This window comes from Pleurodeles waltl, chromosome 1_1 (genome assembly GCF_031143425.1).
Source record: "Pleurodeles waltl isolate 20211129_DDA chromosome 1_1, aPleWal1.hap1.20221129, whole genome shotgun sequence".
In the NCBI taxonomy this organism is placed as follows: domain Eukaryota; kingdom Metazoa; phylum Chordata; class Amphibia; order Caudata; family Salamandridae; genus Pleurodeles; species Pleurodeles waltl.
The window spans coordinates 299,981,540-300,053,628 of record NC_090436.1 but is presented as its reverse complement, the minus strand read 5'-3'; positions in this window follow the sequence as shown (position 1 = coordinate 300,053,628).

Below are 72,089 nucleotides of genomic sequence, written 5' to 3'. Positions count from 1 at the left end.
CTTAGAATAGCTTCCTGTATTTCATGTAGCTTGTTACTGTTAAAAAAAGAAGTCCGAGGAATAGAGGCAATTAGCGGTGTTGCTTCAGAACACAGCACGAGTCGCTGTTTGCAGTCCCCAGCCAGAGGGGCTGGGGCGGATAATTCTGGCCAGAGAGGGTGTTGTAGGCGCCAAGCCAACCCCAGGTTAAAAGGGCATTGCCCAGATGTGGAATGGAATGGTAGTGGTCCGTTCCAGGGTCTATGGGCCTTATTTTTACTTTTTGGTGCAAAACTGCACTAAGGCAGTTTTGCCCCAAAAAGTTTTGCACCGGCTTGCACCATTTTTTAGCACCAGCTGGGCACCATATTTATGGAATGGTGCAAGCTGGTGCAAAGGGTAGGCTAGCTTAAAAGAAAATGACGTTAGGCAGTTATGAGTCAAAATAAATGATTCTGACCAGATTAGCATCATTTTTTGATGCTAAGGGGCATATTTATACTCTGTTTGCACTGAATAAGCGTAATTTTTTTTTTTACTCTAATTCAGTGCAAAACTAACTCCATATTTATACTTTGGTGCTAGACCCGTCTAGCACCAAATTTATGGAGTTAAAGTCATTTTTTGGAAGTGGAAACCTACCTTGCCTTAATGAGATGCAAGGTAGGCGTTCCTGTGCAAAAAAATGACTCTTTGGCCTTAACACCATATTTATACTCCCATGTAAAAATGGTGCAAGGGAGGGAGGCGGGGTCAAAAAATGGGGCAAAGCCTGCTTTGCCCCATTTTTTAAGACCAGGGTCAGGGCAGGCGTTAGGGGACCTGTGGCCCTATTTCCATGGTGGAACACCATGGAATAAGCCCAGAGGTGCCCTCTCTAGGCCCTAGGGGCACCCCCACCCACACTAGAGGGACTGCGAGGATGGGGGACCCCATCCCAGGTAAGTACAGGTAAGTGCATTTTATTTTTGAAAGTGCCATAGGGGGCCCTGAAATGGGCCCCCATACATGACACAGGGTGCAATGGCCATGCCCAGGGGATCCCTGTCCTCTGTGCTGGCCACTAGGGTGGTGGGCATGACTCCTGCCTTTTCTAAGGCAGGAGTCATGTGGCATGGTAGGTTTAGCACCATAAAATGGCACTAATCTGGTTAGAGTCTTTGGCCCGTATTTATACTTTTTGACGCTAAACTGCGCTAACGCAGTTTAGCGTCAAAAAGTTTAGCGCCGGCTAACGCCATTCTGAAGCGCCATGCGGGCGCCGTATTTATTGAATGGCGTTAGCCGGCGCTAGCAGACCGGCGCTGCCTGGTGTGCGTGGAAAAAAACCACGTACACCAGGCAGCGCCGGCGTTGGGGAAAATGGCGTTAGGGCGTCTTAAAAATGGTGCAAGTCAGGTTGACGCTAAAAAATCACCTCCACCCGATTTGCGCCATTTTTAACGACGCCCAGATGCCATTTACATGACTCCTGTCTTAGTAAAGACAGGAGTCATGCCCCCTTGCCCAATGGCCATGCCCAGGGGACTTATGTCCCCTGGGCATGGTCATTGGGCATTGAGGCATGTAGGGGGGCACAAATCAGGCCCCCCTATGCCCAAAAAAAATATAAAAAAAATAAAAATGTATACTTACCTGAACTTACCTGAATGTCCCTGGGATGGGTCCTCCATCCTTGGGTGTCCTCCTGGGGTGGGCAAGGGTGGCAGGGTGGTCCCTGGGGGCATGGGAGGGCAGCTGTGGGCTCATTTTGAGCCCACAGGTCCCTTAACGCCTGCCCTGACCCAGGCGTTAAAAAGAGGCGCAAATGCGGGGTTTTTTGCCCCGCCCACTCCCGGGCGTGATTTTTGCCCAGGAGTATAAATACGACGCATTTGTGTCGCAGTAATTTTTTTGGACGGGAACGCCTACCTTGCATCTCATTAACGCAAGGAAGGCGTTCACGCAAAAAAATGACGCTCTTTCCTCATACTTTGGCGCTAGACGCGTCTAACGCCAAAGTATAAATATGGCGTTAGTTTTGCGCCGAATTTGCGTCGAAAAAAACTACGCTAATTCGGCGCAAACGGAGTATAAATATGCCCCCTTTTTTTTTACTCTAACCTGCCTAAAGCCATTTTTGGGTGCTAAACCCTCTTCTTCTATACTGCCAGCCCCACCCGACTAAAGTCATTTTTTAAAACTCTAGCCTACCCTTTGCACCGGCTTGCACCATTCCATAAATATGGTGCGCGGCTGGTGCACAGAAATGGTGCAAGCCGGTGCTAAACTTTTTGGTGCAAAACTGAGGGCCATATTTATACTTTTTGACGCAAAGCTGCGCCGGCGCAGCTTTGCGCCAAAAATTTTAACGCCGGCTAACGCCATTTCGATGCGCCGTGCGTGCGTCAAATTTATACTTTGACGCGCGGCGGCGCAACCAACAGGTGAGAGTCATTATTTTTTGACGCACACAGCGGCGTCAAGTCGTAAAGAAAACCAACGTTAACGCGACGCACATCACTGTGGGTCGATTTACGACAGCGCAACACGGAAAACGCTGTTTATTTTGATGCAATAGCGTCAAATTTACCCGCGAACACTGCCCTTTCAGCAGAGGAGAGCCAAAATGGATCCCAGATGCCACAACAGACCCCAGGAAGATGACAGCAGACCAGGAACCAGCCAGGAGGACCCATACAGGAACCAGGACATTTTCAGAAAAAAAAGAAAGTATCGCTTCAGTGCAGAGGAGCAGGAAATCCTGGTTAAAGAGGTGACGGAACACCAGCACCAATTGTTCATCACCTCTAAATTGCCAATCAGTAGGAGAGAGGCCATATGGCAAAAAATTGTGGACAAGATCAACAGTGTGGCTGAAGAACGCAGAACAGTCACCGAGTGTAAGAAACGCTTTCATGACTGCAAACGTAGGACAAAAGAAAAAATGGCCAGGAACAGGAAGGCAGCACTGCAGACTGGAGGGGGGAGTCCAGCACACCAGGAGGCCCTGGGCCACATGGAGGAGATGGTCGCAGCCGTCATCCCTGAGGAGATCGTTACAGGGATTCAAGGACAGGACAGTGCAGACTACCACGACACAACTCACATGCAGGGTAAGTCGCATGGGGAATTACAATGCAATAATGATACATGCAACTGGGGGGGGGGGGAATACCTACTACACAATGCATGTAACTCAGCATATATATGAAGTGGCATGGGTAAAGGGGCACGGCAGGGGGGCATGGCCAGCACAGACTGAAGCTGGGGCACAACAAAATACAGCACCAACAACAGTCCCATGGGGCCATACTGTAATTACAACAATAAAGCCAAGGGAAAGCAGCGACAGGTGGGAAGGCCACTACGTCAAACTCACATCCAGGCACTCGTCAGTCAAAATGTATCCTACATCAACTAGGTCCCTATCAGCAATCCAGTAGCCAAAACAATAACTGCAATGTAACTGCGACAACAGTTGACAATAACACCTCTGATCTCTGTGCAGCTATAGTAGCAAATGGCAGGAACCTCCCCATGGAACATACATACCTAAATTAGGGGGTGAGGATGACATCTGCAACTATTTATAGAAATAAGACAAAGGCACCAGTGCACTCAAATGCCAATGCCCATACTTGACACATACATCAGCCAAAGTAAACAGCAATAGGAGCCACACAGCACTAAGGACACACACATGCTGCATACGTCAGGGTCCCTCATGTGCCTGGCCAACATCACTAATGTCTTACTGCTCAGACAACAACATTGAGGAGGGGACACATGCAACTGGTCACTGAAACACACCTGCACAGTCTGACAACCAAATAGGACTTTGATACGATAAACAGGGCAATCCAATTAAACACACATTACCCAACATCATCTCGAAACATCAACAATGTTTACATCCATACCACATCCTAACATTGGCATGCATAGGATATGCCACATTACATGTACATTTAGGTCAATGTGAATAAAAAGTGTTTGGGGCAGGTCCTGAGAGGCAAGTGTGCTGCCAGGGCATTCACAACACCCACAGCCAGTCAAAGTGTAGTGTGGTAAGTTTTACGTATACATTGCGCATTAGCTTCAGGCTTTAGGCCTTTGTGCACCTTGCCCTGAATGTACTTTTACTCATTTGCTAACATCTAAGAGCCTCTGAGCACTTTGCACTAAATGCTTTTTATTAGGCTTCGTATCAGTTAATTTTGCAAATAGCCAGTTCTACGGTGTTGATTTTTTAGTCAAATCACACTGTTTTGCCTACTTCAGCACTGCAGTTCGCCAGAACATATTCACTCTGTGCTCCAGTCAAGGATACAGTCTGGTACATTGCCAATAGACGTGGTAGGAGTTAAGATTTGGCATTCATGTATAGGGACACTTTGTCATCACGATGACATGTTACTTATAAAATCACTTCCTTGTCCCAAGACACGCAAGAGGGAGTTTCCGAACAGAGAACCACAACTAGACGCTGCCTGCCTTGCTGCAGATGCTGAACCAGATCACAGGCCATTGCTCTGATATGAGGGCTGATGTCTCCCCAGTGATTCAGACAGGCAAGCTCGAAGCTTAACATGCTGTGCTCTAAATAGAACAAGCAGAGGGAGAGTAGAAACAGTTAGGCACCATGATAGCTTTGTTCAAATGTTTTACTCTCCTGGTGACTATTTCAATTCTACCACGTTGTATTGTTTTGGTTATTGTGGCTCACACCTAATTATCTAAAAGTCAGTTGTTTTATGAAATCATCATATAAAACAAATACTGTCTTTGTCATTTGTGTATGAGATCATACTGGAAAAGAGAGAATTGGTTTGGATCTGAGTGACCACGACTTCCCTGAGAAGTTCCAAAGATGTCATGCGCTCGGCTGTCTAATCATTTCTTTGCCGTGGGAGACATGAGGCACTGCTAGTTAGCCAGAGCAAAAAGAAAGAATCAGGGTGACAGAGTTATTTACAAGTGGGTCAGACTCAGCCCCCCACACCATTAGCTATCCTGCTGCCTAGAAAGCCAGTAATCTCATGTAGGATAATGAGAGCCCACGCGACAAAATGTCTCTCCATAAGAATAGATATACACGGAGGGACGAGTAGGACAAAAAGATGGCTATTCCCAAATTGGTACAAAGCAACACCTAGAGGCAATTAGGCAGATAAGTCTGATAACTCTATATCATACATGTGACACACAGGTGGGCCATAGGCCTATAACAATGCCCATATGAAGGACAGCAGATACCAAGACCAAACCAGAGCACAAAGTTAAGTCATCCAAAGGCTTGCATCTTATTGCAAAATTGTCACAACACAGACACACTAATTGTACCCTGTTTCATTGCAGAGGAACATGGATCTCCTGCCGATATGCCTGTCCCTGATTTCCCTGATGACATGGATGACGAGCCCATAAATATTTCCCAGGAGACCATCCAAAAGGTCCTTGAAACCCTCCAGACCCCACCTTCAGTCACAAGGAGGATCACAGAAGAAGCAGCCATCACAGAAGAACCACCCACCACCCCAATTCTAAGACCTGCCAGCTCCAACACAGCTGAGGACTCTGACGACACTGGCACCAGCTTTGAAAGAACTGTAGTTGGGGTACAGCGGGAGCTGGCCAAGGAGGTGCGGGTGGGGATGCAAAACATGGCAGCCAGCCTTGAGGGGGTGCGTTCGTGCATGATGTCATTTGCAGATCAGGCAGCTGCTACGCAAGCCCGAACATCTCTCTTGCAGGAACTTGCCAAAACACTGAAGGAAATCAGCACAGCTGTCATCCAGTTGACACAACACCTACAACTGCAATCCAGTCAACGTGTGCACGAATGCAACATTGAACCCCTCAGGGCCGACCTGGCTGCCTACCATCGTGATGTGGCTGCCATTCTCAAAAACCAGCAGGCCCTCCTTGCTGCAGTACTGCCCTTAATAACTCCACAGGGAGCAGCCCCCGGGATGTCTGCCTCCACGTCTTCTAACACTGAGGTGTGTGTTGCCCCTTCACAACCAACAACAACAAGGACAAACCAGGCAACACACACATCAGAAGAAGAAGACATGGAACAGATCACATTCTCATGGAAGAGTACCCGGAAGCACTAGTCCCTGCACCATGGCCTACTTTGACCAAGGTCCTATGTTTTGTCAAATGCCAGTCTCACTACAACTACACTCAATGACTGTTCTGAAATCCACTGCATGACTTGTCACCATTGGCAGTGAATGTCTCTCTCCTACTATTTGCCAATTCCTGTCCCTCTGCACTGTATGTGACATCACCCCAGCATGTCAGGAGCATCATCCACACCCCTTCTGTAGGATCACCATGTAAGAATGCACCAGAACGGACCCAGCAAACATGGACAATGGACATTTTGCACTACAGCACCTATAAATAAATAGCACTTGCACACCTAATATGTCTCTGTGTTATTTCACACTTCAACTGTGCAGTACATAACTCCAAAGTGCCTGTGTGGCAACCATGTAGATTGTCAATACAACTGTCCTGACACCATGTAGTCTGATACATCTGTGCAGTGGCCAGGATTGCATTATAGCCTTACCATACTGAGGAGAATAACTGATGAAGGGACTACCCACGCACAATCATGCTGTGTTGGACAGAATGATGCACCATCTATAGCAATTCTAGTCAACTAATGGTGGCTGAGATATGTAGGCACCATGCAATACTAAAACATGAAATTATGCTGCAAAATGTAAGCAAACATAAACAAATAATACTGCATCAATCACCCTTTCTGAGTATACTTCCATGAAGGAAAATCATGCAGAATTAGTACACACATGATGTAGGTCAGCAATGAAGGCAACAAGACAAGAGTGTTAACAACACCTCATCTACAAAGATCTCCCTGAACATCACACTGCAGTCCGACCTATGAAATTACCCACAATAACAAGTCTGGAAGCACACTTTGTGAAGTAGAATACATACTCACCAACACAAAACCTTGGTGATCAATGCAAACTACCAATGGTGGTCTCCCAAATGGTGGATATTTACCAAGTTATCACACGGGTAGCTGGCTTGTTAAACCTCCATTTCCTGGGGATGGCTAGCATAGGACACTAATGTCATACAAAAACATTCACCTACACTGATGTCAAGGCCATGATAAAGTAGCACCTAACGCATCATGTAAAGGGTTAACTATGTATTTATTACTATTTATTAACACAAGAGGCAACTAAGGGAAAAGTAATACCTACACTAATCTAACCTGACTACTACTAACCCACAACTGTCCCTAACTAACCTAAGCTAAACTTACTCTACACATATAACGAAACGATCTAAACATCAACCCCCCACCCACCATTATGAGACAGGACACATGCAGGACAACACTTACTAACCTACACACATACTATACTATCCTAAACAATCATATATTGTTTTGTATTTTTTTTTTTCTTTTTTAAACAAACAGGAATCCCAACATTGACACCCACCCACCCACCCACACAAAAAATAAAGATAGAAAGAATAAGGACCCCCCACCCTCTTCCCTAACACTAACTAAGCTAATTACCTATACTAACCTAATACTAATCCCCAAAACCCAACTATCAGTACAAAATAGGAAAGAGGAGAGAGGGGAGGGGTAAAAGTTAAACAAGGCAAATGTCCTAGAGGTTGGCCCTCCGTAGGGTCCGCCTGATGGAGCGAACCCTTTTTTTATATACGCCACATCCTGGCTCAGCTTGTCCACCTTATTGAACACCTTGTCCAATTTACGGCTCAATGCCAGGAATGCGGCTGGGTCCACAGGAGGGGCTGATGCTGTTTGTGTGCCGGCCGAGGTGGACCTTGTGCCAGCAGTTGAATGCCCACTGGACTGTCCTGGTTGTTGAACATGGCTGGGTCCAGGTCTTGATGAGGAGCCAGGGTCAACTGTTCCCGACGTTGCTGGGGCCACTTGGGGAGACCTGGTGGATGTGGTGTTGGTGGCTGTTGTGGGCAATGTAGGCCCACCTTGTGGTGAGGCCCACCATGCCCCGGAGGCCCGATCTGATTGATATTTTCGGGCCATCCTCCGGTACCCCGACTGCACCTGCAGGATGTGCCTGTATCGCATGGCACGCCTCTCAAATTGGTGTCTATCTGCGGCACTCATGTTTGCAGCTGTGAAGAGAAATGGCAAATATTTACCTTTGGAATTGCATTGGGTGGAATAGCACAATGGGTTATTTGTACATTACTTGTAATGTATTTGTTGCAGCAATTGTCACAACATAGTTCACTTAGGGGCATATTTATACTCTGTTTGCGCCGGATTTGCGTCGTTTTTTTTTACGCAAATCCTACGCAAAACTAACTCCATATTTATACTTTGGCGTTAGACGCGTCGAACGCCAAAGATCTTGGAGTTTGCGTCATTTTTTAGCGTGGACACCTTCCTTGCGTTAATGATATGCAAGGTAGGCGTTCCCTACTAAAAAATGACTCTGAGGCATGTGCGTCGTATTTATACTCCCGAGCAAAAATGACGCCGGGAGTGGGCGGGTCAAAAAAAATGACGTCTACCCTTGTTAGCGTAATTTTTTAACACCTGCTCAGCGCAGGCGTTAAGGGACCTGTGGGCTCGGAAGGAGCCCAGAGGTGCCCTCCCATGCCCCCAGGGACACCCCCTGCCACCCTTGCCCACCCCAGGAGGACGCCCAAGGATGGAGGAACCCATCCCAGGGAAGTTAAGGTAAGTTCAGGTAAGTATTTTTTTTTTTTTTTTGTGGCATAGGGGGGCCTGATTTGTGCCCCCCTACATGCCACTATGCCCAATGACCATGCCCAGGGGACATAAGTCCCCTGGGCATGGCCATTGGGCAAGGGGGCATGACTCCTGTCTTTACTAAGACAGGAGTCATTTCAATGGGGGTTGGGAGTAAAAAAAAAACGCACAATTTGGGTTGAGGCGAAAATTTTGCCTCAGCCTGAGTTGCCCCATTTTTTGACGCCCAAGCTCCATATTCCCCTACGCCGGCGCTGCCTGGTGTAAGTAATTTTTTTTTACGCACACCAGGCAGCTCCGCCGGCTAACGTCATTGAATAAATACGGCGCCCGCATGGCGCTTCAGAATGGCGTTAGCCGGCGTTAAATTTTTTGACGCACAACTGCGTTGGCGCAGTTGTGCGTCGAAAAGTATAAATATGGCCCTTAAAGTCTCAGAGGAAGTACATGTGAAGCCTGCATACATAAGGGCATCTCACACCTAGCATATCCATGTCTCTACATGATGGATGACATCAGCCTAAACTACTCATCCAAATAATGCCTAATGCATCTGACATTATGGCTGAACCTCTTCCGCATACTGACTTCACTACATATGTCACTCTATGTGCTAACTATCACAACCCTCACTCAATGCCATTTGTAATTTGTTGTTTGCTAATATTGAACCCATGGGCCATAACCGAATGTGTACACTAGGGGCCAGATGTAGGAAGACGGAAAATTGCGACTTGCAATTTGCTATGCAGAACGGTGTCTCCGACACCGTCTGCGAGTCGCTATGGGGTCGCAAAGACCCACCTCATTAATATCAATGAGGTGGGTCCCAATTTGCACCCCCTTAGCGACTATGGGCACTCACGGGGATGGAGGCCTGCTGGGAACAGCAGACCTCCATGTCCGTGACTGCTTTTAAATAAAGCAGTTTTTTTTTCCCCAAGTGTAGCCCGTTTTCCTTAAAGGAAAACGAGCTGCACTTAGAAAAAAAACCAAAACCTTTAGTTTCGGATTTTTTCAGGGCAGGTAGTGGTCCCTTGGACCACTGCCTGCTCTGAAAAAATATTTTTGGGTCCACTCACAAAGGGGAAGGGGTCCTATGGGGACCCCTTCCAGTTTGCGAGTGGGTTACCATCCACTTCAAGTGGATCGTAACTGCGACTCCCTTTGCGACCACGTACTCGGTCGCAAATGGAATTGCATACCACTGCGAGTCGCAAATAGGAAGGGAACACCCCTTCCTATTAGCGAGTCGGAAATGCATTTTGCGACTCGGTTCCGACTCACAAAATGCATTTCTGCATAGCAAACAGACGTTTGCGACTCGCAAAGGGCGATTTTTGCCATTTGCAACTTGAAAACTGTTTGCTACATCTGGCGCTAAGTTCTAAACAAAGTTGCAAAAGGTCACAAGTACGTGTAACATACTGGTTGCTACAGTCCTAGGTACCCTATTCCCAATCACATGGCAGTCTTTGAGGGTGGGGTGGGAAGAACAACCAACAATCCCAGGTTCAATGCACACCCAGGAGTTTATAGAAAGGTCAACAAGTATGTGCCTTTACACACAACACCAATGAAGGGCTAGCAACACGTTGGAGTGAGCCAAACATTGTCATATCCAAGGTCCACACATGTCAAAATGCTCTGACTCAGGCCAACATCACATACTATCAGTGAGGCATGTTTTACAACACACACAGAGGAGCAAGAACACCCATGATCATGAGTCGACTGAACACCTAGGCCATTGCACTCTAGTCACACACACTTCTAGTTCAACTAGTGGAAGTACATGCCCCCGGAAGATCCAACCTACAGTGTACACAGTGCATCCTCAACTAGGAAGCTGCACATTTCATACAAGCCATTTGCCAAAGCTACCTGGGAGAATGTCAGTCTGATATGCAGACTCAGTTCAAGCCAAGTCCCAGAGCAACTCTTACATTAACCAGTGTATTCCACATGACTCATTCCATTCCCCATAGCGGCCCAACTGGAATGACCTACAGCCCCTAAATCTGAGAGATGGCTAAGTATTGGTCTACAGAAACAGAAGTGATATTTGAAATCCCACTAAAGCAACAATGCCAATGAACGGCCAGCGCATCAAATCATGAATTCTGTTGAACACACAGTAGTCCATCATGCATCACTAGCAAACAATAAATATAGCACTCAGGCCACACTCACCGTAGGTATCGGGGTCCTCAAAATGTGCCACCTCTCCCACGGTGTACAGTGCTGGTCCACCTGTAAAGCATGAAAGGAAGAATATACTCAGACTCGGTGCACTGACAAATAATTGCAGTTACTATGACACTGTGTGAATATGACATGGTAATGATACACTTTCCCACATGCTCATACTGCATGGATGAATTTTTATTCAATATTAACATTGGATGAGTCTCCTGCTACAGTTACACACCCTACTACACACATGCAGTGGCCAGGACAGTCAGGTGTTGTCAAAGATACCCCTCCATTAGTATGCCCCAACAATAATGGCTTGCATACATCTCATCATGTTCATCCCAGAGAGACATCCAAAAGCTGGTTACTTGAGGACTGCATGGCCCCTCACAATCAAACAGGCTAGGTGGACATTTTCAACACACAGCAACCAGACACACATGTGACATATGTGTGGACAACATAGCTAACTTCATGTGACGTGAAGGCACCACACATTTATAGCATCATTATGGGTTTACAATTTTCTGTCTAGCTATGGCGTCAACATATGTAGGTATGTTGTTTTTACTTGACTTTCTCACTGGCCAATATGACCTGTAGGGTTCAAATAGGGGCTTTAACGTGTCGCTTGTCTGACACAAAGGCAACACTACATTACATACAGCTACAGGCATCCGGTATGTGTTGAAAACATGAGCCATCTGACTGCTAGCATTGGTCATCCTACACATTGTGCAACAAATACACATTAGGTTTCCCTAGCATTACACACAGTCAGCTACTTATCTAGCAGATTGGGTAACAATCATCACATGTCCCCACACAGATTTCATTTATTCACATGTAATTGATTTGTACTCACCAACATAGCCACCAATCCTGATTCCCAGGTGGTCCAGCAGGTCCTGCTCCCTGGATATGAGATCAGCCCAGCGGTGCTTTAGTTGATGCTCATTCCTCATGCTCCCGTACACCCGGACCAGGTGATGGCGCACCTTCCCCCACCGGACTTTACGTGCCTCCGTGTGATACCCCTGTATCACACGGCCTCCAGCATGAGTGGGAGGAAATGGCAAACGAGACAAATGAATCCCCCCAATTCCTCCTCACCCATCCTGGCAAGCCGAGGCCTACCTGACATATTAACTAATTTAAAGGAGAAAAATGAGATAAACAAGTAAAAGTGGGAAATGGGGAAAGGTAGATAAGTGAAGGAAAAAGAAAACTTAAGAAAAATAGCCCAACTAACCCCAAAGTTAAACTACCCAGAACAGACTCCCACAGACAATACAAACAAAAACAGGATTGGACAAAAGTACACTAAACAGACTAAGACAATATTAGACAACAAGACTATGATCACAAAAAGACAAAATACAAGGTACACAGGACACAAAAGCAGTTAAACACAGGACTACACTTTTCACACAACCACACAGTCTAGATGAATCTGAGACTGCAAAGTGAAAGTGAAAGTTAACTCACAGTACAGATTTTGTAAACAGGATATCCTATTACATCACTTCCTGCAAAAAATGGCCGCCGTTTTTATTTTCCCGTTATGCGTCATATTTTCACGCATACACATTGTGCGTCATATTTTTTGACGCATAACATTGCACATAATGCAGAGTCAAAATTAATTTCTTCATTGTTCCCTTACATTATTGTGAGGCTGAGTTTACAGTTCTAGTGTAGAATTAATAAATTAATAAGGTACATGACATGTCCACCATATTGTCCATGTTGCGTCAAATTTCCACGCATACAGCATGGGCGTCATAATTTTTCCACGTACAGGAGTGCACAGAATGCAGAGTCAAAAAATATGATATGAAAATTAATAAATTAATAAGGTACATGACATGTCCACCATATTGTCCATGTTGCGTCAAATTTCCACGCATACAGCATGGGCGTCATAATTTTCACACGTACAGGAGTGCACAGGATGCAGAGTCAAAAAATATGATATGAAAATTAATAAATTAATAAGGTACATGACATGTCCACCATATTGTCCATGTTGCGTCACATTTCCACGCATACAGCATGGGCGTCATAATTTTTCCTCGTACAGGAGTGCACAGGATGCAGAGTCAAAAAATATGATATGAAAATTATAATTTCATGGCAAAATATGAGAAACATTTATGAAAATTTATATTTGACTCTGCATCCTGTGCACTCCTGTACGTGAAAAAATTATGACGCCCATGCTGTATGCGTGGAAATGTGACGCAACATGGACAATATGGTGGACATGTCATGTACCTTATTAATTTATTAATTTTCATATCATATTTTTTGACTCTGCATTCTGTGCACTCCTGCACGTGAAAAAATTATGACGCCCATGCTGTATGCGTGGAAATGTGACGCAACATGGACAATATGGTGGACATGTCATGTACCTTATTAATTTATTAATTTTCATATCAAATTTTTTGACTCTGCATTCTGTGCACTCCTGTACGTGGAAAAATGATGACACCCATGCTGTATGCGTGGGAATTTGACGCATTTTTAAATTATGTCTTCATTTTTTAAAGTTGGGGAAGGAAATTTGTCATGGCCAAACGGTGCTATGTGATACACATTTGTGGTTAGCTATGACACATGTCCCTTATTGGATGTATAGAATGCATTCACACTGTAATATTTATGATACCTTAAAATAATGTATTAACCATATTTGTACACATATTTTGGGTAATTGCTGATGGCTATTTTGAAATGATGGATGGGATACCATGATGTATTCCTTCTCAAAAATGTGTCCACAATTATCATGGTAATTCATTTATCTATATTCCAAACAGGGAGTGCAATAGTCACTTACAGTTTTTATGGGGCTAACCATGTCCTATTATGATTTTGTGTATCTGATTTGTGTTTGACTTTTGACATGTAGGCCACACATGCGCCTTATGCATGTGTTTAGTTTACAAGTACATGATTCTTGTATATTTGGGGGGCGGTAGAGGTGGACTTAGGCCCCCAGCACCCTAGGGTTTTCCCTTCCAGATTTGCTAATTTATCCATGGCTTTCATTTATTCTGTTATGCAAAACCTGCAGCAGCAGGCTAATGTAAGGCCATAGGGTAGGAATCACTGTTAGCCATTCATTCATCTCATTTGCCCATTTGACGTTTGCACTATTGATGATTTGGAGCAATCTGACATATCATTTTGCAATGACTATGTTTGCAAAATCTCAGCGTTCCTCATGTGCTGATGACAAATAGATTGTTGATGTATGTGGCCCTTTATGCATTACCTGGTTTAGTGGCATGTTACATTTTGCCTGCTAGGTTCGAACTGGGACACTACTGTGATGGGCAGCTTGCAAATATTTGGTTGATTGGATGACATATGTTTATATGTGTGTGCGAATGTGGATCCACTATCACCTGTCTGGGTGTATGTTGTCACTGTAACTTCAAGGTCTCCTCATGAGTTAGTGGCAGCTAATGTTGTTCCAATTGGGTATTGTTTATATCAAAAACTTGAGAGAAGCCATTGAGGACATGGTCACGTACACATGGATGGTTCCACCCTGTCACTGAACACGTGTAATGAGACTTTCAAATGATCTACATTTTTGGTCTGAGTGAGAGACTGTCTCAGGTGTCTGGATCAGGCATGTGTAATTGCCATATTTGTACTCCTGTTGGCCTCGGTGGATGGTAATGTATCATGTGACATCCTACCCTCTGTGCAGACATTTGTGATGTTTTTTTTTTGTGTGATGAGTGTTATGTCATTATTGCTCAATGAGACGACATTCTTCTTTAGCAATTTCGAACTAAAGGTGGGCAGAAATGAATAGGCCAAAGCATGATGTGGTGTTTGTTATCTGTGTTTATTTACAATTGTGCAATAAGTGTTGATATAAGAAATTATGAAAAATATTTATTTACAAGCTGTTGGCGCCTACGCACTCCTGCTGCCGTGTTTGGTTGTTCCCCCTCCTGTTGCAGGCCAGCATCCTCCTCTTCGTCATCTTCAGGCCTGTCTGGGTTTGGTTCAAGGAGGGGAATGTTCCTTTTTACACAAATGTTGTGCAATATGGCACAAGTGAGTATGACCTTACAGACCATCTCTGGGGAATAGAGTAGGCTACCGCCAGTGATGTCAAGGCAGCGGAACCTTGACTTTAGGATCCCAAAGGTCCGCTCAACAATGCTGCGTGTCCTCTTAAGGGCGTCGTTGTATGCCCGCTCTGCAGCAGTAGTGGGGTTCCCAAATGGTGTCATTAACCAAGGCTGGATGCCATACCCCTGATCAGCTGAAATAGAAACACAGAATGGGATCAATTAGATGTAAAAGTACTCTTGTACAGACCTTTGATTGCAGTAGTTGTCTTGTGTTGTCTGTGACTCTTTTGTGTACTAATGTGACAACCTATACTTGTAGGGGAAAAGTTTTGCATTGAGTTTTTTCCTTGGCTGAGCAAGTGTTTGTTAGCTAGCCGTTTGTCAGCAGTCTGTATTTTTTTTTTCATAACAGTGTGCCCTCCCTTGCATTGTGACTTGTGATACAGGTGTCCGTGTGTCTTCACTGGGGGTGAGATGATAGTTCCATGCAGAGTTAAAACATGAAAGTGTAGTTGAAACGTTCATATGAAAGTACCCTGGACATCCCATACCTTAAGACTTATGCAATGTGTTAATGTACAGGTTATTGTGACACTTCCAATTTGCAAGGTGACATTTAGGCAACCACACTCATTAATGTCTTCACATTAAGCTGTGGAGTGCATTCCAATGTGCGACAGGTTCAATGGTGACTTATGACACATGGCTAGTGATGTGAGTACCTCAGTGTGTTCCTGGCTAGGTGTTGCTGTTGTGGTGTATGTGTTGTTTGACCTAGAGGGTTGCTGTGCAGTGTGTATATGAGTTTGATTTTTGTCCTTACCAACAAGTAGTCCATTGCCATACCGTCCATCCAGGAAGTGTTGGTTGATGGTGCTGTGACGGAAGATGAATGCGTCATGTACACTCCCAGGATATTTAGCCACGATGTTGCTGATCAATCCCTGGTGATCGACTATGGCCTGCACGTTGATTGAATGTGTGTGCTTCCTGTTGCGGTAGAGGTGTTCAGTCGCAGCAGGTGGCACAAGGCGTACGTGTGTGCAGTCGATTGCACCAAGGACGTGTGGGAAGCCACTGATGGCATAGAACCCCTGTTTAGTTTCCTGCTGCTTCTGCAGTGTGTTAGGGAAGCAGATGTGGCGGGGTGTCAGGCGAATGATGGCATCCAGTACTTTTGGCAGGAATGCAGAGAATGATGGTTGTGATATTCCACCAACCAGGGCACCAGTTGTCTGAAACGAGCCACTTGCCAGCAGGTGAAGTATGGCAAGCAGCTTTGTTTCTGTTGGTATGGTGCGGGGTGTCACCAAAGTGAGGGCCAACTGCTGTTCGATATTTCTCAGCAGCTGCTGAATGGCCTGCCAGTTCAACCGGTACCTCTGGATGATGTCGTGTTCCCTGAGGCCATGCAGGGTTGTTCTTGGGCAGAATATCCTCTCCTGCCTTCTGCGCTGTCTTTGGGGTCCCTGCTGTTGTTATTGTGGCTGCTGTTGTTGCTGCAGGGCTCTGCGTCTACGTGCACGCTGAAGAAAAATCACCTCCATGTCTCCCTGTTGCTGCTCTGCTGCTCTGCTGCTCTGCTGCTCTGCTGTTTGTTCTGTGTGTTCTGATTAAATACAGGTGTGTTTGCCCCATTTTAACGCCTGCCCTGACCCAGGCGTTAAATTTTGACGCACATCGGGCTTTGCGTCATTTTTTTGCTCCGCCTACCTGCCGGGAGTCCTTTTTGCCCGGAAGCATAAATACGACGCGCGGCCGTGTGCGTCATTTTTTGGACGGGAACGCCTACCCTGCATATCATTAACGCAGGGCGGGTTGCCGCTTCCAGAAACTGCGCACACTGCGGATTTTTCACGTGCGCGGCCACGGGCGTCAGGGTTTAAATATGGGGCAACGTTTGTGCTGATTGTGCGTCAAAATTTTCGACGCACATTCGGCGCAAACGGAGTATAAATATGCCCCTGATTTAGTGCAGTTTTGCAGCAAAAAGTATAAATAAGGGCCAATATTTTGTAAGTTTGCGCCACTTTTGCGTCATAAAATGACGTTAATGCGGTGCAAAAAAAGTTTAAATCAGGGCCTTGGTGCTAGATGGGTCTAGCACCAAAGTATAAATATGGAGTTCGTTTTGCACCGAATTAGAGTAAAAGAAAATGACACTAATTCGGTGCAAACAGAGTATAAATATGCCGCAGAGTATAAATATGCCCCTAAATATGGCGTTAAGACCATAGAGTCATTTTTTGCACGGGAACACCTACCTTGCATTTCATTAAGGCAAAGTAGGTCTCCACTTTTAAAAAATGACTTTAACTCCATAAATTTGGTGCTAGATGGGTATAGCACCAAAGTAATATGGAGTTAGTTTTGCACCGAGTTAGAGTTAAAAAAAATGACACTAATTCGGTGCAAACAGAGTATAAATATGCCCCTATGTGTCCATTTAAGAGGAACTGGCAGGTGTTGTCAGCGTCCTTGTGTGTATAGGAGTGATAGTGGTTCATTCCAGTAACTGGATGATAGTTGTTCATTCCAGTGGAGCAGACAGGCTCTGTTTGTCGTGTTAAACAATTGTTATGTTATCTGTTTCCTGTGATATTGCAGCTCTTTGAACAATGCTTATGGCATATTGAACTATCGGCTACTCATGTGAAATGGGGTAAACTATAGATGCTGGTTTGATTACGTGTGTGTGTGAAAGTGGTTTTTGAGCTATAGATACGTGTGTGTGTGAAAGTGGTTTTTGAGCTATAAATACGTGTGTGTGCGAAAGAGGTTTTTGATTCATGAAGGAAGGGTTCACCACGAGGTGGTGTACTGTGATTTATTTTGACTGCATGCATTTGCGCTTTAGGATAAGAATTTTTAGAAAATTTAAGACTAGGTGGTTGGACTCCTGGGAGACATAATACAGATTTTTATGACAATTGACTGATTTAATCTGCAAACATCACACAGTACAAACACTGCCCTTCACTCACTACATATTTGATACAAGGGGTGGGAGTAGGATCACCCCACAGGGCTAATTGTACTGTGACCCTTGTCTATGGTTCTGCCGTCACATGTGGTTGCCTGACTTGTTCACCGCTATTGCATTATCTGTGTGTCACTGGCCAAGGATCTGGTCCAGTTTCCAATATCATACAGCCGCACCCTGCCCCATGGCAGGAAAGGATTTTTTTTAATCTTTCCCTCCTGACTATTCTGTCATCTCTTGATTCGCCCCAAAGGACGCCAGTGTGGACGCCGTCACTAGCACCTTGGGTACTGTCTGATTTCAAACTTTGTGTGAGCTCAGGTGGACATGGCTGGCTGAAATTGTGGCATGAATGCAGACCGGCTTGCTTCCTGCTTTTACTAATAAATAATTGAGGCTGGCAGAGAGAGGCTGCGTGCGTGAATGTACCCATTGTTATCCCTTCTGTGTCATGGGGTATGAGCGGTGTAAAAAAATACACCGGCATCCTACTGTTTTCTGGAACGATTGTAATTGTCTTCGTGTTATGTAACAAAAGGCTAGGGTAAGACAGTCACGAGGAGCCCTCTTAGTAAAGGCAAACTAGAGACAAATCAACATAGCCCCAAGGACAGTCCAGCATACCAAATAGCGGCGAAAGAAGGCCTATATGCACTACTGTTCTTAGACTTTGACTTTGCAAGGAAACTGACAGTAGTGTTTCTGTGGCTTTGCGGACATATGTGGTGCTTTACAATGCCGCCTACATACTAGTAGCATATGGGATGTCCCTTGAATGTGGGGCTGTCCTGTATGTGGAGGATAACAAAATAAATAAACTGAACTGAAGAATGGTTTCCTTCACATGGTGGGGGGGGCTGACAAGGGCAGGGGAGATTGGAGGACGAAAAAAAAAAATAGAGATAATAGGGGCTTGTCAAGCTCTACTCCTGTGGCAAGTGCACAGTCACAGGAATAAAAACATCGATTTTGTTTGAAGACATTTGGGAAATACACTACAGCCTGAGGGCACCACAACAGGGACCAAACACTCTGAGCTGCCCCCACAACAGCAGGCAGAGACGGAACGTGAAAGCCGCACCCTGGCATGGCGTTTGATGGATGAGGAAGTGAAAAATAAAAGCAAAACGTAAGAGACCTTGTGAAAGAATTAGACAGTTATTCCATAGCCAGGGTAAAGAGGAAGTGGCTAAAGCAATTAGAAAACATGAACAGAAGTGCAAACAGATATCAAATGAAATGGGAAGGTGTATTGGCAAGGGGCGAGAGGGATCACACAATTTACTATGGGATATGTCCATGTATGCACATCACACAATCCATAACATCAAGATGTGGAAGGAGGTGCTCAGCAATACAAACACACAGCTGGAGATCACAAGACACAGGGGGTCATTCTGACCCTGGCGGTAATTACCGCCATGGCGGAGGTCGGCGGTAGCACCGCCAACAGGCTGGCAGTGCTCCGCCGGGCATTCTGACCGCGGCGGTACAGCCGCGGCCAGAAGCGGAAAGCCGGCGGTGTACCGCCGACTTTCCGCTGCCCATGGGAATCCGCCATGGCGGCGCAGCTTGCTGCGCCGCCATGGGGATTCTGACAGCCCATACCGCCATCCTGTCCCTGGCGGTTCACCCGCCATGAACAGGATGGCGGTATGGGGTGTCGTGGGGCCCCTGGGGGCCCCTGCAGTGCCCATGCCAAAGGCATGGGCACTGCAGGGGCCCCCGTAACAGGGCCCCACAAAGAATTTCAGTGTCTGCTTTGCAGACACTGAAATTCGCGACGGGTGCAACTGCACCCGTCGCACCTTCCCACTCCGCCGGCTCCATTCTGAGCCGGCTTCCTCGTGGGAAGGGTGTTTCCCGCTGGGCTGGCGGGCGGACTTTCGGCGGTCGCCCGCCAGCCCAGTGGGAAAGCCAGAATGACCGCCGCGGTCTGTCGGCAGGAACCGCATGGCGGGTGGCGACCGCCGTCCGCCGCGGTCAGAATCACCCCCACAGTCTCTCGACGTACATAAAAATTTACAGAGTTAAACAGAATAATAGCCATGGGAAGGGCTGCTTTGGAAGGATCTGGATACATTGTTTAGCATTATTGTACCATGAGATTTGTGGGAGGATTGTAAGAAGGCGATACACTGGCTTGAAATATGTGACCACTACTCCAATTACTACACTATCATTTGGCACTAGACTGAGTATGGGAAAGGTTTGCAAGTAGACAAGGGATGGCTGTAACATGCTTACACACTGTAGAAAATGTAAGTTTAATTGTTAAGTTATCACACGTAATAAGACACAAAATTCAGACTTTATTACTTGTTAATGGCTTTAAAAGCACTGCAAAGAGCATTGTACAGCGAAAATAAAAGCGTCAAGATAACTCCAGTGATTAATGCACCTGCTGGGGAGGAATGAGAGTTTTGGACAGTGGCATTTTTGACTGAAAGGTAGTGCAGATGGTTAAAATGCAGGCTACAAAGGATGTGTATCATGAAAAGAACAGTATTTTATGTGGATGGCACAGTGGGTTACTGCTTTTGTCACAGAGATTCTTTAGTTACTGTACAGTTCATAATAGTAATCTAGCACAGTGAGCTATGAAATGCAATTAAGGAGCTGCATGCCTAATGCATAGCACAAATTAGAAGGCTGTTTTTTCCCAGTCTTTCATTTTCCTTATGCTGCTCAAAAGAAAAAAAGAAAAAAAAAAGGGTTTGCCTGTGTAGAAATACATTACTATTATTAAAGACAACACTAACGACTGTGTAGTGTTCTGAATGCTGAGTTTGTGCTTCTCCAGACCAAGCACTCTTAGAAAAATGTCTACCAGTTTGGATGCCATGTGAATCCTACACCTTGGACTCCCCTGTAAAGTGCTCCAACATCTACACTGGTATGAGAGTTGCTATAATAAAAATTAATTACATGTGACAAAAAGGATAGGGAGAGAAGAGAGGCACTTATGGTTTACTTCCTTTCCCCACCACATATTTATGTATAAAAGCTTTCTTAGATCTTATGTACCTAAACATATTAACAGAAATAGCCCCGGAGATAATTTTAAAAAATTGCCCGAAGGATTCACCTTTCCTAAATAAAACTAAAAATTTAAAAGTTCGTCGCCGAGATGCAGCACCAACATTTCCAATAAAATGTTTAGGTTTTTGCATATTTTTTTAATAGAAAAGAATTATTTCATGTTTGAAATTTAAATTGTGCAAATTGCTTGGGGGTACCTGGCTTCCAGTAATGTTTCACTGGTGGCCCCCAGGAGTAAAAAGGTTAGGAACCACAGGTGTACAACAAATAAGAACTTTCTTATGTAGGGATTACATTTAAAAATATTTGACCCATGCAAAGGTTGCCAAAATTCTTACAGTGAACAAATTTAGTCTGGAGGGAACAGAGGATTCATTTGCAGCAGTTAACAATATGTTGTCAGGAGTGTGGAATTTTATAAGATGTCTAATTGTCCATGGGACAGTTTGTGTCATCAGTCTACTTGTCCTGTAAAAACACATGCATATTTTCCTCCTGCTGAAATGGTGTTTACAAATATTGTCTAGGAGTTCGATTTCCTGGTCTGCCTCATTAAATGCTAGCTCATGTATAAAAGCTGTACATTTGCACTAATGCAGGAAGAGATACCATGGGTGCACTTTGTGATTTTCCTTAAGAATTCTGCCAGAAACTGGTTATCACAGACCTTTTGTTATTTGAATTCTGTCTCTCTGTTTATTGACTGGCTTCAGTGGTAGTGACACCATTCTGCTCTTCCATACGAAGAATATTGGCGCAAAGTAGTTTTGGCACAAAGTAGTTTTGTTCATGCCAGGAACTACTGTGGCAATGTGTAACTTTGATGAAAAGGTTACATTGATTTTTCCGTTATGAATATAAATTTTGGAAATACCACCATGCATCCGCACATTTTACTAAATGATGCTTCAAGGAAATGACACCTAAAATATCATGGTAGTTTAGCAGAATGTTTCTTTCCTAGTTATATTGTTTGTGAAGATATTTTGAAGGCAAGGGATAACAAATTTTGCTTACGAGCTTCTGCAGATATTTGCATCTGATGAGAGAGCATTCTGGAAGAATTGTGCTGGGCATTTTTGTACGGTAATTCCATACCCCTGGTTGTGTATTTCTTCATAGCTCTATAGAGTACATACTAATAATTTAGTCATGTTCAATGACAGAAGAGATATAGAAATTAACAAAAGAGTTACAATGTGCTGAATTGTAAATAATATAAGGAAATAATAGATATATAAAAATGTGGGTTCTTGTTGGGGTGTAGAGTGAGTTAGTTATGTGATAACAAACTTCTACTAAGGTGTATTGATATTTAAAATAAACATATTAGTGCAGTAATAATAATTACACATGACGTGTTAGTGACTGATCGATTTCACTTAATAAGAGGCTAAAAGAAAATAACACAAGTGGATGTTTAAACATCTGCAGTACATGTAGTATGTTGAAGTCATGTGAGTGCAACCAGGGTGTCAAAAGGGCAATGAATGGGTAAAAATGCAGCACATTTGTCACAAATGTGTTTTATTTTTATTGTATTTTTTTTTATGCACTTATCTGCGAGGTCCCTGTATTAAATTGTAGCAGTTAAGATTACCTTCCCCATTTCTGAAAACCACAGACTCTGGGCATGACTCCAAGGGTAAAGCCATGGATTGTTGCGATATGTTACCATGACGAACCAAGTAGAATTGTAAAATAAATGTACAGCTGAATGTTACAGTTAATTTTAAAGTTTATAGGATTTGTTTATATACACCCTGGACGCAGGATATATGTATCTACGTATATATATGTACATATAATTGGCGGCAGGAGGAGTATTTTTCTATCCATGTTTTTTCCTAGGTTTCAGAACATGGATGAGAAGATGTGGTTTCTGTATCCGTCTGTCTATGTTACGTTTTATGTTTTCATAATTAATGGGAGTCTTCCGTGGTACATCTTAATGTGCGCAGTGACATGGATTGCCTTCATGTGTTGGTAGATTGCAACTAAATATTCTCCAAACTGGTTTTGGGTATTGAAAATACCTATATTAGGATAGAGTTATTACTACCTTAGGATGTGCTATGTAGTGCTGCAATACAGCTATGAGTAATATACTTCTGATGATGAGGGTGCCAAATATAAATAAATTAAATAAATATAGGGCCATATTTATACTTTTTGACGCAAAACTGCGCTAACGCAGTTTAGCGTCAAAAAATTTAGCGCCGTCTAACGCCATTCTGAAGCGCCATGCGGGCGCCGTATTTATTGAATGGCGTTAGCCGGCGCTACCAGACCGGCGCTGCCTGGTGTGCGTGGAAAAAAACCACGTACACCAGACAGCGCCGGCGTAGGGGGAAAATGGCGTATGGGCGTCTTAAAATGGGACAAGTCAGGTTGTGTCGAAAAAATCGTCTTAACCCGACTTGCGCCATTTTTTAACGACGCCCATCCCCCATCAACATGACTCCTATCATTGTAAAGATAGGAGTCATGCCCCCTTGCCCAATGGCCATGCCCAGGGGACTTCTGTCCCCTGGGCATGGTCATTGGGCATAGTGGCATGTAGGGGGGCACAAATCAGGCCCCCCTATGCCACAAAAAAAAAAAAAAAAATACTTACCTGAACTTACCTTAATGTCCATGGGATGGGTCCCTCCGTCCTTGGGTGTCCTCCTGGGGTGGGCAAGGGTGGCAGGGGGGGTCCCTGGGGGCAGGGGAGGGCACTCTGGGCTCATTTTGAGCCCACTTGTCCCTTAACGCCATGCCTGACCCAGGCGTTAAAAAGCGGCGCAAATGCGCCGTTTTTGCCCACGCCCACTCCCGGGCGTCATTTTTGCCCGGGAGTATAAATACCACGTAAAGGCCTGGGAGTCATTTTTTAAGACGGGAACGCCTCCCTTGCATATCATTAACGCAAGGAAGGGGTTCACGCTAAAAAATGACGCACACTCCGGGCACTTTGGCGCCCGAAGCGTCTAACGCCATAGTATAAATATGGCGTTAGTTGGCGTTAGTTTAGCGTCGAATTTGCGTCGAAAAAAACAACGCAAATTCGGCGCAACCAGAGTATAAATACGGCCCATAATATCTTAAAGGAACATCAGCATTTCAGAACATCACGCTTGTACGAGAAAGGGGAAGTGACTTCTGATGGCGGTGATGCCTGCAAAGTCCCAACCTTTCCAGCATTGATGCAGATATTCAGGGTGTTGAAATAGAATAATAGGATACAATGCTATGTTAAAAAAAATATACTGGCTGTATACCAGTGTAACATGTGTTTTCTCCTGACCTTTGGATCACCATTTGTTTGGTGAAATAGTTTGTGTGAATATTCCACTGTTACTGAGTGTAATTGTTATTTATTTTTTGAGTGTTGATTTCAGTTTAAGAGTGTGCTAGTTACCCCTTAAACCAGTCAGATATGTCCCTTTATAAGATTTTGTGCATCTGCTGAGCGGTTCTAGATTGATGCACTACCACTTGCTTCATTGGTCAAGAAAGGCACCCTTGACAAAGTTGTCAAAGTGAGCACCGACTGAGATACTGTTTGACTGGCCTATGAACATGCCTGGTGCTGAGAAGTTATTATCTGATAAGACATTTTGACAGCAGTTTGCCTTACCTTCAGCATTAGGTGCTGCAGGCCCTTCCTGGCTGGACAACACTACCTGGACATGATCTCCAACAGGGAGATTGGGCTTGGGTCACCTGAAAAGTAGGAGGGACTGACCTCCTGGATCCACAGCTATTACACCAAGAAGGTACACCACCGGAACACGACTGCATCCTGGAGACTGGGTGTGGGTAAAGACCACACCAGACGTCACTGCCTTCAACCACGGTGGAAGGGACCACACCAAGTCCTGTTGACAACAGCCACAGCAGTCAAGTGTGAGGGCATCACATCCTGGGTCCAAACCTCACACACCAAGAAGGCCGCTGGACCAAAGGATGACCAGCCGCCAACAAAGTTGCCGATGAGAGTAATGCCACCTTCACCACAGCGGTACAACCTTCGTTCAACAAGCATCACCAGTCAACACTGACGGAACTGCTCGTGCTACACTCCCACAGGAGTCAGAGAGTGTAAGCGGGTTCCCCAGTACACCAGAGCATTGTTCTTGGACTGCTCGTGCTGCAACCCCACAGGAGTCAGAGGGTGCAAGCGGGTCCTTCAAGACACCAGGATACTCTTTCAGAACTGCTTGTGCCACTCTCCACAGGAGTCGGAGAGTCAAGCAAGGCCACTTAAGTATTAAAGACATCAGGATATAAATGAACAGAATACTAAGGGGCATATTTATACTCCGTTTTGCGCCGAATTTGCGTCGTTTTTTTCGACGCAAATTCGGCGCAAAACTAACGCCATATTTATACTTTGGCGTTAGACGCGTCTAGCGCCAAAGTATGAGGAAAGAGCGTCATTTTTTTGCGTGAACACCTTCCTTGCGTTAATGAGATGCAAGGTAGGCGTTCCCGTCTAAAAAAATGACTGCGACGCAAATGCGTCGTATTTATACTCCCGGGCAAAAATCACGCCCGGGAGTGGGCGGGGCAAAAAACCCTGCATTTGTGCCGGATTTTAACGCCTGGGTCAGGGCAGGCGTTAAGGGACCTGTGGGCTCAAAATGAGCCCACAGCTGCCCTCCCATGCCCCCAGGGACCCCCCCTGCCACCCTTGCCCACCCCAGGAGGACACCCAAGGATGGAGGGACCCATCCCAGGGACATTCAGGTAAGTTCAGGTAAGTATAATTTTTTATTTTTTTTAAAAAAAAAATTGGCATAGGGGGGCCTGATTTGTGCCCCCCTACATGCCTCAATGCCCAATGACCATGCCCAGGGGACATAAGTCCCCTGGGCATGGCCATTGGGCAAGGGGGCATGACTCCTGTCTTTACTAAGACAGGAGTCATGTAAATGGCGTCTGGGCGTCGTTAAAAATGGCGCAAATCGGGTGGAGGCGATTTTTTGGCGTCAACCTGACTTGCACCATTTTAAGATGCCCTAACGCCATTTTCCCCAACGCCGGCGCTGCCTGGTGTACGTGGTTTTTTTCCACGCACACCAGGCAGCGCCGGTCTGCTAGCGCCGGCTAACGCCATTCAATAAATACGGCGCCCGCATGGCGCTTCAGAATGGCATTAGCCGGCGCTAATTTTTTTGGCGCAAAACTGCGATAGCGCAGTTTTGCGTCAAAAAGTATAAATATGGCCCTAAAAGTCCACTAGAAACATTTGCGCCAAGAGGTACAGATCCCAGTCCTACGGAAGCGGCTGGTCACTAGGATCAGTGCGGCTTGTAGCCCCATTGGGAGGTGCCTCTTCCAATTTGGAATACAGCAAAAATAGGACAAAAGGGCCATCCGTCGGGTCAGTGGACTATCGCACCCAACTCCCTTAGAACTGGACATTGGGATTCATCCCATTATACTCTGCATAACTACAAGTGTCAAATAGCATTCAACGTCGCCCCGAAAATATACAGAAGGAATAGACTACTCGTGTGGAACTCCTACAGGAATAAGGAGGTACCAAAGGTTACATACCAATAGAACTGGTTTCAAGTGCTAGCCACATCCGACCACACCCTATAAGGCGACATGGATTTCAGATTACAACGTAAGAAAAAGGAGCAGAAGAAGTGGCCCGTGGTGGTCACAGCATTACTCACCCCGGTAGCAGCTATAGTACTAACAACAATTCTGATAGTATATAAAGACGACATACATATTCCATGGCTCGACCAGGAACACTACATCCCCAAAAGTGGCCAAGGTGAAGTAGCAACCGGTGCTGAGAACAACAATATCTCAAAACAACATGAGAGGGTGGAGGATAAAACAAAATGGGTGAAATATACAAAATGGAAAGAAGATGGAGAAGATTATAAGGACAATACATTTGTGCAAATGGTATCAATGTACAAAGAACTAGCAAATGTGTCTGATTGTTATATATGTACCCACCTATCGACCACTAGCCAGTAGAAAAGAAATTACACTCAAATGCCCCTCACAGAATTCGTGGCATGTAACATATTAGATAATATGTTAGGGGGAAATTTAAAAGGAATGAGAACAGGGAAAAGAAAAAAGGAGAGAATAAGAGAAAATATAAACAAAGGAGAAATGAGGAGAAAAAGGGATGACTATGATTTGGAAGATGAACCTTATGTAGGTGATATGCAAGGAAAATTGGTAGAAAGAGTGTAAAATAAATTGAAGGTAGAAGATAGAAGGAGAAGAAAGAAGTGTAGGAGATTAGATCCGAAGAAAGAAGAAGAGAATTTATTGAATGCATTTACAACAGAGAGAGGGAAGGGTTACACTGAAAGGGATCATGGCTCAGAACAGCGAATACCATGCCTGGCCATAGATACAGAAATAAAGGCACCATGGTGTTTCAAATACTCAAGAGGTAACGCAGACACTAGCAAAAACGGAATTGATGTGGGACATAGTATTTGCAATACAACATTGAGCCAGGACTACAAAAGAAATGACACAACAGGCTTGTCCATAGGCCTGACACCTCCCAAAGGAATATTTATTATATGTGGGACATCGGAATTTTTTAAATTGCCAGCAGGATGGCAAGGTACCTGCTACCTAGCATTCGTGCTACCAAAAATGGCGCATAGAACAGCATTATAGAAGGGAGAAAAGAGAACACTTGGCGGGGTGCGCAGGAAGAGGAAAACAATGTGGGTGGATGAGGTAATAGTAATAGAGGGGATCATAGTGATGCGATCAGGCTACCTGGTTGGTAGAGGTACTAGCGATAGGGATCGTGGCACTGATAACGATATGTGTGCTCATACCAGTTTGACCATACTTCCTGGCCCTACTCTTGAAAAAAAAAAAAACTGTCACCAGAAACACACACATTATCAAAGAAAAAGATATAAGGATGACAATAGGGACGAGCAAGAGGTATAAATGAGAGCAATACACCATGACCCTTAGATTTGTCATTGAGTATCAGAGGGCGGAATGTGGAATCGCATTTTACAGTTCTTAGGTATGCTATGCCTAGTGGCCCCTGTGATACACAATGACAATCTCTGCACAGGCCTATCATTAAGTAAAGAGGTCTACAAATGTAATTCGTTACTGCTAGGAACGCATTATGTTGCAAGGCTTGCTCTCTGAACAGCCATCATGAAATATCATCGTCATTGCATGCTAGCTGAAGCAATCTCCCTTCTGGAAAGTACCAGTCTGAGTACGTGATGTTCTCAAGTTCTGTCACAAGATGGACCATGTGATATTAGGCACGTAGGCCACCTTGTGTAAAATCCTTTTCCATGCTTTTTGTTACTATATATTGTATGATAGGAAAAACTACCTCTGCCATAATGGAGAAGTAGTCATACGTCAATCATACATCAAAGCCAAAGAACCAATAAGACGTTGAATTATGTTTGTGGTTTAATACTATAAAAGATCGTGTATTACTTCCTTGTATTAGGCTGTTTGTGTACACTAGTACAGAGCATCCTCCATGTACATGTCTTTCTATTCTATCCCTAATAAATTAATTATGTTTATCTAGAAGAGCTGGCTAACGGTCGTTTGTATCCTGAATGGGTGCTGAATAATTAGGCTTCTACAATAGCTGCTTTTCAATTCTTGTGTAAAGTGGACCTCTGTGCATTGCACACTATGGGACATATTTATGTAGGAGTTGTGTAGCACTTGCACCATGCTACAGGGTTCAAGTGCGATACAATCGCTAAATGTGATTCATCAAACCACGCAAGGCCCCTTTGCCTATCCCTGAGAGGCTTGATAAGTCTGGAGTAACACAATGCAGCGCAAACTACTACATTGCGTTACTCAGACCCAGGAAGGCATTCCATGAGTGGTGCGTGGGTATTTCCATGCAACACCCACGATTTTGAAGCATTACCAGATTTACCATAAGTGGCAGACCTGGCAATGTGCCAAAACTGCTACGCCTCCCCAAGTGATGCGTAACTAGGATGAATATCTTTATTTTGCCTCTTTTTTCCCTCTTTCAATGTGTGCTGCATTCTGCAGGGATTGTTTAAGGGATTAAGGGATTGGTTAAGGGAGTGATTAAGGAATTATTTTTGTACAGGAAGGTGCCCCTAACCCCTGGATTACTAAACCACAGCAAGCCACGTTCTGTGGCTGCGTGTGATTTAGAAAATAAAAAGTAAAGCAATGTAGAGCGTAGCGGAGCCTTGTGATACTTTACGTTATGTAGATATTACATGGATAGAGGATGGGCATTTCCATGCACCCACAACCGTATTTCAACGTAAACCCATTTTTACAAAGACTGCTAAACCTAGGTTTGCTCCAAAATGGTGCACTTACCTGACAAAGCTGTGTTGTGAGTCCATACGTAGTTCCCTTCCTGGGCACAGTGACGGCTTAACTTAGGCTTGCAGCCTGTGCGTTGCCCTTTTACACAGATAATATGCTCTGTATTCATTTATTCATTTTTATTCATTTTAGTTTGGCTTATTTTAGTGGCAATGTTTTATTTTCAAAATCAGTTACTATTCTGCGAGAGTGACACTACTATCAGTGTTATGGATAAGATACTTTGCATCATGTGCTTTTTCCTCGGGTTCATAAGAACAAAGGGCCGTATTTATACTCTGGTTGCGCCGAATTTGCGTTGTTTTTTTCGACGCAAATTCGACGCTAAAGTAACGCCAACTAACGCCATATTTATACTATGGCGTTAGAGGCGTCTAGCGCCAAAGTTCCCGGAATGTGCGTCATTTTTTAGCGTGAACCCCTTCCTTGCGTTAATGATATGCAAGGGAGGCGTTCCCGTCTAAAAAATGACTCCCAGGCCTTTACGTGGTATTTATACTCCCGGGCAAAAGAGACGCCCGGGAGTGGGCGTGGCTAAAAACGGCGCATTTGCGCCGCTTTTTAACGCCTGGGTCAGGCATGGCGTTAAGGGACAAGTGGGCTCAAAATGAGCCCAGAGTGCCCTCCCCTGCCCCCAGGGACCCCCCCTGCCACCCTTGCCCACCCCAGGAGGACACCCAAGGATGGAGGGACCCACCCCAGGTACATTCAGGTAAGTATTTTTTTATTTTTTTTTAATAATTTTTTTTGGCATAGGGGGGCCTGATTTGTGCCCTCCTACATGCCACTATGCCCAATGACCATGCCCAGGGGACAGAAGTCCCCTGGGCATGGCCATTGGGCAAGGGGGCATGACTCCTATCTTTACAATGATAGGAGTCATGTTGATGGGGGATGGGCGTCGAAAATAAATGGCGCAAGTCGGGTTACGACGATTTTTTCGACGTAACCTGACTTGCCCCATTTTAAGACGCCCATGCGCCATTTTCCCCCTACGCCGGCGCTGCCTGGTGTACGTGGTTTTTCTCGCGCACACCAGGCAGCGCCGGTCTGCTTGCGCCGGCTAACGCCATTCAATAAATACGGCGCCCGCATGGCGCTTCAGAATGGCGTTAGCCGGCGCAAAACTTTTTGACGCTAAACTGCGTTAGCGCAGTTTAGCGTCAAAAAGTATAAATATGGGCCAAAGTGCGAGCCACACAGGATAATATTTTGCATTGCCGCCGCAAGACTATGTAAACAGTCCAGAGCTTAGGTACATACCCTCTTAGGCTTCTGTACAAGAACATAAACATGCCCCCTATCCAAACATCTTGTAGGACAAAGAGCATTAGAGGGGGTTCCAGCCAGGATTTTACATACATGCTGATGCCTGTTTGTCGCCGACCTGAGCCTTTGTGTCTCTGCATCCTCTTATCTGGAGATTCGAGACTTAACCTTGTACCAAGGTAACGGGGGTGGAGCGTGCTTCTTATGAACACTGTGTGGACAGATTTGGCTGACATCACCATGCTCTCGCTTAGGGGTCGGAAAGTAGTCTTTTACATAGGAATTGCATTTCTATATCATTGCAACATGTTGGGGTGGTTCATATTCACACATCTGATTCTCACTGTTATGGTTTTACTATTCCTCACTATCCTTATCATTGCAGCTCATGTGTTTTGTTTTAGATTGCAGTATTTTCAATAAATGTATTGAAACTGTCATGCATCTCTTTCCTTGCCTATGTGTGTATAAGAGAGTTGCGTCTGGAGAGAAAAGGGTAAAGCTTGTTCACCATGATTTCCCTGAGGGATTTTCAGCTTTCCATTCACTAGGCTGCCACAAACCACCTTCACCGTTTAGGAGAGATGCTGCTAGATAGCTACTAAGGTTAGGCCAACAGCTTCCAACTGGTGGGGGATACAGTTGCCTACAATCAGAGGTGCTGTCGCCCCAAATCAGTAGTCTTGTTGCTATACGAGAGTCATTATGGAAGCCATAACGAGAAGAGATATCCTTATTTCTACTTGTGACTCCCTCTCTCCATGTGTGTTGAATTCTGCAGCACACATTGAAAGAGAAATATGCTTCAGGCAACACAGCCATCCTTGCACTGTAGTGGAAAGGTACTTGGGGCAGCACAAAATAAAAGTAGAAATGCTCCATATCTTTGTAAATATGGAGTATTTCTGATCTCTCCTTTTCACTCAACTAGTGCTTAATTTGTGCTTGATGTTTCCGGTGTGGAGCACCAGCACTTATTTTTGAGGGCCAGCACTTATTTTTCTGCCTCAAGCATTTATTGCGAGTAAAAGACACATATGAGAAAGAAAGAGGAAGAGAAAAGTGAAAAGGCGTCACAAAGAGAGAAAGCAGAAAGCTGCAAGAGTGAACTGAAGGGGCAGGGAGTGGCTTTAAATGGGTTAAGGAGGCCCCAGGAGGCTTCAGGTTACACTGCCTTAGTATTCCGTGTTTGCCTATTTAATTACGGCAGCCGCGTGTTTAAGAGGAGGGCTTTGGGCACCGGCACATTTTTATTTACAAAATAAGCACTGCACTCAACGCAGTGCTCTGCGCTGTGTGAAATAATAAATATGCCCCCCACTAATGACTTTGTCACAAGGACTCTACAATTCGAACTACAAATCACTGTATTCGAGAATGATAGTCCTATGAGTACACTTGGACTACAAGGCCCAGAATGAGAGCCTGTTAGTGGATGCGGTGTCCTTGTGACACGGAGTCATAGGAAAACTCTTCTGGTATTGGTTTTCTGGATGCTGCTCATGTACCACGAGGAATCTCCGCAGTTTATCCTGTTCAGCATCGTTTATTTTTTCATTATCTTTCAGGAGGAAGTCCAAACTTGTTGGGCAAATGGAAGAATTATTTAACACCATATGGAGTCTCAAGTTAACCCTTAGCTCTCCCTGATTTCCTAGTGACTGTCATCGATCTCTTGTCTAATTTAAATTGCGCCAGCAAGGCACAAAGATCCGACGTGTTTTTTTTGTTTCTTTGAATATTCGAACCCTGTCTCAAAACAGAGTAGTGTGCTCCTCAGTTCTTTAACATAATCTTTGCTCTTGTAACGTGAAAATGAATAAAAGTTTAGTCGTTAAAGTTAAGCTTAATGTAGGGCTACAATTAGTGAGTACTGAGATGAGCACCTACCGCCGTGACCTCCGTGTACGGAGATCTCTTCTAGGAACAGGCTGTGGTCCTTCACCCGCCGACTCACAGAGCTGGAGCCTGGCTCTGCAGGGACCCCTAGTAGGCAGCGGTGGTAGTGCACTATAGTGCGCCCGGTACTTGAGCCTCGCTCTCCAGTGACCTCTAGTAATCAGCGGTGGTAGTGCACCATAGTGCGCTCAGCACTTGAGCCTGGCTCTAAAGGGACCCCTAGTGACGGCGTGTGGTAGTGCGCCATAGTTTATGCAGGGTTGTATTTTCTTTTCTAGGAACCTCTATTGACAGCCTGTGATAGTGCATCATGGTTCTCCCAGGACCAGAGCCTAGCTTTCCAGAGAGAGATCTCTAGGTAGGGCATGTGGTAGTGCACCATACCTCACCCAGCGTTGTTTGCAGACTTATGTATACATGATGGCCTCCACTTACATCTGAAATACATCTTCTGGCCTCTACTGAGAAAGAATTGATTTTACTGAGAATGCCTATAATACTGGGGGCTGCTTCTGTCATTATCTACTGTTAAGCCCAAAATCATTGTCTAGGTACTGAGATAAGATGTTCTGCTTTGAACAGGAAATGATTTATTAAGGTGTTGGGGGGGGGGGGTGGAGGGTGCTGTAACAGCAAAAGACATACAACAGTGTTTTCTGTGTGACGTGTGGTATCATGGCTTTTTTCCAGTTTATTTTATTTAGAATCAGGTCCGAAGGACATCATTTTCACATTCTGAAACATTTCTATCTTGGAGGTAATTGGTGGGTAAATAGAACAATGCTGGAGGAATCTTTGGTGGCTAACTATTGCCTCTCCTTGAAGTCAGTGTGCCTGCCATCTTCTTGGTTTCTTTTGTGTAGATTGTGATGTGCCAGGAGGGCCCAACAATAAGAGGGGGCATAGTTTTCCAATAAACTTCTCAAATCCCTGTTTCTGGTTCGTCAGATGTGTTGCTCAGTTTTTTAAAACTGATGCTTATGAAAGGGAAATAAAAGTGAGTTCAGGGATCTTTAATAACGAGCTTTGATAGTGCAGCTTGTATGAGCTAAGCTCTAATGCTAGAAGCAGAAAAACCTAGGTCATACGAGCTGCAATATCAAAGCTCATTACTAGAGATCCCTGTGTATTGAGGTGCAGCGTCATATATCGATACTAGAGATCCATGGATCCTGTTGCCAGTGCTGGGTGAACACGGGTGAAGTACCACAAGCTGTTAGTCCTACTGCAAACAGAAACAAATGCAGCAAAATTGGAGGCAACCAGTCAAAACGTTTGGGCGAAGACCACCCTAATGCTGACAGGTCTAACGTGCGGAAATTAAAATGTATCTATATGAACTCAGTGCTATTTTGAAAACAGTAGAAAAATAGGCTTTGGGGTCTGTGAGCCCTGTCACATATGCTTTACAATATACAATAAAACAGAAAAAAGTCTCATAAAAACATTTTTAAAGTTTAAAAATGAGCATTAAAATAACAAAATATATAAGCATTGTGCTTTAATTACAATCTAGTGCTGTGATACCTCATTGTATGTTAATGGTATATAACACAAACGTGCCTTTTTGTTGGTATGCTGAGGTCCATATTTATACTATGTTTGCATCGGATTTTTGTTATTTATTTTGGCGCAAATCCGGTGCAAACTTAACTCCATATTTATACTTTGGTGCTAGACCCGACTAGCGCCAAAATTATTGAGTTTGAGTCATTTTTTTGTGCGTGAAAACCGACCTTGCACTAAGGACATGCAAGGTAGGCGTTCCCATGCAAACAATTACACTAAGGTATGTGCACCTTTTTTAGACTCCGGCATCAAAATGACGCACAGGAGGAGGTGGGCCTTAAAACATGGCCCCCAGCCGGATTTGCGCTGTTTTTTAACGCCTGGGTCAGGGCAGGCGTTAAGGGACCTGTGGGCTCATTTCCATTGTGGTAGACCATGGAAGCAGTCCACAGGTGCCCTTCCCTGCACCCAGGGGCGTCCTCTGCCACCCTCGCCCACCCCTGGAGGACACCAATGGATGGGAGGACACATCCATGGTGAGTGCAGGTAAGTGCAGGTAAGTATAATTTTTTTTTAAGTGGCATAGGGGGGCCTAAGTTGGGCCCCCGTACATGCCACAGTGCCCAATGACCATGCCCAGGGGAAAGAAGTCCGCTGGGCATGGCCATTGGGCAGGGGGGCATGACTCCTGTCTTTGCTAAGACATGAGTAATTTCCATGGGGGTTGTGTGTCAAAAAACGGCACTAGTCAAGTTAGAGCCAATATTTTTTACTCTAACCTGACTTGCACCATTCTTTGGCGCACAACACCTAATCTTCCCTTCGCCTCCGCTGCCCGGTGACCGTAATTTATTTTGACGCTAACCAGGCCGCAGCTCCGGGAAACGTCATTTCATAAATAAGGTGCATGGCTGGTACGTTGGAGTGGCATTAGCCGGCACTAAACTTTGTGACGCAAATCTGCGCTAGCGCTGATTTGCGTAAAAAAATATAAATATGGGCCTTGGTACTTTAGTTTACAACCTGGTGTTCATTTATTGCTGTGATAGCTGCTTTTCAATTCTTGTGTAAAGTGGAGCTCTGTGCATTGCACACTATGGGACATATTTATGTAGGAGTTGTATCGCACTTGCACCATGCTACTGGGTTCAAGTGCGATACAATCGCTAAATGTGATTTATCAAACAACGCAAGGCCCCTTTGCTATCCCTGAGAGGCTTGATAAGTCTGGAGTAACACAATGCAGCGCAAACTGCTACATTGCGTTACTCAGACCCAGGAAGGCATTCCATGAGTGGTGCGTGGGTATTTCCACGCAACACCCATCGATTTTGACACATTACCAGATTTACCATAAGTGGCAGACCTGGCAATGTGCCAAAACTGCTACGCCTCCCCAAGTGATCCGTAACTAGGATGAATATCTTTATTTTGCCTCTTTTTTCCCTCTTTCAATGTGTGCTGCATTCTGCAGGGATTGTTTAAGGGATTAAGGAATTGGTTAAGGGAGTAATTAAGGAATTATTTTTGTACAGGAAGGTGCCGCTAACCCCTAGATTACTAAACCACAGCAAGCCACGTTCTGTGGCTGCGTGTGATTTAGAAAATAAAAAGTAATGCAATGTAGAGCGTAGCGGAGCCTTGTGATACTTTACGTTATGTAGATATTACATGAATAGAGGATGGGCATTTCCATGCAGCCACAACCGTAGTTCGACGTAAACCCATTTTTACAAAGACTGCTAAACCGAGGTTTGCTCCAAAATGGTGCACTTACCTGACAAAGCCGTGTTGTGAGTCCATACGTAGTTCCCTTCCTGGGCACAGTGACGGCTTAACTTAGGCTTGAAGCCTGTGCCTTGCCCTTTTACACAGATAATATGCTCTGTATTCATTTATTGATTATTTTTATTCATTTTAGTTTGGCTTATTTTAGTGGCACTGTTTTATTTTCAAAATCAGTTACTATTCTGCGAGAGTGACACTACTATCAGTGTTATGGATAAGATACTTTGTATCATGTGCTTTTTCCTCAGGTTCATAAGAACAAAGTGCGAGCCACACAGGATAATATTTTGTATTGCCGTCACAAGACTATGTAAACAGTCCAGCGCTTAGGTACATACCCTCTTAGGCTTCTGTACAAGAACATAAACATGCCCCCTATACAAACATCTTGTAGGACAAAGAGCATTAGAGGGGGTTCCAGCCAGGATTTTACATCCATGCTGATGCCTGTTTGTCGCCAACCTGAGCCTTTGTGTCTCTGCATCCTCTTATCTGGAGATTAAAGAACTAACCTTGTACCAAGGTAACGGGGGTGGGGCGTGCTTCTTATGAACACTGTGTGGACAGATTTGGCTGACATCACCATGCTCTCGCTTAGGGGTTGGAAAGTAGTCTTTTACGTAGGAATTGCATTTCTATATCATTGCAACATTTTTGGGGTTGTTCATATTCACACATCTGATTTTCACTGTTATGGTTTTGCTATTCCTCACTATCCTTATCATTGCAGCTCATGTGTTTTGTTTTAGATTGAAGTATTTTCAATAAATGTATTGAAACTGTCATGCATCTCTTTCCTTGCCCATGTGTGTATAAGAGAGTTGTGTGTGGATAGAAAAGGGTAAAGCTTGTTCACCATGATTTCCCTGAGGGATTTTCAGCTTTCCATTCACTAGGCTGCCACAAACCACCTTCACTGTTTAGGTGAGATGCTGCTAGAGAGCTACTAAGGTTAGGCCAACAACTTCTAACTGGTGGGGGATACAGTCGCCTACAATCAGAGGTGCTGTCGCCCCAAATCAGTAGTCTTGTGGGTATACGAGAGTCATTATGGAAGCCATAACGAGAAGAAATATCCTTATTTCTACTTGTGACTCCCTCTCTCCATGTGTGTTGAATTCTGCAGCACACATTGAAAGAGAAATATGCTTCAGGCAACGGAGCCATCCTTGCACTGTAGTGGAAGGATACTTAGGGCAGTACAAAATGAAAGCAGAAATGCTCCATATCTTTGTAAATATGTAGTATTTCTGATCTCTCCTTTTCACTCAACTAGTGCTTAATTTGTGCTTGATGTTTCCGGTGTGGAGCACCAGCACTTATTTTTGAGGGCCAGCACTTATTTTTCTGCCTCAAGCATTTATTGCGAGTAAAAGACACATAGGCGTCACAAAGAGAGAAAGCAGAAAGCTGCAAGAGTGAACTGAAGGGGCAGGGAGTGGCTTTAAATGGGTTAAGGAGGCCCCAGGAGGCTTCAGGATTACACTGCCTTAGTATTCCATGTTTGCCTATTTAATTACGGCAGCCGCGTGTTTAAGAGGAGGGCTTTGGGCACCGGCACATTTGTATTTACAAAATAAGCACTGCACTCAACGCAGTGCTCTGCGCTGTGTGAAATAATAAATATGCCCCCCACTAATGACTTTGTCACAAGGACACTACAATTCGAACTACAAATCACTGCTTTCGAGAATGATAGTCCAATGAGTACACTTGGACTACAAGGCCCAGAATGAGAGCCTGTTAGTGGATGCGGTGTCCTTGTGACACGGAGTCATGAGAAAACTCTTCTGGTATTGGTTTTCTGGATGCTGCTCATGTACCACGAGGAATCTCCGCAGTTTATCCTGTTTAGCATCGTTTATTTTTTCATTATCTTTGAGGAGGAAGTCCAAACTTGTTGGGCAAATGGAAGAATTATTTAACACCATATGGAGTCTCAAGTTAACCCTTAGCCCTCCCTGATTTCCTAGTGACTGTCATCGATCTCTTGTCTAATTTAAATTGTGCCAGCAAGGCACAAAGATCCGATGTGTTTTTTTTTTGTTGTTTCTTTGAATACTCGAACCCTGTCTCAAAACAGAGTAGTGTGCTCATCAGTTCTTTAACATGATCTTTGCTCTTGTAACGTGAAAATGAATAAAAAAATGTAGTCGTTAAAGTTAAGCCTAATGTAGGGCTACAATTAATGAGTACGTGAGGTGAGCACCTACCGCCGTGACCTCCGTGTACGGAGATCTCTTCTAGGAACAGGCTGTGGTCCTTCACCCGCCGACCCACAGAGCTGGAGCCTGGCTCTCCAGGGACCCCTATGAGGCAGCGGTGGTAGTGCACTATAGTGCACCCGGTACTTGAGCCTCGCTCTCCAGTGATCTGTAGTAACCAGCGGTGGTAGTGCACCATAGTGCGCTCAGCACTTGAGCCTGGCTCTAAAGGGACCCCTACTGACGGCCAGTGGTAGTGCGCCATAGTTTATGCAGGGCTGTATTTTCTTTTCTAGGATCCTCTTATTGACAGCCTGTGATAGTGCATCGTGGTTCTCCCAGGACCAGAGCCCAGCTTTCCAGAGAGAGATCTCTAGGTAGGGCATGTGGTAGTGCACCATACCTCACCCAGCGTTGTTTGCAGACTTATGTATACATGATGACCTCCACTTACATCTGACATACATCTTCTGGCCTCTACTGAGAAAGAATTGATTTTACTGAGAATGCCTATACTACTGGGGGCTGCATCTGTCATTATCTACTGTTAAGCCCAAAATAATTGTCTAGGTACTGAGATAAGATGTTCTGCTTTGAACAGGAAATGATTTATTAAGGTGTTGGGGGGGTGCTATAGTAGCAAAAGACATATAACAGTGTTTTCTGTGTGACGTGTGGTGTCATGGCTTTTTTCCAGTTTATTTAATTTAGAATCAGGTCCGAAGGACATCATTTTCACATTCTGAAACATTTCTATCTTGGAGGTAATTGGTGGGTAAATAGAACAATGCTGGAGGAATCTTTGGTGGCTAACTGTTGTCTCTCCTTGAAGTCAGTGTGCCTGGCATCTTCTTGGTTTCTTTTGTGTAGATTGTGATGTGCCAGGAGGGCCCAACAATAAGAGGGGGCATGGTTTTCCAATAAACTTCTCAAATCCCTGTTTCTGGTTTGTCAGATGTGTTGCTCAGTTTTTTAAAACTGATGCTTATGAAAGGGAAATAAAAGTGAGTCCAGGGATCTTTAATAACGAGCTTTGAAAGTGCAGCTTGTATGAGCTAAGCTCTAATGCTAGAAGCAGAAAAACCTGGGTCATACGAGCTGCAATATCAAAGCTCATTACTAAAAATCCCTGTGTATTGAGGTGCAGTATCATATATCGATACTTGAAATCCCTGGATCCTGTTGCCAATGCTGGGTGAACACGGGTGAAGTACCACAAGCTGTTAGTCCTACTGCAAACAGAAACAAATGCAGCAAAATTGGAGGCAACCAGTCAAAACGTTTGGGCGAAGACCACCCTAATGCTGACAGGTCTAACGTGCGGAAATTAAAATGTATCTATATGAACTCAGTGCTATTTTGAAAACAGTAGAACAATAGGCTTTTGGGTCTGTGAGCCCTGTCACATATGCTTTACAATATACAGTAAAACAGAAAAAGGTCTCATAAAAAACATTTTTAAAGTTTAAAAATTTGCATTAAAATAAAAGAAAATATAAGCATTGTGCTTTAATTACAATCTAGTGCTGTGATACCTCATTGTATGTTAATGGTATATAACACAAATGTGCCTTTTTGTTGGTATGCTGAGGCCCATATTTATACTATGTTTGCATCGGATTTTTGTCATTTATTTTGGCGCGAATCCGGTGCAAACTTAACTCCATATTTATACTTTGGTGCTAGACCCGACTAGCGCCAAAATTATTGAGTTTGAGTCATTTTTTTGTACGTGAAAAACGACCTTGCACTAAGGACATGCAAGGTAGGCGTTTCCATACAAAAAATTACACTAAGGTATGTGCCCCTTATTTATCCTCCGGCATCAAAATGACGCACAGGAGGAGGTGGGCCTTAAAACATGGCCCCCAGCCGGATTTGCGCTGTTTTTTAACGCCTGGGTCAGGGCAGGCGTTAAGGGACCTGTGGGCTCATTTCCATTGTGATAGACCATGGAAGCAGTCCACAGGTGCCCTTCCCTGCACCCAGGGGCATCCTCTGCCACCCTCGCCCACCCCTGGAGGACACCAATGGATGGGAGGACACATCCATGGTGAGTGCAGGGAAGTGCAGGTAAGTATAATTTTTTTTTAAGTGGCATAGGGGGGCCTAAGTTGGGCCCCCGTACATGCCACAGTGCCCAATGACCATGCCCAGGGGAAAGAAGTCCGCTGGGCATGGCCATTGGGCAGGGGTGCATGACGCCTGTCTTTGCTAAGACAGGAGTAATTTCCATGGGGGTTGTGTGTCAAAAAACGGCACTAGTCATGTTAGAGCCAATATTTTTTACTCTAACCTCACTTGCACCATTCTTTGGCGCACAACACCTAGTCTTCCCTTCGCCTCCGCTGCCCGGTTACCATAATTTATTTTGACGCTAACCAGGCTGCAGCTCCGGGTAACGTCATTCCATAAATAAGGTGCATGGTTGGCACGTTGGAGTGGCATTAGCCGGCGCTAAACTTTGTGACGCAAATCTGCGCTAGCGCTGATTTGCGTAAAAAAATATAAATATGGGCCTTTTTACTTTAGTTTGCAACCTGGTGTTCATTTATTGCTGTGATAGCTGCTTTTCAATTCTTGTGTGAAGTGGACCTCTGTGCATTGCACACTATGGGACATATTTATGTAGGAGTTGTATCGCACTTGCACTATGCTACAGTGTTCAAGTTCGATACAATCGCTAAATGTGATTTATCAAACGACGCAAGGCCCCTTTGCCTATCCCTGAGAGGCTTGATAAGTCTGGAGTAACACAATGCAGCGCAAACTGCTACATTGCGTTACTCAGACCCAGGAAGGCATTCCATGAGTGGGGCGTGGGTATTTCCACGCAACACCCATCGATTTTGACACATTACCAGATTTACCATAAGTGGCAGACCTGGTAATGTGCCAAAACTGCTACGCCTCCCCAAGTGATGCGTAACTAGGATGAATATCTTTATTTTGCCTCTTTTTTCCCTCTTTCAATGTGTGCTGCATTCTGCAGGGATTGTTTAAGGGATTAAGGGATTGGTTAAGGGAGTGATTAAGGAATTCTTTTTGTACAGGAAGGTGCCGCTAACCCCTAGATTACTAAACCACAGCAAGCCACGTTCTGTGGCTGCGTGTGATTTAGAAAATAAAAAGTAATGCAATGTAGAGCGTAGCGGAGCCTTGTGATACTTTACGTTATGTAGATATTACATGAATAGAGGATGGGCATTTCCATGCAGCCACAACCGTAGTTCGACGTAAACCCATTTTTACAAAGACTGCTAAACCGAGGTTTGCTCCAAAATGGTGCACTTACCTGACAAAGCCGTGTTGTGAGTCCATACGTAGTTCCCTTCCTGGGCACAGTGACGGCTTAACTTAGGCTTGCAGCCTGTGCCTTGCCCTTTTACACAGATAATATGCTCTGTATTCATTTATTCATCATTTTTATTCATTTTAGTTTGGCTTATTTTAGTGGCACTGTTTTATTTTCAAAATCAGTTACTATTCTGCGAGAGTGACACTACTATCAGTGTTATGGATAAGATACTTTGCATCATGTGCTTTTTCCTCGGGTTCATAAGAACAAAGTGCGAGCCACACAGGATAATATTTTGTATTTCCGCCACAAGACTATGTAAACAGTCCCGCGCTTAGGTACATACCCTCTTAGGCTTCTGTACAAGAACATAAACATGCCCCCTATACAAACATCTTGTAGGACAAAGAGCATTAGAGAGGGTTCCAGCCAGGATTTTACATCCATGCTGATGCCTGTTTGTCGCCAACCTGAGCCTTTGTGTCTCTGCATCCTCTTATCTGGAGATTGAAGAACTAACCTTGTACCAAGGTAACGAAGTGGGGCGTGCTTCTTATGAACACTTTGTGGACAGATTTGGCTGACATCACCATGCTCTCGCTTAGGGGTTGGAAAGTAGTCTTTTACGTAGGAATTGCATTTCTATATCATTGCAACATTTTTGGGGTTGTTCATATTCACACATCTGATTCTCACTGTTATGGTTTTGCTATTCCTCACTATCCTTATCATTGCAGCTCATGTGTTTTGTTTTAGATTGAAGTATTTTCAATAAATGTATTGAAACTGTCATGCATCTCTTTCCTTGCCTATGTGTGTATAAGAGAGTTGGGTGTGGAGAGAAAAGGGTAAAGCTTGTTCACCATGATTTCCCTGAGGGATTTTCAGCTTTCCGTTCACTAGGCTGCCACAAACCACCTTCACCGTTTAGGTGAGATGCTGCTAGAGAGCTACTAAGGTTAGGCCAACAGCTTCTAACTGGTGGGGGATACAGTCGCCTACAATCAGAGGTGCTGTCGCCCCAAATCAGTAGTCTTGTTGCTATACAAGAGTCATTATGGAAGCCATAACGAGAAGAAATATCCTTATTTCTACTTGTGACTCCCTCTCCCCATGTGTGTTGAATTCTGCAGCACACATTCAAAGAGAAATATGCTTCAGGCAACGGAGCCATCCTTGCACTGTAGTGGAAGAATACTTGGGGCAGCACAAAATGAAAGCAGAAATGCTCCATATCTTTGTAAATATGGAGTATTTCTGATCTCTCCTATTCACTCAACTAGTGCTTAATTTGTGCTTGATGTTTCCGGTGTGGAGCACCAGCACTTATTTTTGAGGGCCAGCACTTATTTTTCTGCTTCAAGCATTTATTGCGAGTAAAAGACACATATGAGAAAGAAAGAGGAAGAGAAAAGGCGTCACAAAGAGAGAAAGCAGAAAGCTGCAAGAGTGAACTGAAGGGGCAGGGAGTGGATTTAAATGGGTTAAGGAGGCCCCAGGAGGCTTCAGGATTACACTGCTTTAGTATTCCGTGTTTGCCTATTTAATTACGGCAGCCGCGTGTTTAAGAGGAGCGCTTTGGGCACCTGCACATTTTTATTTACAAAATAAGCACTGCACTCAACGCAGTGCTCTGGGCTGTGTGAAATAATAAATATGCCCCCCACTAATGACTTTGTCACAAGGACACTACAATTCGAACTACAAATCACTGCTTTCGAGAAAGATAGTCCTATGAGTACACTTGGACTACAAGGCCCAGAATGAGAGCCTGTTAGTGTTTGCGGTTTCCTTGTGACACGGAGTCATAGGAAAACTCTTCTGGTATTGGTTTTCTGGATGCTGCTCATGTACCACGTGGAATCTCCGCAGTTTATCCTGTTTAGCATCGTTTATTTTTTCATTATCTTTGAGGAGGAAGTCCAAACTTGTTGGGCAAATGGAAGAATTATTTAACACCATATGGAGTCTCAAGTTAACCCTTAGCCCTCCCTGATTTCCTAGTGACTGTCATCGATCTCTTGTCTAATTTAAATTGCGCCAGCAAGGCACATAGATCCGACGTGTTTTTTTGTTTTTGTTTCTTTGAATACTCGAACCCTGTCTCAAAACAGAGTAGTGTGCTCGTCAGTTCTTTAACATAATCTTTGCTCTTGTAACGTGAAAATGAATAAAAAAATTTAGTCGTTAAAGTTAAGCTTAATGTAGGGCTACAATTAATGAGTATGTGAGGTGAGCACCTACCGCCGTGACCTCCGTGTACGGAGATCTCTTCTAGGAACAGGCTGTGGTCCTTCACCCGCCGACTCACAGAGCTGGAGCCTGGCTCTCCAGGGACCCCTAGTAGGCAGCGGTGGTAGTGCACCATAGTGCGCCCGGTACTTGAGCCTCGCTCTCCAGTGATCTGTAGTAACCAGCGGTGGTAGTGCACCATAGAGCGCTCAGCACTTGAGCCTGGCTCTAAAGGGACCCCTAGTGTCGGCCATTGGTAGTGCGCCATAGTTTATGCAGGGCTGTATTTTCTTTTCTAGGATCCTCTATTGACAGCCTGTGATAGTGCATCATGGTTCTCCCAGGACCAGAGCCCAGCTTTCCAGAGAGAGATCTCTAGGTAGGGCATGTGGTAGTGCACCATACCTCACCCAGTGTTGTTTGCAGACTTATGTATACATGATGACCTCCACTTACATCTGACATACATCTTCTGGCCTCTACTGAGAAATAATTTATTTTACTTAGAATGCCTATACTACTGGGGGCTGCTTGTGTCATTATCTACGGTTAAGCCCAAAATCATTGTCTAGGTACTGAGATAAGATGTTCTGCTTTGAACAGGAAATGATTTATTAAGGTGTTGGGGGGGGGGGGAGGGAGGGTGCTATAGCAGCAAAAGACATATAACAGTGTTTTCAGTGTGACGTGTGGTGTCATGGCTTTTTTCCAGTTTATTTCATTTAGAATCAGGTCCGAAGGACATCATTTTCACATTCTGAAACATTTCTATCTTGGAGGTAATTGGTGGGTAAATAGAACAATGCTGGAGGAATCTTTGGTGGCTAACTATTGCCTCTCCTTGAAGTCAGTGTGCCTGGCATCTTCTTGGTTTCTTTTGTGTACATTGTGATGTGCCAGGAGGGCCCAACAATAAGAGGGGGCATGGTTTTCCAATAAACTTCTCAAATCCCTGTTTCTGGTTCGTCAGATGTGTTGCTCAGTTTTTTTAAACTGATGCTTATGAAAGGGAAATAAAAGTGAGTCCAGGGATCTTTAATAACGAGCTTTGATAGTGCAGCTTGTATGAGCTAAGCTCTAATGCTAGAAGCAGAAAAACCTGGGTCATACGAGCTGCAGTATCAAAGCTCATTACTAGAGATCCCTGTGTATTGAGGTGCAGTATCATATATCGATACTAGAGATCCCTGGATCCTGTTGCCAGTGCTGGGTGAACACGGGTGAAGTACCACAAGCTGTTAGTCCTACTGCAAACAGAAACAAATGCAGCAAAATTGGAGGCAACCAGTCAAAACGTTTGGGCGAAGACCACCCTAATGCTGACAGGTCTAACGTGCGGAAATTAAAATGTATCTATATGAACTCAGTGCTATTTTGAAAACAGTAGAACAATAGGCTTTTGGGTCTGTGAGCCCAGTCACATATGCTTTACAATATACAATAAAACAGAAAAAGGTCTCATAAAAAACATTTTTAAAGTTTAAAAATGTGCATTAAAATAAAAGAAAATATAAGCATTGTGTTTTAATTACAATCTAGTGCTGTGATACCTCATTGTATGTTAATGGTATATAACACAAACAAATGTGCCTTTTTGTTGGTATGCTGAGGCCCATATTTATACTATGTTTGCATCAGATTTTTGTCATTTATTTTGGCGCAAATCTGGTGCAAACTTAACTCCATATTTATACTTTGGCGCTAGACCCGACTAGCGCCAAAATGATTGAGATTGAGTCATTTTTTTGTACGTGAAAAACGACCTTGCACTAAGGACATGCAAGGTAGGCGTTCCCATGCAAACAATTACACTAAGGTATGTGCACCTTATTTATCCTCCGGCATCAAAATGACGCACAGGAGGAGGTGGGCCTTAAAATATGGCCCCCAGCCGGATTTGCGCTGTTTTTTAACGCCTGGGTCAGGGCAGGCGTTAAGGGACCTGTGGGCTCATTTCCATTGTGATAGACCATGGAAGCAGTCCACAGGTGCCCTTCCCTGCACCGAGGGGCGTCCTCTGCCACCCTCGCCCACCCCTGGAGGACACCAATGGATGGGAGGCCACATCCATGGTGAGTGCAGGTAAGTGCAGGTAAGTATAATTTTTTTTAAAGTGGCATAGGGGGGCCTAAGTTGGGTCCCCGTACATGCCACAGTGCCCAATGACCATGCCCAGGGGAAAGAAGTCCGATGGGCATGGCCATTGGGCAGGGGTGCATGACTCCTGTCTTTGCTAAGACAGGAGTAATTTCCATGGGGGTTGTGTGTCAAAAAACGGCACTAGTCATGTTAGAGCCAATATTTTTTACTCTAACCTGACTTGCACCATTCTTTGGCGCACAACACCTAGTCTTCCCTTCGCTGCCCGGTTACCGTAATTTATTTTGACGCTAACCAGGCCGCAGCTCCGGGTAACGGCATTCGATAAATAAGGTGCATGGCTGGCACGTTGGAGTGGCATTAGCCGGCGCTAAACTTTGTGACGCAAATCTGCACTAGCGCTGATTTGCGTAAAAAAATATAAATATGGGCCTTGGTACTTTAGTTTGCAATCTGGTGTTCATTTATTGCTGTGATAGCTGCTTTTCAATTCTTGTGTAAAGTGGACCTCTGTGCATTGCACACTATGGGACATATTTATGTAGGAGTTGTATCACACTTGCACCATGCTACAGTGTTCAAGTTCGATACAATCGCTAAATGTGATTTATCAAACCACGCAAGGCCCCTTTGCCTATCCCTGAGAGGCTTGATAAGTCTGGAGTAACACAATGCAGCGCAAAATGCTATATTGCGTCACTCAGACCCAGAAAGGCATTCCAAGAGAGGTGCGTGGGTATTTCCACGCAACACCCATCGATTTTGACACATTACCAGATTTACCATAAGTGGCAGACCTGGCAATGTGCCAAAACTGCTACGCCTCCCCAAGTGATGGGTAACTAGGATGAATATCTTTATTTTGCCTCTTTTTTCCCTCTTTCAATGTGTGCTGCATTCTGCAGGGATTGTTTAAGGGATTAAGGGACTGGTTAAGGGAGTGATTAAGGAATTATGTTTGTACAGGAAGGTGCCCCTAACCCCTGGATTACTAAACCACATCAAGCCACGTTCTGTGGCTGCGTGTGATTTAGAAAATAAAAAGTAATGCAATGTAGAGCGTAGCAGAGCCTTGTGATATTTTACGTTATGTAGATATTACATGAATAGAGGATGGGCATTTCCATGCAGCCACAACCGTATTTCGACGTAAACCCATTTTTACAAAGACTGCTAAACCTAGGTTTGCTCCAAAATGGTGCACTTACCTGACAAAGCCGTGTTGTGAGTCCATACGTAGTTCCCTTCCTGGGCACAGTGACAGCGTAACTTAGGCTTGCAGCCTGTGCCTTGCCCTTTCACACAGATAATATATTCTGTATTCATTTATTCATAATTTTTATTCATTTTAGTTTGGCTTATTTTAGTGGCACTGTTTTATTTTCAAAATCAGTTACTATTCTGCGAGAGTGACACTACTATCAGTGTTATGGATAAGATACTTTGCATCATGTGCTTTTTCCTCAGGTTCATAAGAACAAAGTGCGAGCCACACAGGATAATATTTTGTATTGCCGCCACAAGACTATGTAAACAGTCCAGCGCCTAGGTACATACCCTCTTAGGCTTCTATACAAGAACATAAACATGCCCCGTATAGAAACATCTTGTAGGACAAAGAGCATTAGAGGGGGTTCTAGCCAGGATTTTACATCCATGCTGATGCCTGTTTGTCGCCAACCTGAGCCTTTGTGTCTCTGCATCCTCTTATCTGGAGATTGAAGAACTAACCTTGTACCAAGGGAACGGGGGTGGGGCGTGCTTCTTATGAATACTGTGTGGACAGATTTGGCTGACATCACCATGCTCTCACTTAGGGGTTGGAAAGTAGTAGTTTACGTAGGAATTGCGGCCCATATTTATACTTTTTGACGCAAAACTGCGCCAACGCAGTTTTGCGTCAAAAAAATTAGCACCCGCTAACGCCATTCTGAAGCGCCATGCGGGCGCCGTATTTATTGAATGACGTTACCGGCGCTGTCTGGTGTGCGTTAAAAAAAACGACGTACACCAGGCAGCGCCGGCGTAGGGGGAAAATGGCGTATGGGCGTCCACAAATGGTGCAAGTCAGGCTGAGGCAAAAAAATCGCCACAACCTGATTTGCACCATTTTTTTACGACGCCCATCCCCCATTGAAATGACTCCTGTCTTAGCAAAGACAGGAGTCATGCCCCCTTGCCCAATGGCCATGCCCAGGGGACTTCTGTCCCCTGGGCATGGTCATTGGGCATAGTGGCATGTAGGGGGGCACAAATCAGGCCCCCCTATGCCACAAAAAAAATAAAAAAAAATGCTTACCTGGACTTACCTTAATGTCCCTGGGGTGGGTCCCTCCATCCTTGGGTGTCCTCCTGGGGTGGGCAAGGGTGGCAGGGGGTGTCCCTGGGGGCAGGGGAGGGCAACTCTGGGCTCATTCTGAGCCCACAGGTCCCTTAACGCCTGCCGTGACCCAGGCGCTAAAATCTGGCGCAAATGCAGGTTTTTTAGACCCGCCCACTCCCGGGCGTCATTTTTGCCCGGGAGTATAAATACGACGCATATGCATCGCAGTCATTTTTTAAGACGGGAACGCCTACCTTGCATATCATTAACGCAAGGAAGGTGTTCACGCAAAAAAATGACCCTAACTCCATGAAGTTTGGCGCTAGACGCGTCTAACGCCAAAGTATAAATATGGAGTTAGTTTTGCGTCGAATTTGCGTCGAAAAAAACGACGCAAATTCGGCGCAAACGGAGTATAAATATGCCCCTGCATTTCTATATCATTGCAACATTTTTGGGGTTGTTCATATTCACACATCTGATTCTCACTGTTATGGTTTTGCTATTCCTCACTATCCTTATCATTGCAGCTCATGTGTTTTGTTTTAGATTGAAGTATTTTCAATAAATGTATTGAAACTGTCATGCATCTCTTTCCTTGCCTATGTGTGTATAAGAGAGTTGTGTGTGGAGAGAAAAGGGTAAAGCTTGTTCACCATGATTTCCCTGAGGGATTTTCAGCTTTCCGTTCACTAGGCTGCCACAAACCACCTTCACCGTTTAGGTGAGATGCTGCTAGAGAGCTACTAAGGTTAGGCCAACAGCTTCTAACTGGTGGGGGATACAGTCGCCTACAATCAGAGATGCTGTCGCCCCAAATCAGTAGTCTTGTTGCTATACGAGAGTCATTATGGAAGCCATAACGAGAAGAAATATCCTTATTTCTACTTGTGACTCCCTCTCCCCATGTGTGTTGAATTCTGCAGCACACATTGAAAGAGAAATATGCTTCAGGCAACGGAGCCATCCTTGCACTGTAGTGGAAGGATACTTGGGGCAGCACAAAATGAAAGCAGAAATGCTCCATATCTTTGTAAATATGTAGTATTTCTGATCTCTCCTTTTCACTCAACTAGTGCTTAATTTGTGCTTGATGTTTCCGGTGTGGAGCACCAGCACTTATTTTTGAGGGCCAGCACTTATTTTTCTGCCTTAAGCATTTATTGCGAGTAAAAGACACATATGAGAAAGAAAGAGGAAGAGAAAAGGCGTCACAAAGAGAGAAAGCAGAAAGCTGCAAGAGTGAACTGAAGGGGCAGGGAGTGGCTTTAAATGGGTTAAGGAGGCCCCAGGAGGCTTCAGGATTACACTGCCTTAGTATTCCGCGTTTGCCTATTTAATTACGGCAGCCGCGTGTTTAAGAGGAGGGCTCTGGGCACCGGCACATTTTTATTTACAAAATAAGCACTGCACTCAACGCAGTGCTCTGCGCTGTGTGAAATAATAAATATGCCCCCCACTAATGACTTTGTCACAAGGACACTACAATTCACTGCTTTTGAGAATGATAGTCCTATGAGTACACTTGGACTACAAGGCCCAGAAAGAGAGCCTGTTAGTGGGTGCGGTGTCCTTGTGACATGGTGGGCCATATTTATACTTCTTGACGCAAATTTTAACGCCGGCTAACGCCATTTCGATGCGCCTTACGGGCGTCAAATTTATACTTTGACGCACGGCGGCGCAACCAACAGGTGGGAGTCATTATTTTGTGACGCACACAGCGGCGTCAAGTCGTAAAGGAAACGAACGTTAACGCGACGCAAATCGCTGTGGGTCGATTTACGACAGCGCAACCCAGAAAGCTCAGTTTTTTGACGCAATAGCGTCAAAATCACCCGCGAACACTGCCCTTTCAGCAGAGGAGAGCCAAAATGGATCCCAGATGCCACAACAGACCCCAGGAAGATGACAGCAGACCAGGAACCAGCCAGGAATATCCATATAGGAACCAGGACATTTATAGAAAAAAAAGAAAGTGTCGCTTCAGTGCAGAGGAGCAGGAAATCCTGGTTAAAGAGGTGACGGAACACCAGCACCAATTTGTCATCACCTCTAAATTGCCAATCAGTAGGAGAGAGGCCATATGGCAAAAAATTGTGGACAAGATCAACAGTGTGGCTGAAGAACGCAGAAAAGTCACCGAGTGTAAGAAACGCTGGCATGACTGCAAACGTAGGACAAAAGAAAAAATGGCCCGGAACAGGAAGGCAGCACTGCAGACTGGAGGGGGGAGTCCAGCACACCAGGAGGCCCTGGACCACATGGAGGAGATGGTCGCAGCCGTCATCCCTGAGGAGATCGTCACAGGGATTCAAGGACAGGACAGCACAGACTACCACGACACAACGCACATGCAGGGTAAGTCGCATGGGGAATTATAATGCAATAATGGTAACTGCAACCGGGGGGGGGGGAATACCTACTACACAATGCATGTAACTCAGCATATATATGAAGTGGCATGGGTAAAGGGGCACGGCAGGGGGGCATGGCCAGCACAGACTGAAGCTGGGGCACGACAAAATACAGCACCAACAACAGTCCCATGGGGCCATCCTGTAATTACAACAATGGAGCCAAGGGAAAGCAGCGACAGGTGGGAAGGCCACTACGTCAAACTTACATCCAGGCATTCGTCAGTCAAAATGTATCCTACATCAACTAGGTCCCTATCAGTAATCCAGTAGCCAAAACAACAACTGCAATGTAACTGCGACAACAGTTGACAATAACACCTCTGATCTCTGTGCAGCTATAGTAGCAAATGGCAGGAACCTCCCCATGGAACATACATACCTAAATTAGGGGGTGAGGATGACATCTGCAACTCTTTCTAGAAATAAGACAAAGGCACCAGTACACTCAAATGCCAATGTCCATACTTGACACATACATCAGCCAAAGTAAACAGCAATAGGAGCCACACAGCACTAAGGACACACACATGCTGCTTACGTCAGGGTCCCTCACGTGCCTGGCTAACAAGGCAACATCACTAATGTCATACTGCTCAGACAACAACATTGAGGAGGGGACACAGGCAACTGGTCACTGAAACACACCTGCACAGTCTGAGAACCAAATAGGACTTTGATACGATAAACAGGGCAATCCAATTAAACACACATTACCCAACATCATCTGGAAACATCAACAATGTTTACATCCATACCACATCCTAACATTGCCATGCATAGGATATGCCACATAACATGTACATTTAGGTCAATGTGAATAAAAAGTTTTTGGGGCAGGTCCTGAGAGGCAAGTGTGCTGCCAGGGCATTCACAACACCCACAGCCAGTCAAAGTGTAGTGTGGTAAGTTTTACGTATACTTTGCGCATTAGCTTCAGGCTTTATGCCTTTGTGCACTTTGCCCTGAATGTACTTTTATTCATTTGCTAACAGCTTAGATCCTCTGTGCACTTTGCACTAAATGCTTTTTATTAGGCTTCGTATCAGTTATTTTGCAAATAGCCAGTTCTACGGTGTTGTTTATTATTCATATCACACTGTTTTGCCTACTTCAGCACTGGAGTTCTCCATAACATATTCACTCTGTGCTCCAGTCAAGGATACAGTCTGGTACATTGCCGATAGACGTGGTAGGAGTTCAGATTTGGCATTCCTGCGTAGGGACATTTTGTCATCACGATGACATGTTAGTTTTAAAATCACTTCCTTGTCCCAATACACGCAAGAGGGAGTTTCCGAACAGAGAACCACAACTAGACGCTGCCTGCCTTGCTGCAGATGCTGAACCAGATCACAGGCCATTGCTCAGATATGAGGGCTGATGTCTCCCCAGTGATTCAGACAGGCAAACTCGAAGCTTAACATGCTGTGCTCTAAATAGAACAAGCAGAGGGAGAGTAGAAACAGTTAGGCACCATGATAGCTTTTTTCGAATGTTTTACACTCCTGGTGACTATTTCAATTCTACCATGTTGTATTGTTTGGGTTATTGTGGCTCACACCTAATTATCTAAAAGTCAGTTGTTTCAGGAAATCATCATATAAAACAAATACTGTCTTTGTCATTTGTATATGAGATCATACTGGGAAAGAGAGAATTGGTTTGGATCTGAGTGACCACGACTTCCCTGTGAAGTTCCAAAGATGTAATGCGCTCGGCTGTCTAATCATTTCTTTGCCGTGGGAGACATGAGGCACTGCTAGTTAGCCAGAGCAAAAAGAAAGAATTAGGGTGACAGAGTCATTTAGAAGTGGGTCAGACTCAGTCCCCCACACCATTAGCTATCCTGCTGCCTAGAAAGCCAGTAATCTCATGTAGGATAATGAGAGCCCACGCGACAAAATGTCTCTCCATAAGAATAGATATACACGGAGGGACGGGTAGGACAAAAAGATGGCTATTCCCAAATTGGTACAAAGCAACACCTAGAGGCAATTAGGCAGACAAGTCTGATAACTCTATATCATACATGTGACACACAGGTGGGCCATAGGCCTATAACAATGCCCATATGAAGGACAGCAGATACCAATACCAAACCAGATCACAAAGTTAAGTCATCAAAAGGCTTGCATGTTATGGCAAAATTGTCACAACACAGACACACTAATTGTACCCTGTTTCATTGCAGAGGAACATGGATCTCCTGCCGATATGCCTGTCCCTGAATTCCCTGAGGACATGGATGACGAGCCCATAAATATTTCCCAGGAGACCATCCAAAAGGTCCTTGAAACCCTCCAGACCCCACCTTCAGTCACAAGGAGGAGCACAGAACAAGCAGCCATCACAGAAGACCCACCCACCACCCCAATTGTAAGACCTGCCAGCTCCAACACAGCTGAGGACTCTGACGACACTGGCACCAGCTTTGAAAGAACTGTAGTTGGGGTACAGCGGGAGCTGGCCAAGGAGGTGCGGGTGGGGATGCAAAACATGGTAGCCAGCCTTGAGGGGGTGCGTTCGTGCATGATGTCATTTGCAGATCAGGCAGCTGCTATGGAAGCCCGAACATCTCTCTTGCAGGAACTTGCCAAAACACTGAAGGAAATCAGCACAGCTGTCATCCAGTTGACACAACACCTACAACTGCAATCCAGTCAACGTGTGCACGAATGCAACATTGAACCCCTCAGGGCCGACCTGGCTGCCTACCATCGTGATGTGGCTGCTATTCTCAAAAACCAGCAGGCCCTCCTTGCTGCAGTACTGCCCTTAATAACTCCACAGGGAGCAGCCCCCGGGATGTCTGCCTCCACGTCTTCTAACACTGAGGTGTGTGTTGCCCCTTCACAACCAACAACAACAAGGACAAACGAGGCAACACACACATCAGAAGAAGAAGACATGGAACAGATCACATTCTCACGGAAGAGTACCCGGAAGCACTAGTCCCTGCACCATGGCCTACTTTGACCAAGGTCCTACGTTTTGTCAAATGCCAGTCTCACAACAACTACACTCAATGACTGTTCTGCTATCCACTGTATGACTTGTCACCATTGCCAGTGAATGTCTCTCTCCTACTATTTGCCAATTCCTGTCCCTCTGCACTGTCTGTGACATCACCCCAGCATGTCAGGAGCCTCATCCACACCCCTTCTGTAGGATCACCATGTAAGAATGCACCAGAACGGAACCAACAAACATGGACAATGGACATTTTGCACTACAGCACCTATCAATAAATAGCACTTGCACACCTAATATGTCTCTGTGTTATTTCACACTTCAACTGTGCAGTACATAACTCCAAAGTGCCTGTGTGGCAACCATGTAGCTTGTCAATACAACTGTCCTGACATCATGTAGTCTGATACATCTGTGCAGTGGCCAGGATTGCATCATAGCCTTACCATACTAAGGAGAATAACTGATGAAGGGACAAACCACACACAATCATGCTGTGTTGGACAGAATAATGCACCATCTATAGCAATTCTAGTCAACTAATGGTGGCTGAGATATGTAGGCACCATGCAATACAAAAACATTAAATTATGCTGCAAAATGTTAGCAAACATAAAAAAATAACACTGCATCAATCACCCTTTCTGAGTATACTTCCATGAAGGAAAGTCAGGCTGAATTAGTACACACATGATGTAGGTCAGCAATGAAGGCAACAAGACAAGAGTGTTAACAACACCTCATCTACAAAGATCTCCCTGAACATCACACTGCAGTCCGACCTATAAAATTACCCGCAATAACAAGTCTGGAAGAACACTATGTGAAGTAGAATACATACTCACCAACACAAAACCTTGGTGATCGATGCAAACTACCAATGGTGGGTCTCCCAAATGGTGGATACTTACCAAGTTATCACACGGGTAGCTGGCATGTTAAACCTCCATTTTCTGGGGATGGCTAGCATAGGACACTAATGTAATACAAAAACATTCACCTACACTGATGTCAAGGCCATGATAAAGTAGCACCTAACGCATCATGTAAAGGGTTAACTATATATTTATTACTATTTATTCACACAAGAGGCAACTAAGGAAAAAGTCATACCTACACTAATCTAACCTGACTACTACTAACCCACAACTGTCCCTAACTAACCTAAGCTAAACTTACTCTACACATATAACGAAACGATCTAAACATCAACCCCCCACCCACCATTATGAGACAGGACACATGCAGGACAAGACTTACTAACCTACACACATACTATACTATCCTAAACAATCATATATATATATTTTTTGGTTTTTTTAAACAAACAGGAATCCCAACATTGACCCCCACCCACCCACCCACACAAAAAATAAAGATAGAAAGAATAAGGACCCCTCACCCTCTTCACTAACACTAACTAAGTTAACTACCTATACTAACCTAATACTAATCCCCAAAATCCAACTATCAGTACAAAATAGGAAAGAGGAGAGAGGGGAGGGGTAAAAGTTAAACATGGCAAATGTCCTAGAGGTTGGCCCTCCGTAGGGTCCGCCTGATGGACCGAACCCTTTTTTTTTTATATATGCCACATCCTGGCTTAGCTTGTCCACCTTTGTAAACACCTTGTCCAATTTACGGCTCAATGCCAGGAATGCGGCTGGGTCCACAGGAGGGGCTGATGCTGTCTGTGTGCCGGCCGAGGTGGACCTTGTGCCAGCAGTTGAATGCCCACTGGACTGTCCTGGTTGTTGAACATGGCTGGGTCCAGGTCTTGATGAGGAGCCAGGGTCAACTGTGCCCGACGTTGCTGGGGCTACTTGGGGAGACCTGGTGGATGTGGTGGTGGTGGCTGTTGTGGGCAATGTAGGGCCACCCCGTGGTGAGGCCCACCATGCCCTGGAGGCCCGATCTGATTGATGTTTTCGGGCCATCCTCCTGTACCCCGACTGCACCTGCAGGATGTGCCGGTATCGCATGGCACGCCTCTCAAATTGGTGTCTATCTGCGGCACTCATGTTTGCAGCTGTGAAGAGATATGGCAAATATTTACCATGGGAATTGCATTGGGTGGAATAGCACAATGGGTTATTTGTACATTACTTGTACTGTATTTGTTACAGCAATTGTCACAACATAGTTCACTTAAAGTCTCAGAGGAAGTACATGTGAAGCCTGCATACATAAGGGCATCTTACACCTAGCATATCCATGTCTCTACATGATGGATGACATCAGCCTAAACTACTCATCCAAATAATGCCTAATGCAGCTGACATTATGGCTGAACCTCTTCCGCATACTGACTTCACTACATATGTCACTCTATGTGATAACTATCACAACCCTCACTCAATGCCATTTGTAATTTGTTGTTTGCAAATATTGAACCCATGGGCCATAACCGAATGTGTACACTAGGTTCTAAACAAAGTTGCAAAAGGTCACAAGTACGTGTAACATACTGGTTGCTACAGTCCTAGGTACCCTATTCCCAATCACCTGACAGTCTTTGAGGGTGGGGTGGGAAGAACAACCAACAATCCCAGGTTCAATGCACACCCAGGAGTGTATAGAAAGGTCAACAAGTATTTGCCTCCACACACAACACCAATGAAGGGCTAGCAACACGTTGGAGTCAGCCAAACATTGTCATGTCCAAGGTCCACACATGTCAAAATGCTCTGACTCAGGCCAACATCACATACTATCAGTGAGGCATGTTTTACCACACACATAGAGGAGCAAGAACACCCATGATCATGAGTCGACTGAACACCTAGGCCATTGCACTCTAGTCACACACACTTCTAGTTCAACTTGTGGAAGTACATGCCCCCGGAAGATCCAACCTACAGTGTACACAGTGCATCCTCAACTAGGAAGCTGCATATTTCATACAAGCAATTTGCCAAAGCTATCTGGGATAATGTCAGTCTGATATGGAGACTCAGTTCAAGCCAAGTCCCAGAGCAACTCTTACATTAACCAGTGTATTCCACATGACTCATCCCATTCCCCATAGCGGGCCGACTGGAATGACCTACAGCCCCTAAATCTGAGAGATGGCTAAGTATTGGTCTACAGAAACAGAAGTGATATTTTAAATCCCACTAAAGCAACAATGCCAATGAACGGGCAGCGCATCAAATCATGAATTCTGTTGAACACACAGTAGTCCATCATGCATCACTAGCAAACAATAAAAATAGCACTCAGGCCACACTCACTGTAGGTATCGAGGTCCTCAAAATGTGCCACCTCTCCCATGGTGTACGGTGCTGGTCCACCTGTAAAGCATAAAAGGAAGAATATACTCAGACTCCGTGCTCTGACAAATAATTGCAGTTACTATGACACTGTGTGAATATGACATTGTAATGATACACTTTCACACATGCTCATACTGCATGGATGAATTTTTAATCAACATTAACATTGGATGAGTCTCCTGCTACAGTTACACACCCTACTACACACATGCAGTGGCCAGGATAGTCATGTGTTGTCAAAGATACACCTCCATTAGTATGCCCCAACAATAATGGCTTGCATTCATCTCATCATGTGCATCCCAGAGAGACATCCAAAAGCTGGTTACTTGAGGACTGCATGACCCCTCAAACTCAAACAGGCTATGTGGACATTTTCAACACACAGCAACCAGACACACATGTGACATATGTGTGGACAACATAGCTAACTTCATGTGACGTGAAGGCACCACACATTTATAGCATCATCATGGGTTTACAATTTTCTGTCTAGCTATGGCGTCTACATATGTAGGTATGTTGTTTCAACATAACTTTCTCACTGGCAAATATGATCTGTAGAGTTCAAATAGAGGCTTTAACGTGTCGCTTGTCTGACACAAAGGCAACACTACATTACATACAGCTACAGGCATCCGGTATGTGTTGAAAACATGAGCCATCTGACTGCTAGCATTGGTCTTCCTACACATTGTGCAACAAATACACATTAGGTTTCCCTAGTATTACACACAGTCAGCTACTTATCTAGCAGATTGGGTAACAATCATCACATGTCCCCACACAGCTTTCAATTATTCACATGTAATTGATTTGTACTCACCAACATGGCCACCAATCCTGATTCCCAGGTGGTACAGAGGTCCTGCTCCCTGGATATGAGATCAGCCCAGCGGTGCTTTAGTTGATGCTCATTCCTAATGCTCCCGTACACCCGGACCAGGTGATGGCGCACCTTCCCCCACCGGACTTTACGTGCCTCCGTGTGATACCCCTGTATCACACGGCCCCCAGCCTCCAGCATGAGTGGGAGGAAATGGCAAACAAGCCAAATGAATCTCCCCAATTCCTCCTCACCCATCCTGGCAAGCCGAGGCCTACCTGACATATTAACAAATTGAATGGTGAAAAATGAGACAAACAAGTAAAAGTGGGAAATGGGGAAAGGTAGAGTAGTGAAGGAAAAAGAAAACTTAAGAAAAATAGCCCAACTAACCCCAAAGTTAAACTACCCAGAACAGACTCCCACAGACAATACAAACAAAAACAGGATTGGACAAAAGTATACTAAACAGACTAAGACAATATTAGACAACAAGACTATGATCACAAAAACACAAAATAAAAGGTACACAGGACACAAAAGCAGTTAAACACAGGACTACACCTTTCACACAACCACACAGTCTAGATAAATCTGAGACTGCAAAGTGAAAGTGAAAGTAAACTCACAGTACAGATTTTGTAAACAGGATATCCTATGACATCACTTCCTGCATAAAATGGCCGCCGTTTTTATTTTTCCGTTATGCGTCATATTTTCACGCATACAGATTGTGCGTCATATTTTTTGACGCATAACATTGCACATAATGCAGAGTCAAAAGTAATTTCTTCATTCTTCCCTTACATTAATGTGAGGCTGAGTTTACAGTTATAGTGTAGAATTTATTATTTTTCATATCATATTTTTTGACTCTGCATTCTGTGCACTCCTGTATGTGAAAAAAATATGACGCCCATGCTGTACGCGTGGAAATTTGACGCTACATGGACAATATGGTGGACATGTCATGTACCTTATTAATTTAATATTTTTCATATCATATTTTTTGACTCTGCATTCTGTGCACTCCTGTACGTGAAAAAATTATGACGCCCATGCTGTACGCGTGGAAATTTGACGCTACATGGACAATATGGTGGACATGTCATGTACCTTATTAATTTAATATTTTTCATATCATATTTTTTGACTCTGCATTCTGTGCACTCCTGTACGTGAAAAAATTATGACGCCCATGCTGTATGCGTGGAAATTTGACGCTACATGGATAATATGGTGGACATGTCATGTACCTTATTAATTTAATATTTGTCATATAATATTTTTTGACTCTGCATTCTGTGCACTCCTGTACGTGAAAAAATTATGACGCCCATGCTGTTTGCGTGGAAATTTGACGCTACATGGACAATATGGTGGACATGTCATGTACCTTATTAATTTAATATTTTTCATATCATATTTTTTGACTCTGCATTCTGTGCACTCCTGTACGTGAAAAAATTATGACGCCCATGCTGTATGCGTGGAAATTTGACGCTACATGGACAATATGGTGGACATGTCATGTACCTTATTAATTTAATATTTTTCATATCATATTTTTTGACTCTGCATTCTGTGCACTCCTGTACGTGAAAAAATTATGACGCCCATGCTGTATGCGTGGAAATTTGACGCTACATGGACAATATGGTGGACATGTCATGTACCTTATTAATTTATTATTTTTCATATCATATTTTTTGACTCTGCATTCTGTGCACTCCTGTACGTGAAAAAATTATGACGCCCATGCTGTATGCGTGGAAATTTGACGCATTTTTTAATTATGTCTTAATTTTTTTAAGTTGAGAAAGGAACTTTGTCATGACCAAACGGTGCTATGTGATACACATTTGTGGTTAGCTATGACACATGTCCCTTATTGGATGTATAGAAGGCATTCATACTGTAATATTTATGATACCTCAAAAAATGTATTAACCATATTTGTACACATATTTAGGGTAATTACTGATGGCTATTTTGAAATGATGAATGTGATTCCATGATGTATTCCTTCTCAAAAATGTGTCCACATTTATCATGGTAATGCATTTATCTATAGTCCAAACAGGGAGTGCAATAGTCACTTACACTTTTTATGGGGCTAACCATGTCCTATTATGATTTTGTGTATCTGATTTGTGTTTGACTTTTGACATGTAGGCCACACATGCGCCTTATGCATGTGTTTACTTCACAAGTACATGATTCATGTATATTTGGGGGGCGGTAGAGGTGGACTTAGGCCCCCAGCACCCTAGGGTTTGCCCTTCCAGATTTGCTAATTTATCCATGGCTTTCATTTATTCTGTTATGCAAAACCTGCAGCAGCAGGCTAATGGAAGGCCATAGGGTATGAATCACTGTTAGCCATTCATTCATCGCATTAGCCCATTTGCCGTTTGCCCTATTGATTATTTGGAGCAATCTGACATACCATTTTGCACTGACTATGTTTGCTAAATCTCAGCGTTCCTCATGTGCTGATGACAAATAGGTTGTTGATGTATGTGGCCCTTTATGCATTACCTGGTTTAGTGGCATGTTACATTCTTCCTGCTAGGTTCGAACTGGGACACTACCGTGATGGGCTGCTTGCAAATATTTGGTTGATTGGATGACATATGTTTATATGTGTGTGCGAATGTGGATCCACTATCAACTGTCTGGGTGTATGTTGTCACTCTAACTTCAAGGTCTCCTCATGAGTTAGTGGCAGCTAATGTTGTTCCAATTGGGTATTGTTTATATCAAATATTGGGAGAAGCCATTGAGGACATGGTCACGTACACATGGATGGTCCCACCCTGTCACTGAACACGTGTAATGAGACTTTCAAATGATCTACATTTTTGTGCTGAGTGAGAGACTGTCTCAGGTGTCTGGATCAGGCATGTGTCATTGCCACATTTGTACTCCTGTTGGCCTCTCTGGATGGTAATGTATCATGTAACATCCTAGCCTCTGTGCAGACATTTGTGGTGTATATTTTTTCTGTGATGAGTGTTATGTCAGTATTGCTCAATGAGACGACATTCTTCTTCAGCAATTTCAAACTAAAGGTGGGCAGAAATTAATGGGCCAAAGCATGATGTGGTGTTTGTTATCTGTGTTTATATACAATTGTGCAATAAGTGTTGATATAAGAAATTATGAAAAAAAAATATTTACAAGCTGTTGGCGCCTACGCACTCCAGCTGCCGTGTTTGGTTGTTCCCCCTCCTGTTGCAGGCCAGCATCCTCCTCTTCGTCATCTTCAGGCATGTCTGGTTCAAGGAGGGGAATGTTCCTTTTTACACAAATGTTGTGCAATATGGCACAAGTGAGTATGATCCTACAGACCATCTCTGGGGAATAGAGTAGGCTACCGCCTGTGATGTCAAGGCAGCGGAACCTTGACTTTAGGATCCCAAAGGTCCGCTCAACAATGCTGCGTGTCCTCTTATGGGCGTCGTTGTATGCCTGCTCTGCAGCAGTAGTGGGGTTCCCAAATGGTGTCATTAGCCAAGGCTGGATGCCATACCCCTGATCAGCTGAAATAGAAACACAGAATTGGATCAATTAGATGTAGAAAGCACTCTTGTACAGACCTTTGATGGCAGTAGTTGTCTTGTGTTGTCTGTGACTCTTTTGTGTACTAATGTGACAACCTATACTTGTAGGGGAAAAGTTTTGCATTGAGTTTTTTCCTTGGCTGAGCAAGTGTTTGTTAGCTAACCGTTTGTCAGCAGTCTGTCTTTGGATTTTCAGAACAGTGTGCCCTCCCTTGCATTGTGACTTGTGATACACGTGTCCGTGTGTCTTCACTGGGGGTGAGATGATAGTTCCATGCAGAGTTAAAACATGAAAGTGTAGTAAAGACGTTCATATGAAAGTACCCTGGACATCCCATACCTTAAGACTTATGCAATGTGTTAATGTACAGGTTATTGTGACACTTCCAATTTGCGAGGTGACATTTAGGCAACCACACTCATTAATGTCTCCACATTAAGCTGTGGAGTACATTCCAATGTGCGACAAGTTCAATGGTGACTTATGACACATGGCTAGTGATGTGAGGACCTCAGTGTGTTCCTGGCTAGGTGTTGCTAATGTGGTGTATGTGTCGTTTGTCCTAGAGGGTTGCTGTGCAGTGTGTATATGAGTTTGATTTTTGTCCTTACCAACAAGTAGTCCATTGCCATACCGTCCATCCTAGAAGTGTTGGTTGATGGTGCTGTGACGGAAGATGATTGCGTCATGTACACTCCAAGGATATTTAGCCACGATGTTGCTGATCAGTCCTTGGTGATCGACTATGGCCTGCACGTTGATTGAATGTGTGTGCTTCCTGTTGCGGTAGAGGTGTTCTGTTGCAGCAGGTGGCACAAGGCGTACGTGTGTGCAGTCGATTGCACCAAGGACGTGTGGGAAGCCACTGATGGCGTAGAACCCCTGTTTAGTTTCCTGCTGCTTCTGCAGTGTGTTAGGGAAGCAGATGTGGCGAGGTGTCAGGCGAATGATGTCATCCAGTACTTTTGGCAGGAATGCAGAGAATGATGGTTGTGATATTCCACCAACCAGGGCACCAGTTGTTTGAAAGGAGCCACTTGCCAGCAGGTGAAGTACGGCAAGCAGCTTTGTTTCTGTTGGGATGGTGCGGGGTGTCACCAAAGTGGGGGCCAACTGCTGTTCAATATTTCTCAGCAGCTGCTGAATGGCCTGCCAGTTCAACCGGTACCTCTGGATGATGTCGTGTTCCCTGAGGCCATGCAGGGTTGTTCTTGGGCGGAATATCCTCTCCTGCCTTCTGCGCTGTCTTTGGGGTCCCTGCTGTTGTTGTTGTAGCTGCTGTTGTTGCTGCAGGGCTCTGCGTCTACGTGCACGCTCAATCAAAATCACCTCCATGTCTCCCTGTTGCTGCTCTGCTGCTCTGCTGTTTGCTCTGTGTGTTCTGATTAAATACAGGTGTGTTTGCCCCATTTTAACGCCTGCCCTGACCCAGGCGTTCAGGGCCATATTTATACTTTTTGACGCAAAACTGCGCTAACGCAGTTTTGCGTAAAAAAAATTAGCGCCGGCTAACGCCATTCTGAAGCACCATGCGGGTGCCGTATTTAATCAATGACGTTAGCCGGCGTTAGCCGCCGGCGCTGCCTGGTGTGCGTGGAAAAAAACGACGTACACCAGGCAGCGCCGGCGTAGGGGGATTTGGGGCTTGGGCGTAAAAAAATGGGGCAAGTCAGGTTGAGGCAAATTTTTCGCCTCAACCCGATTTGCGGCATTTTTTTCGACTCCCAACCCCCATAGAAATGACTCCTGTCTTAGCAAAGACAGGAGTCATGCCCCCTTGCCCAATGGCCATGCCCAGGGGACTTCTGTCCCCTGGGCATGGTCATTGGGCATAGTGGCATGTAGGGAGGCACAAATCAGGCCCCCCTATGCCACAAAAAAAAAAAAAAAAATGACTTAACTGAACTTACCTTGATGTCCCTGGGATGGGTCCCTCCAGCCTTGGGTGTCCTCCTGGGGTGGGCAAGGGTGACAGGGGGTGTCCCTGGGGGCATGGGAGGGCACCTCTGGGCTCCTTCAGAGCCCACAGGTCCCTTAACGCCTGCCTTTTCCAGGCGCTAAAAAACGGCGCAAAAGCAGCCGTACGTCATTTTTTTTGACCCGCCCACTCCCGGGCGTGAATTTTGCCCGGGAGTGTAAATACAGCGCACATGCCTCGGAGTCAATTTTTTAGACGTGAACGCCTACCTTGCATCTCATTAACGCAAAGTAGGTGTCCATGCTAAAAAATGACGCAAACTCCATGGACTTTGGCGCTAGACGCGTCTAACGCCAAAGTATAAATATGGAGTTAGTTTTGCATCGGAATTGCGTTAAAAAAAAACGACGCAATTCCGGCGCAAACGGAGTATAAATATTCCCCTGAGCTTGTGACAGTGCTAGTCATGTTTGATATCCTGGCCCAATGGGATACACACCTACGGACAAATGACAGATGCAAATAACAACAGATGCCACTCCAGAGCCATAAGGGAACAATTTAAAACCACACAGTGACAATGACATGGCCTTAACTGGCAGTACAACTTGAAAGATGAATCTTCCAATATCACATCAATAACACTCAATCACACACCCTTCGAAGCAATACGTCCTGTGTAAGGGGTGTGTAATGTGTTTTGCTGCAGGTCAAACACCATGAGACACACAGCATGAGGATGCTGACTCTAATGAAGGTGACATGGAATCATTGAGGCTGTACCAACATCTCACATCACTCCTGGGGTGACATTGTCCGCTAGAAATGAGGAAGTGGACTGTGCTATGAACACATATTGATGTGACAATAATGCAAAGTGCACACTGCTACACATGCGGATTGAGACAATTACACATATACATAACAGATGTAGAGGCACATGGACCTTCTGACAATTCAACCTTTACCCCAGGAACCAAGTTAGCCAGCTTACCTTGAGCAGGCTCAGTAGTGTAGGTACACATTCGCACATGAGACAACTCGGTGAGGGCACAAAAATAGGTTTGCCTAGAACTTGTCACACTGAATACTAATTTTTGATGCACATTCGGCGCAAACGGAGTATAAATATGCCCCTAAATTTTGACGCACATCGGGGTTTGCGTAATTTTTTGCTCCGCCTACCGGCCGGGAGTCTTTATTGCCCGGAAGCATAAATACGACGCGCGGCCGTGTGCGTTGTTTTTTGGACAGGAACGCTTACCCTGCATATCATTAACGCAGGGCGGGTTGCCGCTTCCAGAAAACGACGCACACTGCAAATTTTTCTCGTGCGCGGCCTCGGGCGTCAGGGTTTAAATATGGGGCAACGTTTGCGTTGATTGTGCGTCAAACTTTTTGACGCACATTCGGCGCAAACGGAGTATAAATATGGGCCGGAGTCATAGGAAAACACTTCAGGTATTGGTTTTCTGGATGCTGCTCATGTACCACGAGGAATCTCCGCAGTTTATCCTGTTTAGCATCGTTTATTTTTTCATTATCTTTGAGGAGGAAGTCAAAACTTGTTGGGCAAATGGAAGAATTATTTAACACCATATGGAGTCTCAAGTTAACCCTTAGCCCTCCCTGATTTCCTAGTGACTGTCATCGATCTCTTGTCTAATTTAAATTGCGCCAGCAAGGCACAAAGATCCGACGTGTTTTTTTTTTTGTTTCTTTGAATACTCGAACCCTGTCTCAAAACAGAGTAGTGTGCTCGTCAGTTCTTTAACATAATCTTTGCTCTTGTAACATGAAAATGAATAAAATTTTAGTCGTTAAAGTTAAGCTTAACGTAGGGCTACAATTAATGAGTACTGAGTTGAGCACCTACCGCCGTGACCTCCGTGTACGGAGGTCTCTTTTAGGAACAGGCTGTGGTCCTTCACCCGCCGACTCACAGAGCTGGAGCCTGGCTCTCCAGGGACCCCTAGTAGGCAGCGGTGGTAGTGCACTATAGTGCGCCCGGTACTTGAGCCTCGCTCTCCAGTGACCTGTAGTAACCAGCGGTGGTAGTGCACCATAGTGCGCTCAGCACTTGAGCCTGGCTCTAAAGGGACCCCTAGTGACGGCCAGTGCTAGTGCGCCATAGTTTATGCAGGGCTGTATTTTCTTTTCTAGGATCCTCTATTGACAGCCTGTGATAGTGCATCATGGTTCTCCCAGGGCCAGAGCCTAGCTTTCCAGAGAGAGATCTCTAGGTAGGGCATGTGGTAGTGCACCATACCTCACCCAGCGTTGTTTGCAGACTTATGTATACATGATGGCCTCCACTTACATCTGACATACATCTTCTGGCCTCTACTGAGAAAGAATTGATTTTACTGAGAATGCCTATAATACTGGGGGCTGCTTCTGTCATTATCTACTGTTAAGCCCAAAATCATTGTCTAGGTACTGAGATAAGATGTTCTGCTTTGAACAGGAAATTATTTATTAAGGTGTGTGTGTGTGGGGGGGGGGGGGGGAGGGTGGTGATGAGGGGGGTGCTGTAGCAGCAAAAGACGCATAACAGTGTTTTCTGTGTGACGTGTGGTGTCATGGCTTTTTTCCAGTTTATTTCATTTAGAATCAAATCCGAAGGACATCATTTTCACATTCTGAAACATTTCTATCTTGGAGGTAATTGGTGGGTAAATAGAACAATGCTGGAGGAATCTTTGGTGGCTAACTATTGCCTCTCCTTGAAGTCCGTGTGCCTGGCATCTTCTTGGTTTCTTTTGTGTAGATTGTGACGTGCCAGGAGGGCCCAACAATAGGAGGGGCCATGGTTTTCCAATACACTTCTCAAACGCTCTTCTGGTTCGTCAGATGTGTTCCTCAGTTTTTTGAAAATGATGCTTATGAAAGGGAAATAAAAGTGAGTCCAGGGATCTTTAATAACGAGCTTTGATAGTGCAGCTTGTATGAGCTAAGCTCTAATGCTAGAAGCAGAAAAACCTGGGTCATACGAGCTGCAGTATCAAAGCTCATTACTAAAAATCCCTGTGTATTGAGGTGCAGTATCATATATCGATACTAGAGATCCCTGGATCCTGATGCCAGTGCTGGGTGAACACGGGTGAAGTACCACAAGCTGTTAGTCCTACTGCAAACAGAAACAAACGCAGCAAAATTGGAGGCAACCAGTCAAAACGTTTGGGCGAAGACCACCCTAATGCTGACAGGTCTACCGTGCTGAAATTAAAATGTATCTATATGAACTCAGTGCTATTTTGAAAACAGTAGAACAATAGGCTTTTGGGTCTGTGAGCCCTGTCACATATGGTTTACAATATACAAGAAAACAGAAACAAAGTCTCATGAAGAACATTTTTAAAGTTTAAAAATGTGCATTAAAATAAAAGAAAATATAAGCATTGTGCTTTAATTACAATTTAGTGCTGTGATACCTCCTTATATGTTAATGGTATATAACACAAATGTGCCTTTTTGTTGGTTTTCTGAGGCCCATATTTATACTCTGTTTGCGCCAGATTTTTGTCATTTATTTTGGCACAAATCTGGCGCAAACTTAACTTCTTATTTATACTTTGGCGCTAGACCTGTCTAGTGCCAAAGTTATGGAGTTTGAGTCTTTTTTTGTATGTGAAAAACTACCTTGCACTAACGACATGCAAGGTAGGCGTTCCCGTGCAAAAAATGACTCTAAGGCATGTGCGCCTTATTTATAATCTGGCGTCAAAATGACACACAGGAGGAGGTGGGCCTTAAAACATGACGCTGAGCCGGATTTGTGCCGTTTTTTAACACCTGGGTCAGGGCAGGCGTTAAGGGCCCTGTGGGCTCATTAACATTGTCGGAGACCATGGAAGCAGTCCACAGGTGCCCTTCCCTGCACCCAGGGGCTCCCCCTGTCTCCCTCGCCCACACCTGGAGGACATCCATGGATGGGAGGACACATCCATAGTGAGTGCAGGTAGGTGCAGGTAAGTATAATTTTTTTTTTAAGTGGCATAGGGGGGCCTAACTTGGGCCTCCGTACATGCCACAGTGCCCAATGGCGATGCCCAGGGGAAAGACGTCCGCTGGGCATGGCCATTGGGCAGGGTGGGCATGACTCCTCTCTTTGCTAGGACAGGAGTCATTTCCATGGGGGTTGTGCGTCAAAAAACGGCACTAGTCAGGTGAGAGCCAATATTTTTGACTCTAACCTGACTTGCACCATTCTTTGGCGCACAATCCCCAGTCTTCCCTTCGCCTCAGCTGCGCGGTTACCGTAATTTATTTTGACGCTAACCAGGCCGCAGCGCTGAGTAACGTCATTCCATAAATAAGGTGCACGGCTGGCACGTTGGAATGGCATTAGCCGGCACTAATCTTTGTGACGCAAATCTGCGCTAGCGCTGATTTGCCTCAAATAATATAAATATGGGCCTTGGTACTTTAGTTTGCAACCTGGTGTTCATTTATTGCTGTGATAGCTGCTTTTCAGTTCTTGTGTAAAGTGGACCTTTGTGCATTGCACACTACGGGACATAATTATGTAGGAGTTGTGTCGCACTTGCACCATTCTACAGGGTTCAAGTGCGTTGCAATCGCTAAATGTGATTTATCAAACCACGCAAGGCCCCTTTGCCTGCCCCTGAGAGGCTTGATGAATCTGAAGTAATACAATGCAGCACAAACTGCTACATTGTGTTACTCAGACCCAGGAAGGCATTCCATGAATGGTGCATGTGTGTTTCCACACAACACCCATCGAGTTTGACGCATTACCAGATTTACCATAAGTTACAGACCTGGCAATGCGCCCAAACTGCCTCCCCAAGTGATTCGTTACTAGGATAAATATCTTTATTTCGCCTCTTTTTTCCCTCTTTCAATGTGTGCTGCATTTTGCAGGGATTGCTTAAGGTATTAAGGGATTGGTTAAGGCAGTGATTAAGGAATTGTTTTTGTTTGTTTGTTTTTGTACAGGAAGGTGCCCCTAACCCCTAAATTACTAAACCACAGCAAGGCACTTTCCGTGGCTGTGTGTGATTTAGAAAATACAAAGTAATGCAATGTAGAGCGTAGCAGTGCCTTGTGATACTTTACGTTATGTAGATATTACATGGGCATTTCCATGCAGCCACAAATGTATTTCATCGTAAACCATTTTTACAAAGACTGCTAAACCTAGGTTTGCTCCAAAATAGTGTACTTACCTGACAAAGCCGTGTTGTGAGTCCATGTGTAGTTCCCTGCTTGGGCACAGTGACGGCTTAACTTAGGCTTGCAGCCTGTGCCTTGCCCTTTTACACAGATAATATGCTCTGTATTTATTTATTCATTTTAGTTTGGCTTGTTTTAGTGGCACTGTTTGATTCTCAAAATCAGGTGCTATTCTGCGAGAGTGACACTACTATCAGTGTTATGGATAAGATACTTTTCATCATGTTCTTTTTCCTCGGGTTCGTATGAACAAAGGGGTATATTTATACTCCGTTTGTGCCGAATTTTGACGCACATTCAGTGCAAACCTTGCCCCATATTTAAACTTTGACGCCCGAGCCCGCGGATGTCAAAATCCCGCTGTGTGCGTCATTTTCTGGATGCCGGAAACCGCCTTGCGTTAATGAAATGCAAGGTAAGCGTTCCCGTCCAAAAAATGACACAAACACCCGTGCGCCGTATTTATGCTACCGTGCAATAATGACTCACGGCCGGGAGACGGAGTCAGAAAATGATGCACAGCCCGATTTGCATAAAAAATTAATGCCTGGGTCAGGGCAGGCGTTAAAATGGGGCAAACACACCTGTATTTAATGAAACCACACAGAAGCAACAGCAGAGCAGCAAAAGGAAGACAAGGAGGTGCTTCTCATCCAGCGTGCATGCAGAGCACAGGAACAACAACAGCAGCTTCCACAACACCAGCAGGGACCCTAAAGGCAACGCAGAAGGCAGGAGAGGATATTCCGCACCAGGACAACCCTTCATGGCCTCAGTGAACATGACATCATCCAGATGTACAGGTTGAACTGGCAAGCTATTCAGCAGCTGCTGCGCAACATTGAGCCACAGTTGGCACCCAGCTTGCAGACACCCTGCACCATCCCACGAGAAACCAAGCTGCTAGCTGTCCTCCACATGTTGGTAAGTGGCTCCTTTTAAACCACTGGCGCCCTGGTTGCTGGGATCTCACAGCCATCATTCTCTGCCTTCCTGCCCAAGGTACTGGATGCCATCATCAGACTCACACCCCGCCACATCTGCTTCCCAAACACACAGCAGAAGCAGCAGGAGACCAAACAGGGGTTTTACCTCATTAATGGATTTCCACACATCCTTGGTGCCATTGACTGCACACATGTACGCCTTGTGCCACCTGCTGCAACTGAACATCTATACCGCAACAAGAAGCACACACACTCTGTCAATGTGCAGGCCATTGTGGATCACCTGGGATTGATCACCAACATCGTGGGAAAGTATCCTGGGAGTGTATATGATTCATTCATCTTCCGTCACTGTACCATCAATCAACACTTCCAGGATGGATGATATGGCAATGGACTATTTGTTGGTAAGTACAGAAACCTACTTATATACACACTGCACAGCAACCCTCTAGGACAAACAACACATACACCACGACAGCGACATGTGAACAGGAACACACTGAGGTTGTGACACCGCTAGGCATGTTTGATATCCTCACCCAATGGGAGACACACCTAGGGACAAATGACAGTTCCAAATAAAAACTGATGGCACTCCAAAGACACAAGGGAAAAATGTAAACACAATGACAAACACATGGTGCCAACTGGCATGACATCTGTGAAGATAAAACTCCAATAACAGATTAATACCACCCAAACAAACACCCTTCCAGCCAATACGTACTATGTAAGGGGTGTGGAATGTAATTTGCTGCAGGTCAAACACTGTAACTCACATAGCATAGGAAAACACAATACACAGATATACTAAAAATAAAGGTACTTTATTTTTATGACAATATGCCAAAAGTATCTCAGTGAGTACCCTCAGCATGAGGATGCCAAATATACACAAGATATATGTACACAACACCAAAAATATGCAGTAATAGCAAAAGGAAGTAATGCAAGCAATGTAAAGTTACAGTAGATTGCAATTGGAGCACATAGGTATAGGGGCAACACAAACCATATACTCCAAAAGTGGAATGCGAACCATAAATGGACATCAAACCTATGTGAGCTTGTAGAGGGTCGCTGGGACTGTAAGAAAACAGTGAGGGTTAGAAAAATAGCCCACCCCAAGACCCTGAAAAGTAGGTGGAAAGTACACCTATAACCCCCAGATAGCACAGAAGTCGTGATAGGGGGTTTCTGCAAGGAAGACCAACACCAGCAAAGCAACAACAGTGGATTTCTGGGCCTGAGTACCTGTGAGACAAGGGGACCAAGTCCAAGAGTCGCGACAATGTCGAGAGTTGGCAGATGCCCAAGAAATGCCAGCTGAGGGTGCAAGGAAGCTGCCACTGGATGGAAGAAGCTTTGGTTTCTGCAAGAACGAAGAGGACTAGGAACTTCCCCTTTGAAGAATAGATGTCCCACGTTGTGGAGAAGCTTGCAGAGTTGTTCCCACACAGAAAGACTGCAAACAAGCCTTGCTAGCTGCAAGGGTTGCGGTAAGGGTTTTTGGAGGCTACTGTAGCCCAGGAGGGACCAGAATGTCGCCACTTGGATGAGGAGACAGAGGGGGCGCCCAGCAAGTCAGGGAGCCCTCACAGAAGCAGGCAGCACCCACAGAAGTATCAGAACAGGCACTTGGAAGAGGAGTGAACCAGAGTCCACCCAAAGTCACAAAAGGGAGTCCCACGACGCCGGAGGACAACTCAGAAGGTTGTGCACTGCAGGTTAGAGTGTCGGGGACCCAGGCTTGGCTGTGCACAAAGGAAATCCTGGAAGAGTGCACAGGAGCCGGAGCAGCTGCAAATCACACGGTACCCAGCAATGCAGTCTAGCGTGGGGAGGCAAGGACTTACTTCCACCAAACTTGGACTGAAGAGTCACTGCACTGTTGGAGTCACTTGGACAGAGTTGCTGAGTTCCAGGGACCACGCTCGTCGCGCTGAGAGGGGACCCAGTTGACCGGTGATGCAGTCTTTTGTTGCCTGCGGTTGCAGGGGGAAGATTCCGTCATCCCACAGGAGATTTCTTCAGAGCTCCTGGTGCAGAAAGGAGGCAGGCTACCCCCAGAGCATGCACCACCAGGAAACAGTTGAGAAGGCGGCAGGATGAGCGATACAAGGTTGCAGTAGTCATCTTTGCTACTTTGTTGCGGTTTTGAAGGCGTCCTGAGCATTCAGCGGTCGATCCTTTGGCAGAAGGTGAAGAGAGAGATGCAGAGGAACTCTGGTGAGCTCTTGCATTCGGTATCTGAAGAATTCCCCAAAGCAGAGACCCTAAATAGCGAGAAAAGGAGGTTTGGCTACCTAGGAAGGAGGATAGGCTAGTAACAAAGGTAAGAGCCTATCAGAAGGAGTCTCTGACGTCACTTGCTGGCCCTGGCCACTCAGAGCAGTCCAGTGTGGCAGAACACCTCTGAATACAAGATGGCAGAGGTCTGGGGCACGCTGGAGGAGCTCTGGGCACCTCCCCTGGGAGGTGCAGGTCAGGGAAGTGGTCACTCCCCTTTCCTTTGTCCAGTTTCGCGCCAGAGCAGGGCTTGGGGATCCCTGAACCAGTGTAGACTGGCTTATGCAGAGATGGGCACCATCTCTGCCCATCAAAGCATTTCCAGAGTCTGGGGGAGGCTACTCCTCCCCAGCCCTGACACCTTTTTCCAAAGGGAGAGGGTGTAACACCCTCTCTCTGAGGAAGTCCTTTGTTCTGCTTTCCTGGGCCAGGCTTGGCTGGACCCCAGGAGGGCAGAAACCTGTCTGAGGGGTTGGCAGCAGCAGCAGCTGCAGTGAAACCCCGGGAAAGGCAGTTTGGAAGTACCCGGGTCTGTGCTAGAGACTCGGGGGGTCATGGAATTGTCTCCCCAATGCCAGAATGGCATTGGGGTGACAATTCCATGATCTTAGACATGTTACATGGCCATGTTCGGAGTTAC